Consider the following 72,089-nt stretch of genomic DNA (forward strand, 5'->3'; position numbering starts at 1 on the left):
GAATACCAAACTGTAACGCCCCGACCTCTAAATCACTTATTAAAGCATAATTAGCAGCGGAATTAACCTAATTTGGTCGGGACATTACCTGCCGTAATTCCCTCTTGGAAATTACAAGGCAACATCATACATAAGCCATAAAAACCTCCAAATTAATATAATAATCATTTATATTCCCAAAATACAAGTACATAAATTACTAAAAGTCTTTAAATTAAACTATTATAAACATCAAGCATAAACTAGGTGAATAATATAAAAGTGAAATTCCTCGCCTCTACGCGTTTCCATCGATTCCCGCAGTACCTAAAACGGAAAACAAAACGGTGAGCCGAAGACTCAGTAACGATTACCCTAGCAACGTAAATTCATTTCAGTTCATTTTATTTAATAACACAGGGAGAGTAGAATGGTTAAAACATTTAACAAAACATCACAATTAATTCATTCATAAACTTTGCAGTTTAACATGCTAATTGTCGGCAAGTACGAACCGTGAAGGAATTCTCCACTGGGCCTGGGCCCATAAGAGCCTGGGCTCATCGTAACATGGGGCCTGGGCCCTGAGCCTGGGCTCATAAACCATGGGAGCCTGGGCTCGTAATCCATGGGTGGACAGGTGTCCGTGGTGCATGCATGACCGGTAGATAGGAAGATGGTAGTTTATATACCGCCAGACAAACCAGGTCTTTCACTTTCATTTATCATGTTTTGTATAATTTTACCAAGCCTTGGCTTGTATTTCAGTTCGAAATAACATAACTTATTTAGCTCATAAAACATAATTTTGATCCTGGGATCAATAAACATATTATTTCTTTCAAAGCATTGCATAAACATAATTTTATGAGAAAACTCAATCAAATCATATTATAATAAACAATTCAAACAAATCATATTTTATCCCACAATCCATAAAACACATCAAAACATTTAATTCATAAATTCAATCATAACGTCATAATTTCATAAATCATATTTATAAGGGGATTGCGGGTACTAGCAATAGCCGTTACCTCAACCGTAGTTTTATACTTCCCGTCTGATGGATCGTTCTTCCTGAACTCCAAGTCCGATTTCTTTCAGAATATTAAATTATTGAATTAGTACTACAACGATAAATAATCTGAAATCAATATTTTATAAATAATAAATTTTATAAGCAATGAATTCATAATTAACAAATTTTAATAAAAAGTATAAATTTCGAATTTTAATGAGAATATTATTATTAAACGAAATTTTAATCGAAATATATTTATAAATTTCATAAATCGATTTACATAAAAATATTATATAAATTCGATTTTGCTAAAGCAAGCTAGTAATTTATTTTAGTAAAATCGATAATTAAACCTGAAAATAATAATTCGTTTTATTAGTAAATAATTATATAATAAGAATTATTAAACATAGAAATGATAACTTAGAAAATCTAAAAATATAATTTGCTTTTTAACTCACCAAAAGGCCCAAATGAAATAGCCCAACTTATTATGGGTTTAGGAAAAATAGAATCAAGGTTTCCAAGGATTGGTTTTGGGTTTCTGGAAGTCGATCAAAAAGAGAGAGGTGCGAAACAGGGGAGGAGAGGAAGGGAAACAGGGGTGGCTGGGCTCGGCTGAGCGGCGGCCTAGGTGTCGCAGCAGCTTGAGACCGAGCCGGATCGTGACGGTAGGGAGACAGAGGTGGTGGTGGCCGATGGACGGCGCGTCGCGAAGGAGAGGGAGGACGAAAAAGGGGCGAAAAAGCAGGGGAGTTTGGGTGAGCTGGGCGGTTGGGCTGGGTTGTGTCGTTTAAGGCGACGGTGAGGGTGGTTCTGAGGGGTTTTTGGTCGGTGGTTATAACAGTGGTGGTGGTGGTTTCAGTGGCGGCAGCCACTGATGGTGGTGGGGGTTCGCACAAGCAGGGGAAACAAATATTTGGTTTTTTTGATATTGTCATTCAATTCTGAAATGTTGAATTTGTAATAAGAAGAAAAAGAAGCAAATTTGGACTTGGCTATGCATGGGGACTGATTTTAGGGAAGAGGGGAAAGAGGTCTCTTCCTTGTATACGTGAAGAGCAAGGAAGGGAAGGCAAGGCAATTGCAATTTTGTCCTCTAGGGGTATTTTAGTAATTTCAATCAGCTTGGCAAATTTCTGAAACTTGGTGCTATTTTAGGAAATTAATAGAATGTTTAATTAAAAATCAAGTTTGAAATAATTCTTTATAAAAATAAAATTTAGTTTCCGAATGAAATAAGAACGTTTAGAAATTACTAAAAATCCGAAAATAATTAAAATTTGAAAAGGTCGTTAAACTCGTAAATATGAAATTAAATTATAAACTGAAAAATAAATTGGGTAGCAATATTAAAAATTCAAGCGAAATAAAACTTCGTTTATTAAAATAAAGTTCGAATTTAGGATTTAGAACGATTTTAAGCCAAATAAAATAATTAAGCATAATTAATCGAGTTTTAAAAATTCGGGGTATTACATAATCAATTGCGACTAAAACGTACTCGTGTCCCCCTACGCCTGTTGGTGTTACCTTGCCGATTATGTCTATACCCTAGGTGGAAAAGGGCCATGGAGAAGTGAAGGTGTATAGTTCTGAGGGAGGCAAATGGTTAAGGTTACTGAAGATTTGGCATTTTGGGCAAGTTTTTACAAAGTGATGGCAATCGGTTTCCATAGTGGTCCAATAGTACCCTGAGCGGGATATTTTTCGGGATAGCATTTTTCCGTTCATATGGGGTCCGCACACGCCGTTATGGTATTCTTCCATTAGTCTTTGGGCTTGATTTTGGTGGACACAAAGTAACTTGATTTTATTCGGCGTGTATTTGTACAGTTCTCCCAGAATTATGCTATATTGTGAAGCGAGAAGGCGTAGGACCTTTTGTGCTCGCGGGGAGGTATTTGGGGGGAATTCCCCACTTGTTTTGTAACGAAGGATGTCCGTGTACCATGGTTCTTCTTCGGTGTTTTCAGGTTCGGAGTCCATGGCACAGCAATAAGCCGGCTCTTTCCTTCGCTCGACCCGAAGGGTCATTCCGTCCCATTCATTCGGGATGTTGAGCATTGAAGCTAGCTTCGCTAGTGCATCCGCGAATTGGTTGTCGTCTCTTGGCAAGTACGTATACTCGATTTTTTCAAATTGCTCGACTATTTGGTCTAAGTGAGCTTGATATTTTGAGAGACTAGTGCTTCGGACCTTCCATCTTTTGGATATATGGTTGATTATTAGGGAAGAATCCCCGAAGACTTGTAGATGTTTGACTCCGAGGCTAATTGCGGCCTCTAGCCCAACTATGCAGGCCTCGTATTCGGCGGCGTTGTTTGTGGCCTCGAAGTCAAGTTTGACGGAAATTGGTATATGGGCCCCTTCGGGACTGACTAGGAGAACTCCGACGCCGCATCCTTTTTGGTTGGACGCGCCATCGAAGTATAGTGTCCAATAGTCGTCTCGTATCATCAGAAGTTCCTCGTCGGGGAGGAGGTAAGCTTCCGTGGTTTCCTCATTCGTGGCATGCTCGGCCAGGAATTCGGCTACCGCTCTTCCTTTGATTGTTTTTTCTGGCATGAATTTTAGGTCGAATTCTGAGAGCATGACTAGCCACCTGGACAGGCGACCATTTAGGGCGGGCTTTTCGAACATGTATTTTAAGGGATCTAGTTGTGACACTATATGAACAGTGTGGGCCAATAGGTAATGTCTGAGTATTTTGGATGCCCAGATGAGGGCGAGGCAGGTTTTCTCAAGTTCTGTGTATCTCGTCTCGTACTGTATGAACTTCTTGCTCAAGTAGTAAATGGCTCGCTCGGATCCATGTACACATTGTGAGAGCATAGCTCCCGCTGCAGTATCCGTGACGGTTAGGTATAGGCGTAAAGGGATTCCAGGCAAAGGCGGGGAGAGGACGGGTGGTTTGCTTAGGTATTCTTTGATTTTATCGAAGACGGTTTGGCATTGTTCATCCCATTCGACCTTTTCTTCTTTTCTTAATTTTTTGAATATTGGCTCACAAGTCATAGTAAGCTTGGAAATGAACCTACTAATGTATTGCAGCTTTCCTAGGAAGCCCCTTATCTGTTTTTCAGTTTTTGGTGGGGGCATTTCGGTAATGGCTTTGATTTTAGATGGGTCAATCTCGATTCCTCGCGTACTAACAACATATCCTAGCAATTTTCCCGAGGTTACCCCGAACACACATTTTTGTGGATTTAGTCTCATGTTATATTTCAAGATTCGGGTGAAGAACTTTTTAAGTGCCGGGAGGTGACCGTGCCGGTCTTTAGAGTTGACGATCATGTCGTCCACATAGACCTCGATTTCTTTGTGTATCATGTCATGGAGTAACGTGGTGGTTGTTCTTTGATAGGTGGCCCCCGCGTTTTTCAAACCAAAAGGCATTACAGTGTAACAATATGTACCCCAAGGGGTAATGAAAGTTGTTTTTTCCATGTCTTATTCTGCCATGAGTATTTGGTTATATCCGGCGTACCCGTCCATAAAGGAGAGGAGCGCGTGCTCTGCGGTGTTGTCTACTAGTATGTCAATGTGAGGTAGAGGGAAGTCATCTTTAGGACTGGCTTTGTTGAGGTCTCGAAAGTCTACGCACATTCGCACTCGTCCATCTTTTTTAGCTACGGGGACAATATTGGCCACCCATTCTGGGTAGTTGGAGACTTTTATAAAGCCGGCGTCTAATTGTTTAGTGACTTCTTCTTTTATTTTTAAGGCTATCTCTGGTTTGAGCCGCCGTAGCTTTTGTTTTACTGGCGTCATTTTGGGATCTAGTGGAATTTTATGCTCAGCGATTTCTCGATCTATTCCTGGCATGTCTTTGTAGGACCAAGCAAAGACACCCTCGAATTCCCGCAAAGTGGAGATTAGATCGGCCTTTTCAGTGGGAGTTAAGGTGAGACCAATTTTAATAATTTTAGGATTTTCTTGTGTTCCAATATTTACCGATTCTGTGTCCTCAATTATAGGAGTTTTGAGTTCTTGTTCACTTACAGCTTTATTAGTTCGGTATATTCTTCTTCTGGCTCTTTTTCGTGCTCATTAGTGGCGAGACATTCTGCATTATTACTCGGATTTTTAAGCGGCACATACTCAAAAGTTTTGTTTATCTTATTAAAGTCATGAAGCATTACATCAAAAAGATCTCCCGGAGTAGAGATTTCCGGGTCTAAACTATTTTGGGGAGGGGTTACAATTTTGTTAGGTTCGGACTCGGAGTCAGACTCGGATTCAGACTCTAATTCTTCGTACATCGGACCCTCTCCCGCAGATATCTTGAACTTCATCCCACGAGCATTAGTCCATTTGAAAGTCTTGCGCCACCCTCGTTGGATTTGGTCATCTTTGGAGGGTGATGGAGCGATCAATTTAGTAGGATCAAACACTTCATCTTGGAGAGCTAATGCCATAATTTCTGTTTCTTTCTTCGCTCTTTTCTTTTCTAACCCAAACAATAGCCCGAAAGCGTGTGAGCTGGGGAGCGTTTTTGGCATAGCATGGTTCTTTGGGGCGAGTGGCCTTTGAGAACGTAAAGGGTCGTGTCCCAGAGCATGCATCTCTTGGGTTTGTGCGACCTCTAGGTATAGATGTTCGGGATATGCTTCTTCCATCACGTTCCTTGATGGCTATCACGGGCAAGTACTCAGGGGCCCTGCATTATTGTTGTGGAGTAGGAGACACATTAGTTCGTTTCGTGAGTCGGTTTTTTAGACATTCTATGACTACCCTTAAGTCGGACTAGTATATTTGGACTGCTATGTGTGCACTTTGAACTCTTTATGTTTTCAAAAATCTCTGCCCGTGTGACATTCATGATTATTTGCATGGTCGACTTTTAGTGTCGAGCATTGCCGTCGTAGGAGGCCTAACAACGACGCAAAGAGTTATTAATTTTTTCGCGAGTCGCTTTTGAAATCGAGTGCTTTTCTTACGCCCTCGTAGAAATTCTTTTTTATGAACATTTTTTTACGCTACGTATTATCCTTTCGCGCGGGCACCGAGGCTGATGCGCCTGACCAGAAGGCCAAGCAGCAACTTCAGCGCCCAGCGAGGGGCGTGAGAAATTCTGGCGCCCAGACAGGGGCGTTGAAAATGCGTCCCTGGCTGGTTCTCGTTTTCTGTCTTCTGTTTATGCGACTTCGATTTGCGTGCTTGCCTAATAACGTCCTTTACGCGTAGGAGCGTTTGTGGGATTCGTTACAGGCCATCCCGAGCGTCGCTTATTTTTGTGGCGATCATTCGGGTTTGCGGAACACGTGTTTCGGTATAACTCTTTGGCAAATTAGTCTATGAATGTTCAGGCAATTTTTAAGGTCGTTGGTTTTCCAGGATAGTTTGTCACACACAATCACATATTTCGCTACACATAACTACATTACAAACATGGATTTGAAAATTAAATATGTCACGTAGTTTATGATAGGCTTCTATGGGTAGTTTATTTGCGCCTGGCTTGGTACCGCTTCTATCGTAGATCCAACACATGCCCCGGTCGAGGTAGTGTCTTCAACAGACGAATTTCGCTCAAGAGGCCAACCCGCAAGTGCAAGCCAAGGGGGCATGCAGGCGAGAGGGACCAAATGAGCGAGCGATTGGGTTCGGGATAGGTGTACTACCTGCACAAGTACCGAGTGGGCAACATGCGCGGCGTATGCACCCCCCTATTGGCGGAAAAAGGTATCCTTAGTCCCAACTCCCGAGGGAGCCGGGATTCGTTATGCGGTTCTGCCCGTTCACATTAATATGCTGATTTTCAGGTCGTCCCAACTTGATGGGGAAATAAACGCGGGGTAGGATCGTTTCACCCTTCGGCTATTTTGATTACCTACAAGCACGAGTATTTCTTTCACTATCCCCAGTGGGGTCGCCACTGTGAGGGGGTCGAAAAAGCACGAGGCTAATGCGTGACCTCGTCCCTCGTGGGTGTGACGATTCTTTTTATTCAATCAAGTGTAATTGGATTTCCTGTGAGTTTACACCCAATTGACTAGTAATATAGGAGTCGCCATTCAGTTTTTAACGACAATGAGAAAAACTGACAAAACCCGGTTATCGTGACATAAAGGGAGTGCAATTATGTTTGACCACGACGGCCGTAGGTCCCTTGTGATCCCTGGTGTGGGGATCTCTCAACATACACCCGCAAGGTAGAGATTGAGGGTTCGGGGGACTGTAACTACCGAGAGGAGTACTTTGCTCGTCGATAACTCTAGAGGCAGGATATCCTTACTAGCTCAGCATAAATAATTGAAGGGACATGCGTTGACTATTAAACTAATCTGAGTTGATTTTAGCAATATGCAACATATAATACTAGATCGATCGCGATTATCTGATTTAGATTGCATTAAGGGACCTAGCATGATAATCCAATTTCCCGAAAATATTATATTTATTAGGCGTGATAGAACAATCAGATTTAGTTAGTTTAACAGTTCATAAAAAGGGTGAGGAAAGCAATTAAATCATCGAGAAGGGGGCACATTACGACGCACCCTTGAGAGGTGCGTCACGGTTCTCAGAAAACTAACCACTTTGACTTTGCTATTTCTCCTTTTTATTTAACGAATCTCAATTATGGGACAGGATACGTTCTGTTCGATTTATGGATCGATTGCGACAGAACGCGTGAACAATTTCGCAGCGTGAGGCTTAGGCTAAGGGTTGGAGTCAATACTCAGAATATATTTGTGTTGTGTGTCCTTTCACGTCGAATTTGGGGCTGTATTTATAGGGAAGAGTTCGTGGAAAGATAGAATTGCAGAGTTCTAATCCATAAAGAATTAGGAAAAAAACACGTACCCAGGTATTTTCAGCGCCCAGGCCTGGGCGCCGAAGATTACGGCGCCCAGAGCCAGGCGTTGAAAATAGGGTCTGGGCTGTTTTCTTAGTCAGATTCGGATTCCTGAAATCCGTAGTGTTTGAGACTTTAATCGAGTCTTTTAGTGCGTATTAACCTTGTGACGGGATGCGTCTGGGCCCGTTACGAACTCTAGGCTCGTTAGGATTTTAATTAATACGTAACTCTTATTTTTGAATCATATTAGGAATAGGATTCTAGCAGTTTTCTATCTCATTTAGGATTTATGTTGGAGTGAAACACCTAATTCTGACAGGTTTCTATCTTTTATGACTTACCACTTTTAGAAGCTACCCTTTACGACAGTTACTATTTTTAGCAGGTTTCCATAAATAGCAGTTTTCTATAAATATCAGGTTTCGGGTGAAATGAAAAGGGGAATTGAGATTCATTTATTTTATAGGAGATGCGTTGTCAAGTGGAGATTTATGTATTCATCATCGAACCTTTCCCTTTCGGGAATGGGGACAAAAGTAGGTGTCTACAGTTAGCCCCCACTTTGACCGAGTCTCGGGATGAGACAATGGTCAAAGTATTAGACGGAGTGCGTCACACAAGCCATGGTGTATGTGACCTGTTTTGCGAGGGTCTCACGAGCCCCCGAGTGATAACATTTGACTTAAGGGTCATCACTTGAAATGTCGACATATCCCTCACGTGCCATTGGGATTTATCAACAGATAGTATAGAATACTCCCTCACTTTGTCATTGGAAGTATCTAAAGAGGCGTAGAAACTCCCTCACTTTGTCATTGGGAGTAGCTACAGATGTTTTCGAAATCAAAGCTATAAAGTGTAATTGGGCCTGGCCAAGCCCAACCACGAGGTAAAAATGTTTTTTAAAGATTCTCATTTTCAGGGCTAGCTAAACGAGAAAACCCCCTTGTTTTTATGGGACGTAAAACGAAGGAAAATCCAGCACATCGTTCTTTTTTGGAGAAAACGGAAAACCAATCCTTTTAATTTTTGGAAAAGGGGAAACCAGAAAAAGTTATCGCTGCAGCGACTAAGGACCTGCGCGGTTAGTGACGCAGACCCCACCGGCTAAAGATGGCGAGCCTGTCCGCTAAGGGTGGACACCCCGTCCGATAGAAGTGGACGAATCTGTTTTGAAGTTTGTTTGCTTTTTTTTTTTGAAAATAAGGACCTACGCGGCTTGTGACGTAGACCCCGCCGGCTAAAGATGGCGAACCTGTCCGCTAAGGGTGGACACCCCGTCCAGTGGACTAATCTGTTTTGAAATTTGTTTGTGCTTTTTGAAAATAAGGACCTACGTGGTTTGTGACGTAGACCCCGCCGGCTGAAGATGGCGAGCCTATTTTAAATTTGAAGACTTTATTTTTTTCGAAAACTGAGGACCTGCGCGGCTAGTGACGCAGACCCCGCCCGCTGAGGGTGGGCGAGCCCATTTTGAATTTCTTATTTTGCCTATGTAGAAGGGGATTGCGTGTGCCCGACAGCGAATATTCGCTGTCTGGGAAGCATTTTCAGCGCCCAGCTCTGGGCGCGAGAATTTCTAACGCCCAGAGCTGGGCGTTGAAAATGCGAAGGGGGAGGCTGGTCTTTAAATACGCGGACCGTCTCCTTCCTTTCCCATTTCCACCATTTTCGCTCAAACTCTTCACTTCTTTCTACTGATTTTTGCTCGTTTTCTTCACTTTTCTTCACGAATTCTACTCCAAATCACTTCCTAATCTTCCCAATGTAAGTAATTTTCAGTAATTTTGAGCTTTTTTGTCAATTTCAGTATTTTTGTCAAGTATTTTTGTGCATGAAATTGATTTGGGGGTTTTTGATTTTGTGCCCCTTTCCTTCAATTAGATAGTTGGAAATGTTCCACGTAACATGTTAATTAATTTGTGCATGTAAATTTTTGCAAGTATGTTGATTTTTGTTGAACTTGGGCATTTTCATGCTAGCCCCCAAGTATACCTACAACTCTAGTATTTTCTTATAATGTAAGTGTTCTTGGTATATTGCTTGCGTTCCTCATAATTCATGAATGACGAATTATGGAAGAATTTTCATTTTGTTGGAGTTAATTAAAAAATTTCACTTAAGGAATTTTTTGCTCGATATGAACTTAGTATCATGTCTTAGGGAACAAAAAATTGTATGACTCCATTTTATGAGCGGAATGCACTCCCTTAGTGATTGGTGTGAGTGCTAGTTTTGTTAAAGGTATAATGCCTTATTGTATTATTGATCAGCATGCCTGACGAGTCGTCACCTCCTCCTAGTGGCCACGAGGAGCGTGGCATGACGCGTCAGTCTACTGGCGCGGGTCCCCTATAGGTGGGCCCTGAGCTCTACGACGGTCGTGATCTGCACTACGACCTAGAGCACCACGTGACTTCCCGCCTTCACGCGAGGAGAGAGACTACGGTTCGCGGCTATGGCGCAGCGACGAGTGAGACCGTTTTTAGCTACCTGAGCTTGGACGCCCAGGCCTTGGTGAGGGCGAGCTCACTGTTTCTGGTGGTTGAGACCTTCTGGGAGATACTGCGGCTTAACATCTCCCTGTCCTTTCTGCGGTCGTTCATGAGGTGGTGGTGGGATACCACCAACACCTTCCATTTTCCTTGGGGCGAGATGACGATCACTCCTGAGGACTACACGGCTTTGACGGGCTTGACCTTTACAGGGAACCCGTTCGTCTGAGGTCATCACTTGAAATGTCGACATATCCCTCACGTGTCATTGGGATTTATCAACGGATAGTATAGAATACTCCCTCACTTTGTCATTGGAAGTATCTAAAGAGGCGTAGAAACTCCCTCACTTTGTTATTGGGAGTAGCTACAGATGTTTTCGAAATCAAAGCTATAAAGTGTAATTGGGCCTGGCCAAGCCCAACCACGAGGTAAAAATGTTTTTTAAAGATTCTCATTTTCAGGGCTAGCTAAACGAGAAAACCCCCTTGTTTTTATGGGACGTAAAACGAAGGAAAATCCAGCACATCGTTCTTTTTTGGAGAAAACGGAAAACCAATCCTTTTAATTTTTGGAAAAGGGGAAACCAGAAAAAGTTATCGCTGCAGCGACTAAGGACCTGCGCGGTTAGTGACGCAGACCCCCGCCGGCTAAAGATGGCGAGCATGTCCGCTAAGGGTGGACACCCCGTCCGATTGAAGTGGACGAATCTGTTTTGAAGTTTGTTTGCTTTTTTTTTTTTGAAAATAAGGACCTACGCGGCTTGTGACGTAGACCCCGCCGGCTAAAGATGACGTAGACCATCGCAAGGCGCGCGCCAGCGCTCGTCGCAACACGCTCGTTGCTCACCATCGCTGGGCGTAGCGCTCGTCGCACGCGAGCTTGCGCTCGCTGCGCGCGGCAGTTGCGTCGTGGCGCAGCTCGCCTGCTGCCCACACGCGACTGTCGCTGCCTTGCTCTCGCCCTTGCTCACTCGCTCGTCGCACACAGCACACGACACAAGGCAGGGCTGCTGCCTTGTGCTCGTGCACCATAGCCTTGCTCATTGCATTCGTACCGCATGGGCGACGAGCTCCCTTGCTCGTCGTCGCATGCCCGCACTATACAACACCCCTTAAGGGTAACACATAGCGTCCATTGCTTTGTGCGTGCAAATTATATGAGCGAATCGCATAAAAATTAAAATTTTATTTTCAAAATTAATGACAAATTAATAAATCATATTAATTTCATAATTTTAGGGCGAAAAATCGAAAATTTATTAATTAATTGATTTCCGATTAACATGGATTCAAGTCTAGGTCATAAATATTTAAAATTTAACACAAATTTACAATTTTTATGGTGGTTTTTAATCATAGGTATCTAATTAAATTATTAACTAATTATGAAAATCAAATTAATTCTAAATTATTCCAATTTTCAACAAATTAATCATAATTACAAATTAGATTGCATAATTAACAAGGCTAGGCATTCAAAATTGTTAAACATATACAGTAGGTCAATTAAAAATTCAAGATTTATCAACAAGAATCGCAAATATTTAATTTAACATCTTAAATTTACAAAATTTTGCGTTCGAAAAACTAAAACCTCCGAAAAGTCATAGTCAGGCTTCGAATTTGAGAATTCGGGGTTCGGCCGAAAAGTAATATTTTTGTCAAAATTTTAGAATGCCTTTTACATGCGGAATTGACACAAAAATCACTCGATTTGGATGAGTAACGAAGAAACTGCCGAAAAACTGCGTACATATAATTAAATAAACGCAATTTGCAATTAATTAACAATTACGAAAATTAATCACCCCTTTTAATTCTTGCAAATTTGTAATATTTAACCATGTTTATGCAATTTAGATTATGAAAATAATAAGAGGCTCGTGATACCACTGTTAGGTTATGATACATATGACAATACATAAATCATGCGGAAAAACCATAAAGCCAGAAAAGCATATTATTTACACATAATCATTTAGCATAGTATAGATGCATACACTTTGTAGCGTGCCTTCCCTAGCTGCGCCAGAACCGAACAAGAACAAGTCTTTAGGACTCCAAGTGTCGTCCCTCCGTAGATAGTCCACCGTACGTCCGGATCCGCCTCAAGATTGACCAACTAGAATCGCCCTTAAGGTGCTTAGGAATTTTCGGCTATTATTGTGCAAGAGTGTGGCTGAATTTTCTTTCAAAACTTACCCTTTTGAATACTTCAATCGTGTTTATAAATTATGACCCTAGGCCCTTATTTATAGAGGTTTGGAAAGGGAATTGGAATCCTAGTAGGATACGATTTAATTAAACTTAGAATCCTACAAGGACTCTAATTAATTAAATAATCCTAATAGGAATAGGAATTTAATCACACACCAAAATCCTAATAGATTTAGGAATTGTGCATGGACACAAACACACACGCACGGAGCCACGAGGGCGCCCGCACGCGTGCGCTCGGCCCACGCAGCCCACGCTGGGCAGCCTTGCCTTGGCGCGCTGGGCCTGCCTTGCGGTGGGCCTGGCGCTGCCTTGGGCTGGGCGTTGGCGCGCGTCTTTGCTTGCTGGGCGATGGCCTGACTTCGTGCTGGGCCTTCGTCCGGCAGGCCTCGTCCGATGCTTATTCGTACGATACGCTTCCGATTAAATTCCCGGTTCCGGAATTCATTTCCGATACGAACAATATTTAATATTTCCGATCCCGGAATTAATTTCCGTTTCGAACAAATATTTAATATTTCCGTTTCCGGAACTATTTTCCGATTCCGATAATATTTTCGATTCTGACAATATTTCCGTTTCCGGCAATATTTCCGATTCCGGCAATATTTCCATTTCCGATAATATTTTCCGATACGTACCATGTTTCTGTTTCCGGCAACATCTACGACTTGGATAATATTTATATTTCCGATACGATCCATATTTCCGTTTCCGGCAATATCATCGTTTCCGGAGTATTCATTTCTTGCTTGTGACGATCTTAGCTCCCACTGAAACCAAGATCCGTCGATTCCGAATATCCATAGATAGAGTATTTAATGCCATTAAATACTTGATCCGTTTACGTACTATTTGTGTGACCCTACGGGTTCAGTCAAGAGTAAGCTGTGGATTAATATCATTAATTCCACTTGAACTAAAGAGGCCTCTAGCTAGGCATTCAGCTCACTTGATCTCACTGAATTATTAACTTGTTAATTAATACTGAACCGCATTTATTAGACTTGCATACTTGGACCAAGGGCATTATTTCCTTCAGTTAGAACAAACATCATATACCCCAAAGTCCGAAAAACATAAATCCCCCTAAGCGACAAAATGCGAAAAGCATAAATCCATAATGGAGGCAATATTTAGTACTCCCTCCGTCCCATATTAGTTGTTACACTTACATTTGCACAAAGTTTTAGGTGATGAGTGGTTGTTTCGTTATCAATTGTTATTTTATTGAAAAAGTAGATGTGATAAGAGTTAGTGGGGTATTTTTTATTTTAATTGAATGAGAGAGGGTGTGGGGACAATAAAATACTTAGTGGGAAGAGAGAGACAATATAATAATTGTGGGTCATTCCTAATTTAGAAGTATAACAACTAATCTGGGACGGACAAAAAAGGAAAGCGTAACAACTAATCTGGGACGGAGGGAGTACTATGTATTGTGCATGAGAGATATTAAAAATGGGGATATGTATAAAGTAAATGAGAGGGATTTGTGACCATTAGTCAAGACAATGGAAGAAAAAGAAGGAGTTCGACTAAGATGTATGTCAAGTCAATGGAAGAGGTGGAAGAAGGAGAAAGAGAAGTTGTATTATATGTATTTGATCCAAGGTCATGAATGTAGATGGTCTAACACAAAATAGACATAATTTTATACATGAGTTAATAATATTGTAGGTTATCATCATCAAACTCACAATTACATCACATCTATATAGTTGGACGGGGGAGGGGAGGGGGGAGGGGATGAGGGATGGGGGTTTGTCTTTCGGCTCTTTCCTCCAAGACTATGCATGTAGTTAAGGTTATAAGTACGAGAGCAACTTTAATTAAAAAAATTTAGATTTACTCAATATTTTTGAAAAAAAGTACATTCAAATATATTCATATACAATAATTTTATCAGATTAGTTATTAGTTTTATTAGTGATATGAAGTATATTTTGATTGTTAATATTATATTCTTGTCTGTATATACTTGATTTTGATAATAGAGTAAAGTACTTTTAGATACGTTGATAAAATGTAATAAACCTACCTTAAAAAAAGTTAACTTCAAATCGGGACGAGAAATAATTCAAGTTTTATTACTACAGAGCACTAAAAATTGAAAAAAAGAAAGTACAACCAACTCTAAGGAACATGAAAAAAATAAGTCTACTAAAAAATAGAAGAAATATACGTAGTATATTGTTCTCATAAAACAACACGCGGTTGTTCAACTAGTTTATAGAAAAAAGGATCATTTCTAAGACTATTTATAGAAAAAAGATCATTTCTAAGACTATTTATAGAAAAAAGATCATTGGTATTTGAGCCCATATTCGTGACTTTATCGTACCGCCGACACTTATAATTTGCATTATGCCTTCCAGTAGATAGTTAGGTGCGCGTACAAAAAATGAAAAACTTGTCAAAAAACACCTTATAAATTGGGTTTTTGCAAGAAACTACCTTATTAAAAAATTGTTGTAGTTAACTAGCTTATTAAAAAATTGTTGTAATTAACTAGCTTATTAAAAAATTGTTGTAATTAACTAGCTTATTAAAAAATTGTTGTAATTAACTAGCTTATTAAAAAATTGTTGTCATTAACTAGCTTATTAAATTTTTTTTGTAATTAACTAGCTTATTAAAAAATTGTTGTAATTAACTAGCTTATTAAAAAATTGTTGTAATTAACTAACTTATTAAAAAATTGTTGTAATTAACTAACTTATTAAAAATTGTTGTAATTAACTAACTTATTAAAAAATTGTTGTAATTAACTAACTTATTAAAAAATTGTTGTAATTAACTAACTTATTAAAAAATTGTGGTAACACAAATTCTTATTTACAATGGGTGTACAATAAATATTGTACACCGAAGTAAAAGTTAACTCAAAATGCTTAAAAGTTAAGCTTATATATGTAAAAGTTATCTATTTTTAAGTGATTAATTTTTTCATTTTAATAAAACTTATTTCTTCAAAATCACTTATAATGTATAAAATTAATCATTTAATCATTTCTATCAACTTTCTTTTTTACTAATATAAAAGTTAATTAAAACTAGGTTAAAGTTACGAAAAAATGGGTAAAAGTTATCTTGGTGTACAATAAATTTATTGTACACCTTGTGCGCGCAAGACCTTTTGTTGTTGTAATTAACTACCTTATAATAATTTTAAGTTATAGATACCACCTTTGCCCGGATTATGAACATGAAACTCGAATTCCAGCATTTTATCCTTTACTGTGCACATCTCACGTGTCATATAATTACCTTTTCCCGTGAGATGCCACGTAAGACACACATGGTAAAGTCAACACCGGATTATGGGTGTTCATAACCAAACAAAAAGTTAGTATATAGGGCACAATTAATTACATCATTCTCTTTATCAAGTAGTTTCTCGCAAAGCTGATTTTTTAAGGTAGTTTTTGTCAAATTTATCTAAAAAATTGCCAAATTCAAAACTAGGTGAACTTTTTTCTTTAGATTAGATTTGTTTTTATCTTAAACATTATCTCTTTAGAATCTAATTTGACCATTAGAAATGTGATAATCGGGTAGAAGACCCATGGGTCGTGAAGTTCTTTTCCCGGAGAAGCAATGCCGGTATCCTCCGAACAAGGAAAACATTGACTATTGAGACCCCCACGACATAGCAGAATCCACACGTATATGGATAGTATTATTACAGCAGTTGCCAGTTGATTGAGTTGCTAACTACGGAGTAAATCTCTTCAAAAACACATCAACATACTTTCACGATTCGCATTGTACTTGAATATTTCTAACGACTAATTATTCCTAATGATAAAAAGGATAAAATAAACATAAATTAGAGGTTGCAGCACACATGTATAAACTCCAAAGTTTTCATGTTTCCAAGTTCATTTTCAAGTTTGAAGTCGGATGAAACCCCAATTATGTACCCAGACTTCTCAAATTCTCCTAATATTACATTCTCTTGAGTGCCAATATCAATAAATTACAAAGAGTTGTATTTCCAGGGGAAAAAATGCCTACTGATTAACAGCTTTTCTAAATCCGTTATGGAGCGCCAAAAAAACCCTGTTTAAACTAGGTCACACATCCCACCTCTTTTTCACCCGAAACATCAAAACTGAAGATCTTACGTCATCCTGAGGTACTTGAAGCATGAATTGCACTTTCATTTTCATTGGCGCGCCTTTAGTTTTTCCACCTTCATCTCCAACCTGGAAATCAGGAAAACATAGTAATTACATACATTCGTTTGGTTATGAATAAATTATTTCCCAGCAGTGTATAACACAGTTTAAAGAGAGAAAGCTAAGCATCTTTTGTACAACTTCAAATATAATAGTAGCAAAATGAGAAGGATGTTGGCAGGGAGAAGCTGGAGAACAATATTTGTTTCTACCAGCTTATGAATTTGTTCTTTGTTCGTTAAATGATGCATATATTTATTTCTTACATGTGTTTCTACCTCAATTGTTTGGCAAGGTATGAAACCCTAAAGGAGCAGCAGAGTCACTCTCTCTGTCTAATTCCCGTGTATGATGATGGACATAGACCTGACCTTTTTTTGGGTGTATGTCAACCCTAGGAGGGATTCTTGCGACTCTCTGTACCCAATAGCCCATCTCTACAAGAGAATGGGGAACGACTGATTGGAAATCACAAGGAGAAAAGTAAACTTATCTAGACCTTTCAAACAGTGGCTACTTAGAAACTGTATCCCCTTCCCTGAAAATATTGCCTTGATAACGCCTCAAAGATAACAGAAACCCTGCGATCTCACTGCTCATACTTATTCCACAAAAATGGCTTCCAGATAAAAGAGACATACGGGATCATTAAAAGGCTTCCAGCAGAAACAAATAACAAAAGTAGCCCAAGATGTTTGAGCAACACAAAAAAATCCCATTAAGAATACTATTCTTAATTTATTATTTTTATTGACCCTTCAATAGCATCTAATAGCTATTTTTGCGAGAAGAGAAGGAATTATTTTAAAGAGGAAGAAAACATCAACATTCTGCATTTCTCCTTCAGGAGCAAGTTTCAAACTTGGTCAGACAAGAGTCCACTATTCCTAATTTACAGCATTGCAGGTTTGAGAAAATCTCACAGTGGAACCATCAGTTCATCATTGGTTAATGGTGTGATAATTATTCGAGAGGTGAAGAATTTTAAAGCCACATTCACAATGAGATCGAGATTGAAAATTTTCAACAGATCAGAAGCAAAATTACAGATTGGGTGGTTTTTGATAGATCCCTACAGGCTACAAGCAGAAGGGTGGTTTTTGATAGATCCCAGCTTTGCAAAGTCCCAATGGACTCATTGAGGAAATTTAAGCACAACACATTAAAAAAAACTCTCAGCAGTAATTTGTGAGGCTGTTTTCCAGAGTCTAAATCCACTTATAGACACTCAGCAATGAGGCCCCAATTAATCATATATTGCCAATCATCTACCACCAAGACTATACTGTTCAACTAGGATACAAACGTTAAATTCAGGCACAGATCTAAAAGTCCAACGTGAAAAATTCTTATCTTGAAAGGTACGAGGATATAGTTTTAGTGGTCAGAATTAGAATATGAAATTATGAACAGGGGACAAGGAAACTTTCCTTCGTTATAAACTTATAGTATATGTTTGTAAATAGAAAAGAACCAACTTTCTCTTTTTTGGCTAAAATTGAAGTGCTATCATTTGGTCGATTTGGGGTACCAAGTATGAAGCATGAAAAATCCTGACATGATATAATTCTTACCTTGAAGGTACGAGGATATAGTTTTTAGTGGTCAGAATTAGAAAGTGAAATTCTGAACACAATACAAGGAAACGGACAAGGAAACTTTCCTTCGTTACAAACTTATACATGTTTGTAAATAGAAAAGAAACCAACTTTCTCTTTTAGGCCAAAATTGAAGTGCTTGGCTGATTCGGGGCGTCATGTAAGAAGCATGAGTACTCAGGCTAAAGCACAAAATCGTTGTAGCAGGTTACCATATCCCTTTGTAATACAAGTTACTTGTTTAGAAATCATTGCTTTATTTTTGACACAACTGAAACTCGTGCAAAAATTACCTTAAGAAGGTAACAACATACAATGCCACAAAGTGAACATTAACGTATGAAGGTCAACATCCCAAACAAAAAGGGTTCTACAAAAAATTAAATTAAATTGCGGGAGTCTTGTAAGTATGCTTGTACAATAAGAATCATATTGGCATAATGCAATTGCATTCAATATGCGGAGGATAAAGTGGTGCTGGAGCAAGTTTTACAAACTAAGGAATTTTTAAGGTAATGCCATTATTTTCCTCAACATCACTAAGGATTAAATTTACTTTGTCGACTGTTTATAATTGTGACTAGCATTTGTTGCAGCAGATTGATTTGAAAAGGAAAATGGTTCTTGAAATCAAGAATCTTTTTCGTAGAGAAGAAAGTGGTTCAAGAAACAAGTTATCTATGCCAACAAAGGACAACGGTTTGTTGATTCCCCTGTATGCTTGTTCCGCAGCAAGCTTGAAGCACAAAAAAGGTACTATAATTCACCCTACAGGGTCACAAGATCTATCTCCAATTCTCCATTATACGCTTTGGAACTTACCACAATCCACCAAAGGACTCTTTTGGCTATTATCGTGTATCCATCATTCCATCCTCCAAGTATTTTCAGTAATGTCACCTCTCAATGAAAAGCATGGACATAGCACCCCCCCCCCCCCCCCCACCCTACCCCCCCACCCTCCATAGACATAAAAAAATAAAAACCGATCCAAACTAAATTTAAATGAACTGAGTATATATACGTTAACAGACAGCAATTAGATAGGAAAAACTTACCCAAAGTGACGCCCAGCCAAGTCTGACCTCGGAATCATACCCAGCTTTGAACTTATAGTCCTTGCCAGCTGTATGCTTGTACGCAGTACTCCAATAGTTTGTATCAAAGTCGTACCAGTAACTGGAAGCAGTTATTTTAAAGAGGACCAGGTGAGCACTAAGACAGTATTTTTAAGAAAATTATTGCAGTACTCCGATATGTCAAATCTAGGTTACAAAAAATTAACATATATACAGTGAAGGGTGGACCTTAATTTGTCCGAAGGACCAAAGCGTCGCTTGAATGCAAGTGAAACAGCATTTGATGGCAACGAAATGCTTGGAATAAATGACATTTCATCATCCTGCACACAGTTTGAAAATTCAACTCTGAACTGAGTCATATCTTTATTTCACTTCTTCCAAAAGCTGATTACATGCAACTAAGTATTGGTGACAAGGGAATGTTTATCATAAGAAAAGGGAGCGTCTAAAAAACAAATCAGAGGCAAACGTAACGCTACAAACCCACCTTATAGGAGTATCTTAGTTTCAAATTTTCATTGTCGTACATAGCAATGCAAGCCCCATTGAGAATGGAACCTTTCACAATACCACTTACTGACAAAACTCTCTTCAAATCTTCATCATCTCTCTCCTCTAATGAAACTTCACCGCAAGGAAATTTTAAAGTTGCCTTTGGCTGCAGCATCACAGGCACATATTAAAGTCATTATCACTCAATTGTATTAAGACATCAACTGAAAAGAGAACAGCTTGAAACTCCAAAAACCTGAAGGGTTTTATCTCCCGTACCCCTCACCCACAGTTTAGGATATCATACTTAAAATTCCACATATGAAAAGAAAAAGAAAAAAAAAACGGAACCATAAAGAACAAGGTTAATTATGGACAAGGGAAAAAAACTGGCGATCAACTGACATCACCAAAACTGAAAGATGGAAAAGGAGAAGCCATTAATTTGTACTTTGAATCGCAAACCACTACAAGTAGCCAAATATATTTAGAAAAGTGGACATACTAAGAACTAAAAGAGCTCACCAAACCGATAGAAGGATAATCAGATGTCAGTCGAATATTGTAGCCTGGATCAGAAAGGTTTGCTGCCAATGTAACTTCTCCCTCTTTTTCCTGTAATTATGGAAGTCATGTCAGTACAATTATGAACGGTCACAAGAGTCATTCTTAGATAAATATTGCAGCTGATGAAGACATCTCAGCCATCAATTGTACGTCATACACTCATATACACCAAATAAGAAATGGCCGTCCTCTTAAAATGAGATGGACAATAATCATACAGCATGCGATGCGCGCATAAAAAATACCAGCAATTGTACAAGGAAATATACTATCAACATATATAGAGAGTCGCCTACTCTTTCTTTTGTCAAACGTCAAGGCATCAAAAACACTCAGCTCCAATTGAAATATCACCACTACCAAAAATTGGAATAGGTGTATTAAAGTAAAACAGTATTTTCATTACAATTTAACATTACCTCAATGATAAAGTTACAAAAACAATCAGGATTGACGAAAATTATGGCTTTCTTACTGTCTTACTAATTTCCAGTTCAAATTGCATCATGAACTCTTCAAAAGCAGCAGAAAAAAAAACCAAAAAAATATTCCTGGAGCGATGGAAGACAAACACCAATAAAACGCCACCCAGAATCTGGGGGGGGGGGGGGGGGGGGGGGTGTACAGAAGGATCAAGGATGGCCCTGCTTTAGATCTATCATCTATTATGATTTACCAGATATTTTCAAGGTATGTGAAATAAGAAGGATCAGGAGTTGTCAGAGGTGCTAGTATGGTGAAGTAAAACTGTTGTGCAACAATCACATGTTGAGCAAAGAATTGAACATGTATAGTTGTATGGAACAAGAATCCAATTCCCTAAGCAACTATGAGTATCCTTACCATCCACAATAAGGAATAAAGTGAAAATGAGATTCTGTTGCAAACAAAATACAGTAACAAGCAAATAAAAAAAGTTATTTTATTCTATGATATGCTTAGCTGCACATTATGTCTGAAGAATCAGAATACAGTAAAATAAGTAAAAAGCCAAAAGCATTTTTCTCAGGCTCTCCAAGGAGGTACTATAGTTTCTCTGATACGTGTGGCAATGTGACATCCTAGTCAAAATAACAAAACCAAATAAAAAACAATCTCAAAACTCAAAAGTATAAGCATAATTGACAAATAGCTTTGAAGCGTTTTCCAAATTACTGTTATGAACATGCCAGTGCTTTTAGAAAAGTCCATCTCATGTGAAGGCTGCTCTCATAATTAGTTTTTAAAAATTGAAAAAGGAGGAGAGAGAAGGTGGAGGAGGTATGAGAGACCTTTGCATCATAAGCAGCTCCCAGCTGCAATCTGGAAATAATATGGAGTAAACCTTTAACCAGTGTATTCTTCTCTTTCACATAATAATGCATAGAGAAGTTCCGTGCCAATAAGCTGAGTTCAGGCGTGTAGGTTTCACCCTTCTTGTTATTCTGGTTTGATTAGCATAGGTGCCTAGTCAAATGCCAACTGGAGCTGAAAAGGACCCATAATGATAATACTTGTCTCAACATTGAGTAATGTAGCCCATTTATGAGCTCGAAACTCAAAGCTTACAGCATATTATCTGAGCTAGCAAGCAAGCAAGCTTTATAGAGCAAGATCAATACAAAGTAAGTGCATTTAGTTTAATATCAAGTCATGTGGCCTTAAACAAAAAGGAATAGTGATCTATATTTTGCTTTTCGTCTCCTTCGTCTCTTTCATTTTCAGAAAGTTATATTTTACAAGTGAATTCCTACTGAACTGAGGGAAAAGGAGCAGGCATGGCAGTTGACCAGGGGTCAGACCTGCCAGATGAAAAAATAATAAAGATCGCTGGTTTGTTTTCATACTAAATTTCCATAGAAGGAAAGTTTAGCATCATATCTTATTGTTCAAGTTCTGAACATGGGTAATTAGTGTCGTAGAGAAAAGCCCAAGCGAGAAGTGACATAGCGACACAACACACTTGGTTGAGTCAACAGTCAACCATCAACAATCAAAAGAACTTTGGGTATTAAAAAGAAGCAAATGTTTATAGCAAACATAGACTGGTAGATGGAAGCAAATTCGTGGAGCAAAAAGAAATCTGCCCTCTTGCAGGCATCCTCAGCAGATAGCTCCACTACTAGTTTGATACCTCATTTCCTACTTGAGGAAATTGGGTCCAGCACTCTGGCATTATTAAAGAATTTGGTAACTTTAGTCAAATGGTAAGCACGGTTTCCAAGTTGAGCCTCAATCTCACTCAGATATAGCTGAGTTCGACAAAACTTTACAAAGGTATGCACGGTTTCCAAGTTGATCCTCAATCTCACTCAGGTGTAGCTTGATTTGACATAACATTCGACACTCTCCTGAAGCAATCTACGTGCAATTTCTTATGGCATCTGAGCATAAGGACAAGTATGCTACCCTACATTAGATCTTCTTGCTCTACCCTTCCTCTTCAAAGTTGTAAAGACAATCTTATTAATCTATAAAGGCAATACAAACAGTTCAAAAAAATTGACGATAAATTCATAAAAGTCACCTACACCTAAAAAGTCCCCAAGTTGAAGGAAAGAAAACAGTAAATAAGGAACCATCCTTTACCCTATTGTTTGTTACGATTTTAGTGAAAAAAAACACATGCTACTAATGAGGCGTCATTACCGGCATAACCTACACCCAGAGATGCATTATCATGAGAACGTGTCTAATAGCAATTTGCTTCCCATATGCAAACCAAAACTTATAAATTAGCTACAATCAGAAGGGTAAAAGTCGGCACCTTTATTGGTGCTGCGGTGGAAAGTGAGTAGAACTTTTAAACCACCACAGCTAAGCTAATATTGACTCAGTTAATAGAACCATTTTTCTTAATCAAAACATTACCCCAGCCAAAACAGTTGATTACATACATCAGCAACTATCATTTACCCAATTATTCCTTGCCAATTTTAATGAGAAAACTAATAAGTACATACTACCACCGAGGCGGCATTACCTGAAACAATCTACCTACAGAAAAGCGATGAATTTTCATGGGAACATATTTGTTTCCCAAATACAAACCAAAACTTCTATTTTAGCTACAATCAGAATTCAGAAGGATAATCTCTGGCGGGAACAGCCTGTGGACACTGAGTAAAACTCTAAAACCACCATAGTTAAGCTAATAAGGATTAAGGAATCAGTTAATACAAACATTCCCCAATATTCAAAACATAACCCCTTCCAAAAACAGTAAATTTTACCATAAAAACACAATAAAACGCTCAAACCGACAACAGCCACATTCTCACAACCTAAACAAAGAGAAAACCTCGTCGGTGCAGACGATCACACATGCAACCAATAATAGACCTTAATAAACAAAGTCATCGGAGATTTCATAATTGTTCAGGAATTCGTGCAATTATTTCCAGCATATTCTAAATGAAACTTTATACAATCATATGGAGGAGAGAGAAATAGACCTGGACATTATGCGAAGCAATGAGCTTGAGATTAGGGCCAACATCAAAAAATCCTCTAACAAAAGCATTCTGCTCCTCGACATCGTACTTAATAGAAAGGTTCTTCGTAATGAGAGCCACCTGCGGCTCAGCGACCTCGCCTTTTGGATTATTCTGGAAAGTTAATTTCAGCTTCGCGAGGCCATTGAACAGCTTCGACGATACCTTATGGAAGAAGACCGAGCTTTCGCTGTCGAATTCTGTTGTTACTCGCACCGGCGGTCGCTTCTGGAAGGAGAATATCCCGAACGAAGGTGTTTTCCGCGACGGAGACGGCGGAAGGGGAAGTTCAGGCAACGGTGCAGATGGTGGTGGTGGTTGGGGCTGGAAAGAGGAAGGGCCGCTGAAGAGGATTAAGGAGTGTGGAGAATTAGGGTTTGATGGTGGCGGCGGCGGTGATTCGGTCGCCATAGGTGGTGGTGGAGAGTGAGAAGAGTGTGGTCTGTGGACGGGAATGCTTTGAGGAGGGTGGTTTAAAAGGGTGGAGAAAGAAAGAAATTTGTTGGTTAAGACAAAGGAGAAGACCGGCATAGGAAGCCAGGTAGGGCGAGTGACTGTGAGAGTTGAGACTGTAGAGTGATGATGAAATGAACAAAAAAACAGTGGCCCATGCAGGGATCGAACCTGCGACCTCCGCGTTATTAGCACGGCGCTCTAACCAGCTGAGCTAATGGGCCTTCGTTGCATAACATCTGCAATTACATGTAATAGTTTGAACATTCTTTCATGTTTGGTCTCATGTCAATTTCATGTTTTTACAAGGCATGACGATTACAAGATAACAAATTAATATAATGAATTGTAGCATATTGCATGATGACAAACTAATATAGACGAAAAATTACATGATGACAAATTAATATAAATGAATTGTGTTCGGGTTGATTGTGTGTCATGTAAACTTTATTTTTCATTAATTTTATATTTGTGTCATGTAGGTTTCAGTCGTGTTGTCTTATCGTGTTAGATGCTGCCAACTCTGACAATAAGAGATAGAGATAGTTTGCATAGAGATGCAACTCTCAATGGTAAATCACTAGGAAAACCTTTTGTCATTAGAATTACCATGACCGTGAAAATGATGACATCATCCCAATGGACTTCGATAGGAAAGAGTTAATACTTTAATGAGTATTGAGGCAGTATTATCTTGCCCATGTATACATTGCTATTGAGAAAGGAGTTAGAGTCGAGAAAGGACCCTCATTGAAAATTCCACTAGCTTTGTTTGTCCCAAAGAGAAGTAGCGACATTAGAGAATTCCTCCTTGCTTGGATTATTCGGCTAAGCAAGTTCATCAGGAAAATCTCATGGAGCATGTTTGCAGAGTGCATGTATGGTGAATTGGTGATTCCTTCACCAAACTGGTTCCTAGCATTTTAGTTTATGTTCCATTGCTCCAACTGAGTCGGTCAGGATTAATATGAATCAAAAAGTGAAAGTTTCTTTCGTTCACAATGACTTCAACAAACTACCAAGTACATTTCACGAATAAATAAAAACATAAAATAAAAGGCAAACACTGAGCAAATTTTGAACAATGTCAACAAAAAAGCTGAAATGTCAGTCTCTTATGTTCTATACAACCAATGTGGAAAATGGTGCTTAAATGTATAGTATAGCCATTTGAACTTCTCTCTTCTTAGGAGGTTAAGGGGAGATTTAGTAGTACATTGCTTATCACAAACCCAGGGTCAAAGGGCCAAATCCCCTTTAAAAGCCAAGGACAAGTAGCCCTTTCCATATGAGCTTCCCAAGGGCTGCTATCTCTACAAAATTTAGAAAAGAGAGAGGCCACAAATACATGAATTGCATATTTCATTTGCAAGTTCTTCATTCACATCTCTACACGTATATAATCCGAGGTTCTTGGTTTTGCTTTCTACATCTTACTTTCTTTTTTTCATAAGAACAAATAGGCACAATACATTTTCGACATCATCTTTTGCTGGAAGCAAATGGCACTCAAAAGCACTATATAGGATTAAAAGACAAACTAATAGTTTGCTCTACAACCCTGCCATTAACTCATAAAGAGAGCGGCAAAACTCCCCTTTCACAAGCACCCAACACTCAGCACACAGACATCAGACATCAGAAGCACACGAAACTGAACAACTCAATAATCATATGTGGGGGAAGGAGACTTATTTTTTAAGCTGTTATGTTGACTGCAATTGGCTTCCCTCTGCCCATGGAAAACCCTCTGGTTCCATCAGGCATACGAGGTCCAGGAGGCTGCTGCTTTGCTACAACAGGGTGCTCGCCGTTCATAAAATTGTTCACAGGGGGGGACCCCACGTGGTGCCCCCTATTATTCTGATGATGACCCCTTCCACGACCCTTTCCGCGACCCCGATTCCGGCTCTTTTTTTGCCCACCATCTTTTTCCAAGCTTTGCTCTTCTCCCTGTTCAATGCCAATAAGCTCTAATCATCAGCTTCTAAAAGAAAATGAGTAATAAACTACTCCGGATGTATCTTGGCATCTTAGTAGACAGGATAGGCCCAAAAGGCCAGATAAAAGACTTTATGAACACACCAGCAAGATACGGAAAATTCAAATGGAAAAGAAAGAGGTAACATTGGACAAAAATAAAAATTAGTAAAATCCCATGTGTCAATTAGATTTCACAGAGTGATTATTCCAATTCCATTGCCATGCCCAACTTGATCAGTTATCAAAACAAGACCATGGATTTGGTGCATTTGAGACATCCAAAAACATAAAGCAGACTAAAGAATGCTTAAACAAAAGTGGAATCACTGGTGACATGCACACAAGTTTAGCTCTGAGATAAAGTGATAAAAATCAAACTATGCACCAAAAGAACAATAATGATTTCTAGTAGCAGCATTCGAGAACTTGCCATTAAAAATTGGGAAGTAAATATAGATAGAAAAATTCTAGGAGTGCGTAAAATTTATTTATATCTAACAGTATGACAGACGAAGTACTTCCTCGGTTTTATACTATAGAGTTCCCATATTAAGGAGCTGAGCTCTTATATTAAAAGAAAATATAGAGTATTTCATATCAATTGATTACTATATCCTTGGTTTTATGCACTTCATATTCACCAACTAGTCATGACTCTCATGAGAAGAAAAAAGAAGGACAAACAAGGAAGCATATTGGAGAATGCGTGAAACACTGAAAAACTCATATGTCCTTTATTTTAAAATGGAGGAAGCATTTCAAGATAAAATGGACTTTAGAAATGACCTCATGAATTTTAGAAAGTCCGGAAACCAATATACCCAACCTTACCACTGCGCTAATATTAACTAACTTTATAAAAATGATGCTCCCTCGGATTCCCAAAGACCTTTCTTGTTACTGTACAAATAGACACCAAAGGATAAAAGAGAGGATTTTCTTTGCCAACATTGGATTAAAGCAAAATAAGGAAGATCTTTGAAAAACACACTTTAAACGGAAAGTAGGAATTCAAGGAAAGGTCTTTAAAAAACGGAGGCAGTATAATGAAGGTATTTTTTGACAAAATTCTAACGATAAAATTTGAACTGATAAAGCAATGTAATTATTCAAAGTACATCATGAATTTTGAGAGAAAATAAAAGGACACTCTCAAGGAAGTCGAAAAGAAGAAACAGCTTCTTTTTGTCTAGGTAATGCCAACGACAAGAACACATACCTGCTCATAAGCTTGGACATCAGACTGTTTGGAAAGGTTTTCTGATTGTTTCTCATTCTGGTTCTGCTCAGATGTGGATACATCCTCTTCTTCACATGTCACTTCACCTTCATTCCCAGATTTCTTTCCTCGTGCTGGTGCAGCCTTAGACTGACAACCGCAAAAAGTACAAAAATTAGTATCAGAAAACCAGGAAACTAACATAAAATATAGCACTAAAATCACAGGGAGACATCTATTATTTTAAAGTTTAATATACCTCTTCCATGCTGAAAAACAGAAGGCAACAAATGTTGTAAATTAAAAGTTTGCATCTTTTAAATGGATAATCGTACATAAAATATGTGAATCGTCTTGTTTTTACAGCATAACATACTGGAAAACATGGTTTTCTTTTTACAGGTGGCCGTCAGGGCTCAGGTGTTATCCGAGTCCATCAAGTAACTACTCCTATTCCATATTGTTCTTGCCACTCATTGTAGCTCCAAAGACCAAGAAAAAAAGTGAAATGTAGGTCCTCGTTTTGCACTTTTGTATCGGGGAGATAAATTGTTTTCATGAGGACAAATTTTTTTTTTTTTCCAAACTAGGAATAAAAGTAAAAGACGGAAAAATTATGGAACGGAAATACAAATCTGTAGCTGCTTAGCAGTATAACAGCCAGACTCTTTCACTCACAGAGCTTCCCTCAAGCACGCAATTGATAATTTTACTCTGTAACATAATCAGGCATTAAAGTACAACCCATAATGTGTTCTTCTAAGCCTAGGATCTGCACCCTTCCAGAACACATTTTTCAGAGGAATCTTTTTAAAAAAAAAAAAAAGGTATTGTGAAACATATACCCCGGGCTTAAGCAGTGAGCGAACTCTTAAGCCATTCCTCCAGTTACCCTCATCATTCAGCTCAGCAATCTGCAAAAAGTAAATAGTTTATTTCCTTACAAGCAACTGTAGAAAGTGAAGGAAAAGGCGGGTTTTCTCCATGAGAAAAAACCTGGAAGGTGACCAGATTTCATACCGCTTTCTCAGCCAGCTCAACTGATTCGTATTCCACAAACGCATGCAACTATACAGCAGAAACAAAATCGTCAATCACAATAACAGCCACTATAGCGCACCAGATCTGAGAAAATGACAGGTTAACAATGTGACCAGTAACTTTCATTGAACACATTTCAAATCTTATGCACTTTACAATGTTCAATTGATGCCACAGTCCACAGATTAGATCTACTCACTTTATTTACCTTTAATAGTTCAGAATAAAATCCGTATTATAGTATTTCTGATGTAAGATCCCTACCCAGTTTATTCTGGTATTTCTTTTATATCTATATTTATCAGTGCCTCTGGTTGGAGGGGATTAAGGGATCCGAAAGAGCATTCGACAAGTAATAGTATCAGTCACAAGGTAACTTGAAAAGCTGAAATCTCAGAATAAAGGCTTACATATACCCCAAAAACGTTTTTTAAAAAATGAAGAGAAATGGAAATCACGGTAAGCGTAGATTGCATTGAAATATACCTTGTTGCAGTAGAGCATATTATCAGTTTTTGACGGCCTAGATGCAGAGGAAGTACCATTGTTGGAAGGTTGGGGCTGACAGGTACGAATACTCTTCACACTGGAGAAAGAGGAAAAAGTTCAATTAGATTCTAGACACATTTACTTTACCTACTATCCTCCTCTCCAAATTATCACTATTTCACTCATGTTCTCTACTAGTCTTGCTAGTTAGGAGAAACCGAGAAAGATGGTTTAACTGACTTGGTATTACTGATGTGTTATGATTTACTCCATAGTTGTATTATTATTTTAATTTACAAAGTACTTACTTCCATACAAAAACATATTTATTGATACTGCAGAAACAAAAGTACATTCAGGAGGAAAAGGTGTCCTAACAAAGTAACAAGTCACAACAGATTATAGAAAACAAAAAATATTAATCAGCCCAATTCCCTTGTCTCTCCGATAAAGTTTATTTGGAAAACCCCAGCCACCTTAGCCCATAAAGAAGCTAACAAGGTGACTTTATCCTATAACAAGCTAATCCGTAACCATTAAGCGTACTTGAAGGCCCAAGTCTCGTCGTACATCGCAATAAGTCTCAGCATGCCAATTCACAATGAAGGAAAACACGTAACAAACAAATATTTGGTGAGATAGCCAAGCTCGGCCTCCATTTTTGGAAAAAATATAGGTTGCATTCATCATTTGATCCGTCCCAAAACTAATAGTCCACAGAACTCTCTCACCTTAAAGAAACCTTTGCCTTCCAGATGATGGTTGCTAATGGGAGGGACACATTTTTTTTTTGGGTGTAGTCAAATAAGTTAGGAAAGATTTGCAAGAAAAAGCTCCTAAAGAATCTCCCATCCGCACTTTAGAATCCTCCATATTTTATCACTTAATTTCATAAATTCCACAGAGATGTGTACTCCTGAAGTCTACCTCTTGGTATGGTGGGCCTCCTAAGTACCATGCATTGCAGCAGTTAACCCAACACAGCCGCGTAATGTAGAGCATATAAATCCCAAAGTGTGTCATTAACGGGATTCTAACAGAGGTATCATTTCCTCCAGTACGGTAAGAAATATCTGAACACCTGATTTAAAGTTTAAAAAAAAACAAAAAAACCAGTACCTCCCCACAGCCGAAAAAACCTTCATAAGTTTCTGGTGACAATGATCGTCAGGTAAATTCTCAGCCACGATAATTCGAGCCTAAACATGAATGCAAATAGGTCAGAATCATTGGATGTCAAAGAACCTACAGAAGTCTAGACATTAAAGCCGTACTTGCAGCTCTTCCATATCAGACCCAGTTAGAGGATGCAAGCGCTTCACTTTCTTCCCATCTTCACTAACTACCTGAGAATACAGACAGCCAAGAAAGATTAGTATGATCGATAATAAACAGGATGGGTTAGAATACAAAATACAACTGAAGAAAACAAAGAGAGTAAATTATCAAGACAAATGCGGGCTTACAAGCTTTGTTGAATTCCTTAGTATAGCTGCAAGCTGAGAATTACTGTTTATGAGAGCCTTAATCTTCTTAAAAGACGCAACCACAGATATCGGCACTACATATGGATTGTAACCAGGAAAATGTCAGGAGAGCAGGATACTTCATAGAGGCAAAAAGATAAATAAAAGGGAAAAAAGAACATCTAGGGAAATTCTACAACACATGAGCAACAAAAGATTGACATTCATCATAATAAGAACAACTTATTGAAGTTGGTAAACAGTGTGGACTGTGGAGAGGCTGTAAAGTCCGCGGTCCAACAAACCTAAACACTCAATGTTAGCAATTACAGAATTGGAGTCATATCAACACCTATGCATGTATACCAGATAACGGCCCGAAAAGAAAAGACGGACATTGTTTACAAGTTAAAACATCTGAAAAAATAGGGTAGTCATTGTAATGTAATATTCATGCCACGTGGCAACTTATGGTTGGTTTTCGCATTTCTCATTCTAGTTGTTCCCTACATATATGCTAGAAGGGACGTGGAGGATATTTTTTTTTGCATATTTTTAATCTGCATGTGCTTATTTTTATAACAAAATTGTGCAACATTCTCATCAGATGCATTTATTTATTAACAAAATGTGCACCTTTTTTTTTATCAAGCTAACTTTTATTTAACAAGAGGTTAATTCAGTAAAACAATAAATATACACACACATATATATATTGGGCTCAAAAATGCACATCTTCGGTTCAAATATTTACATGCGTTTGGATCTCTCTTATAAAACAGATAATTAAAAGGTACCACGGTCATACCGAATCCTTCGGAATCCTTGTTGATGAACCTTATTAAATGATCAGTAGTAGCCAGGTTCACATCACTGAAGTAATACTCCACCTAAAAATGTGCTTTTTTGTTAGACTGTGAAGAACCAAACAAAAAAATGTGCTACAGGCTGCTTATAACAAGGAAATTTATTTAGAAGAAAAATAACATAACCTACAAGAGAGTTAAGACTACTCATAGCATAAGAATTAAGTACTTGCAAGTTGGCATAAGCGCAAATGGTGACAAAAGGGTTGTGCACATCCCTCTATAGTACCAGTGAGGCAGTGACTCTTAAATGGACATATCCCTCCTTTCATTCAGTTTAGTACCCCTTACTTGAAAACATTAGTTTGCTGTTACTCTCTATTCAGTGACATAGTAGCTGTACATATGAATAAAATATCGTCTAATAGGGTAACTACTACCAATCAAAGTATAACTAACCATCTTTGCTACTCATCAATGGTTGAGAAAAAGGTCAATAAGCTATCCCGTAACAACTTTTTTATATATACAAGTAACAAATTATAGTAGAAAGATACCAAGAGGCAAGAGGGTATCACCCACTACAAAAAGCGGGCTAGAAAAGAAGGCCTATGCCGTAGAGGCCTAGAGCTATTGAAGAGCCATTTATCTAAACAAAAATAAAATGTCAAGTAAAACACAAAATTCAAAAGGAGACTTCAGCTACACAAAATCCTCAGCAACTGGAACTTGAACTTATACTCCAACTACCATGTAACAAACTAACAACGTGGCTATAAAATAATCAAACGTAAAAATAAGTTGAAAAAAAACAAAAAGAATAGCCTCAAAAACAGAACATAAAACCTTGACACCGGGTAATACAATAGCCTCCAAAAAATGTCGGATAACACTTTGACGGCAGCAATACAATAGCCTCAAAAACAAAACTTCAAACCTTGACACGAGTAACCTCAAAATTGCATTAGCTTGTTTCTTTCTTCTAAGTGCAGCTTCCCCATATTAGAAATCCAGCATTTCTTCTTGTTTCTTTTCCAATCCACAAAAACATCCTTTGTGTAAAAAGATTGCACCCAACAGCCAATTTATCCCAAACAAGGCTGATGATTAGGGCCAAAGAAAAAAAAATCCATGGAGAGAAGAGTTATGATGATTAAAGAACTCTTCTTGTTTCTTATCTGACCAAAAAAGATATTATCGCTAGTTTCATCAGAATTCAAGTATTGCAAGTGCAGTTTCCTTCATCTTCCTACCAGCCTTTTCCCACCAAAACAAAATATATACAGGAATGAAGTCACATTCTTCAAGATAAGTAAGAGAACCATACCACCCCCTAAAATACAAAGAATAATATAGTCACGTTTTTTAGGACACCTTGTCCTCTTGTTGTACTTCTCATAAGAAAATACTACGCACAGAAGGTAGTGGAATGATGTAACTACCTCATTCTCAAGACTTGGACAATAGTTGAAACATCAAACATTTCCCCTCTCTCTTATGCTATTTCTTTCCATTTCTAATGCTCAAAACCTATTCAAAACCAACCCATATCATGCTAACTAGATCCAAACAAATTTATACCACACTTACCTCCAAGCAACATTGTCTCATGGTCAATGCCCTTTCAACCTCGTAATACAATGCTCTTTAAGATTACTTGATCAGCTTCTCACATAAGCTTCGATGATGTGTGTGTCAAGCCTCAAGCCTATATAACTCCCACTTGACAACTCGGGTGACTTTGGAATAAGATCCCATATTGTTACCAAGTGTGCAAACCCTAAATATTCCTATATTGAGTTAGACTTCACGCATTCCAGACTATTAGACATCGGCAAACATGCTTTGCCACAAATTGCAATAAAGCAAGACGAAGATCCATTCTTGATCACAGGCTTCTCCTATCACATATATGCATATTTTCTACATGCTTTATCAACTTGCATTTCTTTAATGCATTGCAATACTGAATAATATCCAATAGCTCCCTTATCAATTATTTTTTATTACAACTTTTACCTAATTTTGACAATGGGAATTCCTTTGGTTTTAAAAGATAAAAAATTACATTATCCCTTGTGGATATCTTCTATACTTAAAATATAAAAACTCAACAAAACTCTTCTTAATCCGAAAAATTAGATAAAGTGGTATTTAAAAAAAAACTTTTTGCCATATTGGTATAAAAAAACCGCCAAACATATTGGTAAATTCAAAATTGGGTGCTTGAGTTGCTTGCTTTCATTTCCTATGTCCAACTGGTGGTAACTACACTTCACTTTTTTTCCTTTTCCCCCATTCTCCCTCCTCTCACGACTAGAAAATTTATTTTCATTCATTTGTTCCACAAGACCCTACCAATTATCCACCCTCACTAATTGTGTTTATGCATGGAAAAGACTCTTGAGCCTACAACCAAACAGTCCCTCCTCAGACAGACGATTTCACCATCACGAAACCTATCTAACACAACCGTTAGCCAAACTCCTAAAGACCAACGCTCCCCCTTTGAGCATGGGTCAATTGGATGAATTTCTCAAGGAAGATGTAGCAATGAAGACCTTCCCTGATATTGATTTTTTTACATCAATGACAACACCACAAAAATAACCAGCCCAGCAGCCCTAAACCATCACCCATGATATCCTGTAGGCTGCTCAATGAATCAACTGCAACAGTATTTAATAACAGAAGCGACATCATCTCCTGGCCCTCTTTCCCGTCTTCTTCCATAGTTTTATTTACAAAGTAAGATTTACCGAAATTATAATAATGAATGTAGTACTGGACTACTGGTGGTGTTGTGTAGATGTAGCTTTTATTACTGCAATTGTGAGGGTGGAGAAATGGAAATTGTAAAGTTTAGTAGTCATAAGTTGGACAAAAATAGGAAAAATATGCACGATATTGTTGTACATTTCAAGTGAAATTTACGAACCAAAAATGAGACTATGTGGCTCTCATTACATCAAATACCAATGTTATTGACAATTTTTTTATACCAATATGGCAAAAAGATGTGTTTTTAGTATATCAAATATCTAACAAAGCTAAAATAGACAAGGTGCAATAGAAAGCCTACTGGTTGATCCGAGATAAATCTAATCAACCAACACAAGTTGACTTGTGGACCAAGTGGCATTGGTCCATGCAATCCTGCTCAAAACCCACACCAAAGTAAGCTTTCTAACGATTCAACCTTGCGCAATATGAGCGCTGAACTATATGAATGTCCCTACCCAAAGAAGCACAGAAGTTATGCCAACTCTTCAACAACTATGTCTATCCACAATCCACCTATGTTTGTATAAATCTACCATACTAACATACTTTTGCCTCATAAATATCTCACCTAATCGAACATAAACCAAGTGTCGGTACCAAGAAAAATTCAAGCCAGCCATAGCTACATGTAACACTACTTGAGCCCATACCTGAACTTATGATTCTCATGATCTTGCATGGTCACACTTATATTTTCAAGAATAAATCAGCATCCAATGAACCAACCCATGAGCACAAACCACGTGCACACAATCGTCCAATACGAAGGCCCTTTACCCAGAAGGCAGTGCTTATCAAATAATCTCTTCTCACAAAAGCTACATAGATCACCTACAACCTTCAAAACTTGAGCAACACCCGCCTTGTAATATCTCAAGGCTCTAACACAAATCCACATAAGCTAAGCATATTTGGTGCCATCCAGAAGGGCTCTCGTCTATTAGGGGAGGGGAATTCTAGAAGGTCATCAACTCCAAGTTAGCAGACTTGGCACTTAACAAAATACTATCAAAGTAAAGTTGATCAACTACAAATTAGCACTTAACAAATACTACCAAAATAAAGTTGATCTTGGTCTCAGGTTCAGCCCTTAACTAAAATACACTAAAATCCCATACCACTTTGGGACTCTTTGGCCCGAACCCGACCCCTATTATTCTATACCAAGTTCACCAGCTCTATACCAAAACCATAACATACATATGGCTAATTGCGGAATGCAGACCTGATGTCATCTTCTACAAATGCAACAAGCCTGCTCAATTTTACGGAAGCCACTTAACCAACATCGCGTAAGAAAAAATGAATGAACTGAATAGGGTAATGAGTTAAATGCCTAAATCTATACAAAAAGTCTTTGGAGCTTTTTACACATTGAAATTATAGAATATAATCTACAATTGGCAATCATACTCCCTCCAACACATTAAATATTTCCCATAGAGAAGCATCGATCGATAGAATTGAGAATGAGAATATATCATTGCCAAGGAAGTCCATTGTTTGTCTATTTTTGGAGACCACCACAAATTTCCAAGACTATTCTCCTAACGATGCTTGTGCACAATTGTAGCATACACCCATGGCATTCGTACTCACACATAACATGTGCCCAGCCCAAACATTGTCGTGTGGAACTTTGGTACCTACGCTAGTATGTCTATATTTGCTAGTTATATACAGAGTAACAAAAAATATTGCAGCTTGACTTTTTCCACAACAACCTTCTTGCACGTTTAAATTTCTCCGCATCAAAATTTTCTAACCTAGAAGATTTCTAAGCAAGAAAAATGCCGTTAGGTCCTAATTCAATCCACAACACAAGTTAAGGAATCTTCTAGCAAAAAAATCCTCATTTCCACTGATGACCACTAAGTCATTATTGGTGGAAATTTTAATGTTCCCCTTACGAACCCAACTTCATACAAAATTATATGAATGAGTGAACAAGCAAAGCCTCAAATGCCACCCAAAACACGATATCCACATTTTCACAATACTGGAACACAACTGAGAAGCACACTTTTCCTTACCTCAATGTTATGCAAACTGCGCCAGCAGATGACATACATATACCGAACTAATTTACCACAAATCAAGGGAAAGGGGACAAAATTGTGTATGTGAAAGTAGCAAATACATGCCTGATTGATGAGTTTCTGATTGTCGGACAAGCCATTATTATTTTTTGCACCACTATTATTACCCTGTCCATGATCCTTATCCTGCTGCCCCACTCCCTCCTGCTGATCCCCACCGCGATGATGCTTCTGATGATGGTTCCGATGCGAATCATTCCGATGATTATGATGTGGATGATCATGATGATTCTGATTATGATGTTGATGATGATTCTGCTGCTGCTGCTGAGTCTGATGATGGTGATGATTCAAGGGAGGCAAAGGAACCACCGGAAACGGCAAGTTGACCTGCGGCGGAGGCGGCGGAGGATAACCATGAACCAACCCCGGAGGCGGGGAAGGAGACGGAGAAATGATCATCACTCTAGGATCACCACTACAACCAGTAACGGAACTTGGCGGCGAAGGATGAGTCTTCTTCGGCACAAACTCCGGCGCTTTTGCGTTCAGTTTACTAAACGACGAGTTCCGAGACAACGAGCCTGAGTCTTCATCGGCGGAGACGATGGAAACATCGGCCGCGGAGACGGTAGAAGCATCGGCGGCGGATACGGTGGAAGCATCTTCGGTGGAGACGGATTCAACCACCAGCGAATCGTTCAATTGAGGTTGATCTGGGAGTGATGGAGTAGAAACTAGGGTTTTTCCAGAGGTTTCATCCGCCATTGTTAGGGTTTCCGCGGGATTTAGGGGGAGAGAGATTGACTCCCCCTGGAAAAGGGAAAGACGCAAAAATAAAAGAGGAGAGAAAAAGACAATAGAGAGAGAAAATCGGGGCGGAGAAAGATCTCGACACCGTGATAGGGGGTTTTATAAGGAGGAGAGAGAAGACGGCGAAGCTGGAGGAAGGGGTTGAGGGAAGGGGAGTGGAGGTGGGTCCCACTATGGCTTCTAGTGCATTTTTATTTATTTTTTTATTTATTTTGGAGGAAAATGAATAATGGATTAAGTTTGATTTTGATTGGATTGGTGTTGCTTGGATTGATTGGGACAGTATGTTGGGACCCATGAATTTTATTTTTTTTGACAAAGATTAATGTATGAGTGAGAGGGGAGTAGTGATGAATAATAAATCAATGAATGAATCAAAGGAGTACTTGTGTGGTGTGGTGGTTTTATTTGTTTGTCTTAAATAGTGGAGATCACATCACATCTATTTTTTTTTTATGTTGAATTATTCTAATTATTTCTATAATTTATGAGTTTGTATACATCTAGCAAAACTAATTCTACTTTTAAAAACAAGAAATAAAAAAATCTTACTTCAAACGACATTGTTCGAATATAAATTTCGGGGGTGTTTGGTTATAAGAGATTTGGATAAAAACGAGTTTTTTGAGGTGAGTGGTTTAGGGATAAAAACGAGTTTTATAAGAGATTTGGATAAAAACGAGTTTTTCGAATATAAATTTTGGGGGTGTTTGGTTTAATCATTCTAAATAGCTAATGAAAGTGTTTGGTTAAGAGAGGTTTGGAGAGAGTTTTGGGATGAATAAGCTAATTTTAAAAGGCTCAATATAGGGGATATTGCATTAGAGGTTTGAAGAAGTGGTTGTAAACTGGCAATTTTGATTCTTATATTGTCTAAACTTACCACATTTACTAACTTACATCACTTTATGTCAATGTTCTTAATGATAATTTTACACATTAAATATATAGCTAACAGAGCTAATCATCGAACACTTTACACAAACAACTAATTCAACCAATTAGTCAAACCAGCTAATAACAACTAACAACTTGCAAAACCAGCTAACCTCTGACAACTAAATAACTTGAAACGATACGACACAATCAAAAAACTATTCTAATATTTTAAAACATACATTTTGCATGCTTTGTGTCGTGTCATTAATTTATTATTATAAGTTTCCTTTTTTAAATTGTAACACCCCAAATTTCTCTCTTATTAAAAATTAATATCTATACCTATTATTTAAAAACAAAAACCATAAGCCTATAAGTGACATGTGTCCAAACCAACCATAAGTCTATAAGTGACATGTGTCAAAACCTGATAAGTATATTATTTTTTTTAAGAAAAGAGAGATAATGTGATACTTCAACCCAACCTCACTTCATCTTCCCCTGTTTTTCATCCCTGCAATTTATTTTTCAACCTTAATTACATTCAATTTTAAAAAAAATTACATTCAATTTAAATTCATTATATAACCCCAATCTTCTCCCTTCTGTAACCTTCATTCAATAAATTGAATTTCAAAACTAATTACTTCTTTGATTGGTCCGTTTACGGCAAATTAATTTATTAGAACCAATAACCGATGTATAAATAAACGCTGACAATGTCTTTGAATCGGTATAGTGTGTGTATTGGATTCAAAATAGCCATTAACCCACAATATTTATTCACCCTCAAAAACCCCCACTACATAAGTTGGTCATCATAAACAATTCTATAAATCAATGGTTGTACTTCCAAATGAGCATTGAGGGTGAACATACCAACAAAAAATGTGCCTCGAAGAGTTTGCAGATCAGGAAATATGGATTTATATTTCTGTTTGCACATCTGTAATTGCACCATCTACAATATTTCAAGCAAAATGTGTTTTTTTTCTTTGTTGCTATAGAAAATTTGAGGTTTTTAGGTGGGTTCTATTTATAACATTTTGGCTCTTTTTATTAATTTGGTTCTACAATGTAAAGTTTTGTATAATTGAAAAGTTTGATATTTTGTGTTACTATTTGGTGATTTGTTGAACTAGGAGTGTGTACGAAAATGAAATTTCTACCCCTCTCATATTTAAGCTATGAGCTTTTAGGGAGGAGCAAGTGCAAAGATATGATATTTCTTTATTCTATCGTTCTTTTTTTGGTAATTGTGGCCTTGTGGGGAATGTTTGGGTGACCCTAAGGGTTGGCAACCCTTAATATATATGTAACATAAACTAATATATAAGTGTAATTAATTTGAGAGAGAAAGTGTTGTAAGGTAAGTTTCAATACATTTGTAACCAATCCGAATTCAATATGAAAGGATCACCAACCCTTAGGGTCACTCTATCATTGTCCCAGTTTCTTGTCTTGCTAACCATAATATAGAGAAAGATGTGATATTTTACACAAACTTAAGAATCTCATTTTTTGTAATTTATTCTTCCTCCGATCGTTTTTAGATGACACAATTCTTTAGCCATATTTGTCAATGCATGATTTAAAACAATAATATTTTTATTTTATGGATAAGAAAAAATTATAAGAAATTGATATTTAAAAATATTTATTTAGACGAATCTAAAAGATCTCGCATAACTACTCCCTCCGTCCCAAAATTATAGTCTTGTTTCTAATTTTGGCCATCAAGGTCCCCACTTTCTTTTGTACTATATTAATTAAAAATTAATTGAAAACCCCACCCATGTACTATATTCCAATTTCCTATGTACTATATTCTCTTTTCCATGTGATTTATTCCACTTTTTCATCCAACTCAATCATCATTTGTACTTTATTCTACTTTTTCATGTACTGTATTCTATTTTTCTTAAAATCCGTGTTTTTGGTCAAACGAGACTATAATTATGGGACGGAGGGAGTATGCTGCTTATTAAGTATAAATCACAAAATGAAATCAAAGGAGTCAGAAACGGTTGAAAAAATTAGAGGAAGAAAAAATGGGTATAAACCTGCTAATATGTTCTAAAGTTATATTAATGGAGAATATAATGTGATCATTTTGATTTTGTCATACTTGTATCTGATTGTGTGGTTGAATAATTTCAGGAGTTAATTCGTTGCAGGTTTAAATGGACACTATTGTGACTCTAAAACTTTGGCATGTAGGAGTGTTTAAGAATTTTATGAATGAGATTGAAGTATGTGGGGGGTAACGTGAGAACTGTTCCGGTGGATGTAGATGAATTATGTTGGTGGTATCTTATGGAATTAGTATAAAAATTTGGTTACAAGTCCATTGATAATATACTCTATGTTGTTCCAAATACGAGTTAGACAAGGGTTTTAGGCAGGTTTATACTGATACAAAAGCGCTAAAAATTGGTGCTTTAGCTCTTAAATTCAGGTGCATAGACTTATATGTTGTCATGAAGTCGATGTACCAATACATGAACGGTGAACCAATGCCCCAAATCCCTCAACCTACAAAAACTACTACAAATGCTTCTTCTAGACCTAAGCTTGACCCACCTAAAAATGCTACTCCAACAAAAAGGAGAAGTCTAATTAAGAAGGTGAGAAAAACACCAACCACTTCACAAAATGTTGGAGAATCTGGTGCTCATACCACAAACTTTACCCAACATATCCCACCTTCACCTTTAACCAAAACCACACAAATCCCACCACCACAAAAGCTACTAAAACCTGCACAGAAACACCACCTCCACAAAAATACTACCTCCATCTAAAGAACCTCCTACACAAGAAATACCACGTCCACCGAGCCAATCTCATACCACCAACCAAACAAATATTAAGGAATATCATACATGGGTTGATGAAATGTCAAAGAGTCTAACTCCATGGAGGGAGCTAGTTGGTGACAGTGATTTTGAAGATTCCACAAAAGACAAGATCCACTGTATGAGCCCGTTCATGAAGGGTATGATGGAAGTCATTCTGAATCAGGTTATGATTATGAAGAAATATATGATACAGATGAAGTAGATGAACCTTTTAAGGAAGAAAATATAGTAGAAGAAGGTAATAACAGTGATGATGAGTTAAAACAGGCAAGAGAAATGGTTAAGGGTAAGGTCTTTGAGTTAGCTCAACAACTACAAAGAGAAACTGCCGCAGGTAAGTTAAGTGTGAATGAGAAAAGTGGATTTCCCTGTGTGAAGCAACCATTTGGTAATGATGTGTGTGTTAGTGACTATGAGTAGAGTGACGAAGAAATCTTAACTCCATGTGAAAGTGAAGAGGATGATATTAGTGGTAAGAAGAAGAGGGCTAGAGGGTTGTGTGTAAGTGAGTATACAGATTTCTCACAATTTGAGTGGAAAGTGGGCCAAACATTTCCTAGTAGGGAGTCTTTTAAGAAGGCAATATCAAAATTTTCTATATTCCAAGGTAGAAATATGAGTTTTGTGACAAGTAATAAGAGTAGACATCAAAGACTAGAGGTTAGATGTATGTCTGGTTGTCACCGGAACAATACGTTCTCACCTTACACCGACATACTGCAATTCCATTCCTAAAATTCTTAAACACTCCTACATGCCAAAGTTTTAGCATCACAACAGTGTCCATTTAAACCTGCAATGAGTTAACATCTAAATTTTTTTACCCACACAATCATATACAAGTATGAAAAAATCAAACTAATCACATTATATTCGCCATTAATATAACTTTAGAACATATTAGCAAGTTTAAACCCATTTTATCTTCCTCTAATTTCTTCAACCATTTCTGGATGCCCTATAACCACTAGTGGAAAAAACCCCTGTTGCAGCCCCCTTGTTGAGGGGGGCATTTAAAAGCACGCCTCAACAACCCTAAGTCAACGCGGGTCAAAGATTTCAAAGAGATGTCGAGGCGGGCTTTTAATTGTTCGCCTCAAGACAACTCTATTGGGGCGGGCTTTGGTGTTGTACGCTTCAACCGTTTCAAGGTTGTGAAGCGAACATTCTATTGCTCGCTTCAACAGAGTCTCAGCCCGCGAATTTTAAAGCCCAATTAAGTAATACCCAAATGCCCAACTCACCTCCATTATAATTAGGGTTTTTTCTTATTTCCTTGGCCGGCCGTTTTTTCTTCTCTCTCCTTATTTCCTTATATTTTTGTGCTTCAACAGATCCATCTCTCATTATATTTTTTCATAATCATCTCACTTCTCATCTTTTTTTCTTGCGATTTATTTCAAATCACCTTATTTCTCAATTACAATTACAAATTGCGATTTAGATTTACAGATTGTGATTTATTTTTTACAACTCATACATTTACAGATTGCGGTTTATTTTTTCTTGAAAATAACCATGGATTCTTCAACCATCTCATTCCCTGTGGCGTTTTCTCTCCATTTGTGTTTGCGGTTCGTGTTTGCGGTTCACAAAAGATAGAGAAACCAAAGCTTCGAACCATCCTCCCTATTTTCTCGACATGGTGATGCTAACAAGGTCCAATCTCCTTTTCTTTTATTTTTTCAATTTAATTTTTGATTGAATTTGGTTTTTTGCTCTATTTTCTACTTTGTTCATGATTTGGTGATGTTTTGATTTCTTTGCTAATGTCGGCAGTTAACTCGATTTTTTGGTGAAATTTGTTGTTCTGCTTATGGATTGATGGTTGATCTTCAGTTAAAAAGATCCATCTCCAACGTTAGGATCTAGATCTAAATGGGTGAGTTTTGTTTTCTTGTCGGTTTTTTTTCTACTTTTTAAAACATTTCTGGTATATTTTCATGGCAACTGTTTTGTAATTTTTCATCTTATTATTTCATAATTTAAGGATCTTTATTTCTGTTTTATTGTTATTGTTCATTTTTTTTTTGGCAAAATTGTTATTGTTAATTAAATTGTGTCTTACTCGTTTTTTTTTTCTTTGCAGGTTTGTCATGGCTGTGAGATTTGCAAACAAATACATTTTCAATGGAGTTGTCGATTTTCTTAGTTTGGATTTTTCATATATTTGTACTTTGATTTATTCAACTTTGTAAGATAATATAGAAACTCATATGTACTCCGTATTTGATTAATAATAATAAAAAAGTTAAGTATTTCAAGATTTTTGTCTCCAAAACTTTAATAGCATGCGCAAATGTAAACTTTCATAGTATTTTAAGATTTTTGTCTCCAAAAGTATCAATTCGTAATCTGTTGAGGCGGGCAATAGTTGATTTGTGGGTCTGTTATGGGGGGCATTTGTCAAGCCCGCCTCAACAGAGAGTTAATTATTAAGCTTATTTATGGGTCTGTTGTGGGGGGCTTTCAAAAGCCCGCCTCAACAAATATTTTTTTGAGGCGGGCTTGGCCCGCCTCAACATGTCTCTGACCTGTTGAAGCGCCCTCTGTTGAAGCGGGCCATGTTCGCCTCAACAAGCCCGAAATGCCCCCCTCAACAGGGGTTTTTTCCACTAGTGAACGCAATTGGGTTGAGTTTATATGTGATAAAGTACAAATAATTTAGTAGCCACTATACATTGAGAAGCAATTATAGATACATCAATAGTCTATTCTAGATACATCTAAATGAATCCCCAATTTATAACATTGAGTTGCCTCTTCATTGTCTTCTCAAACCAAGCTACAATTTTAGTGATTTCAATTAGTGAACAAAGTAACTCTATAGCTTTGTAACTGAGCTTTAACTTACCAATATACTATATTCTCCAAAAAATTAGAGACAAAAAAGAGTTGGGCTCCTTGTTTCCGAATTACTAGGTCATTCAAATTTATACCATATTATAGTCTTTTCGATTTTAATCCTACGCCATTCCCAAAATTAAGCATTCCCCTTCCCCTATTTCTATAACAATAAAATATTAATTATAAAACCTAAACCAATGCACAAGACTTGACCTTTTTTTCCATTGCAACTCATACACAAAAAACCTCAAATTAGTGATGACAATTGATAATCTAGAAAATCAATAACCAAAAACGAATCATAATTTGTACGAAATTCCCAATAATTAACCCATGATTAAATTTTTAAATTCATCTAATTGAACAAGAAGAGTATATTACCTCAATTTCTTCTTCAATTTTGCATCTTTTCAAGGTTTTCCGATTGCATACACCAAAACAAAAAAATAGAAAAAGTAGTTAGTTTAAAAATCTCAAAAGTTCTTCAAAAGTGGTGGTGTAGCGTTCTCTTTAAGAAATTTTCTCCTTTGCTTTTCTACACTTGTATACCACATTATTGATTGTTCTTAGTGTTTGCATTTGTGCCTTATTAAGAAGGTTAATGCAAGTTGAAGTAGTTGATGGATACTAGAATGTGATTTAGTGCAGGCTACTTTGCAAAGCATGTTGTGTATTGTACTCCCATTGATTGTTGAAGCTTTACCCATTCTCAATTTTTTTTGCACATTATGCCGCCATAAAGAACACCCAACCGAAATAAAGTCCTCTCGAGATGAGCATGTCAAGCATTTTCTAGAACTATGACAAGTCTAAAATGGAGTGAATCATCTGGATTATTTGAGCACATTAGGCTCACCTACACTACACACTTTTACACGAGAGAGCATGCCATTAAGTGAACTTTGTTAAGCTTAGCAAGCTTTAGGAAGACACTCAAAACATATTTTCATATTTTAACTTCTATATGTGTTTGTGTGGGATTGAATATTGTCACTACCTTAGGTCTTGATCATGCTTTTGCTTGCATCCTACTTTGCACATTATTGTTGAGAGATATAAGTGGTCCAATCTCTTAATGGTTCATCCTTGTGCTCTTGCTTCAATCGAGCTTCACTTTATGAGTCTTGTCGAAGACGAGCAAGAGTTTAGCTTGGGGGTGTTTGAAGTGCTTGTAATTTGCACATAGGAGCAAATTAGGATCTTTTGTGTCTACAATATTACCATAGTTTAGTTGCATATTCATTGCATTTAGAGATATTCCTACTTTATTGCCTTTCTTTGCTTGTTTTCTACTGAGAGTTCCTCTCTCCCTATTCTCAGGTCAAGACAAAGCGACACACGGAGTATAGATGTGCCGTTAATCCAAAAGAGAGACTGACCACACCAATGGGGTTCGAGTTCAAGCTTCACGGCATCCTCGTCATCCTACCTATTCACTATCATTGAAGGCTCCCACAAGAGAAGGAGAAGCATGGGAGGAAAGATTCCACCAATTCGAGCCTATGTACTTGAAGTAGCATGATATTTAGACAACTGTGAAGTGAAGAAGAGAAGAAGGTAAGTTAGTGGCATCATCCATGCATAGGTAATGCAGTCCTTCCATTGCATTGGGAAGGAAGAAAGTCATGGGAAGCAGCCAAGCACTAGTGGTGCACGATTCAACTTTGGTCGTGTAGTTTCTGGTGCATGACCCTGGCACGGGTCGTGCAACACCTGCTACCCAGCTCGAGGTCGTGTATGATTGGCACGGTCCGTGTAGAGCTGAAGAGCCCCATCTAAGGTCTGGCGGCAACCCTTCTTTTTGGGCACATGTTCCCCTTAGTATAAATAGAAGACTCTCCTTAAGTGTAAGGTGTGGAGTGTGTATTTAGATTTATGTTCAGTCATTTAGTTACCTCTCTTAGTGACACACCTCTCACCATCCTTTATTTCTTTATAGTGTAGTTTAATGGCTTAATTATCTTTAGATTTCTGAATTCTTGGAGCAAGACTTCTCATCAATTCAAGTAATTCTTTTACTTTTCATGTCTTGTTTCTTTATAACTTCTTGATTTAAGTGTAGCTATGTGTGAATAGTTTACTTATGCTTAGGGTTTGGGTGACCCCTAGTAAAATTATGGCATGATTGGTGTTTCTCTCTACTCGTGTATGTAACTTTGGTGTTTGTTAGGCTTTTCTAGTTGTTGTGGGATTATGTCCTTACTTTAGATAGGTGTATGAGCATGTTAGGTACCTTAGGTTGACCCTTGCTTGCTAGATACCTTAGGTTGATCGTAGCTTGCATGATAGATACCTTAGGAATGAACCTTGCTTGCTTGTTTCCTTTGTTCTAAACCCCATAGAAAAGAGCAATTCATGTGCTATAGTTGTTCTCCTAGATAGGCATTGAGCACGAAGCTGTTGACAGCGGATACACTCCCTATGACACGGTAAGGCGTCCGTTCTTTGTGTCGACCCTAGGAGAGTGAGTATAGTGTGTGTTGAGCCTCATTTCTATTTACCTAGTTGTCACCGTGACCATCGAGAACCTAGGTAGGAAATCGAAAACACAACGCTAGACTCTTGAACCACACCGTGACCATCGGGTGGGAATGGTTTGTAGTAGTTTACAATGCTCCCTAGACTAACTTGTAATTCTCCAAATGTGAATGCTTGAGTAGAGTAGAGAGACATTTACTTGTTATAGCTATAGTAGGTGGAACCCCTCTTCCCTAGTCCCCTTTATTATTGCTTACAACTCTCGTTTGCACAATTAGTGACAAGTTGTGCAAATAACTCAACATTAATTGTTGCGTCTAAGTAAAGTGTCTAATGAGTACATGTCCCTTGCTAGTGTAGAAAACGCTTAATCCCCCAAGAGTTCGACCCCTTATTTACCCATTGTCTACTATACATTGTGCAGTGTCATAGGATTGAGTCAAATGGACTAAAATGTATTACTTGTGTGCCACCCCCATGATTAATGACTAGCGGGAGTGCATTATTGACCATATCCAATACCCGAATTTCGAATCGGGTATCCGAACCGATAACCATATCTGATCGGGTACCCGAATCGATAACCATATCGGTTCGGGTACCCACATTTTCTGATCGGACACCAGATCGGATTTTGAACTTTTAGTTTTTCAGATAGTTTTGCTCAGCCCTAATAATTGGAGTACCATTGAAGCCTTTCAATAATAATTACATTTGAAATTGCAAAATAAAGTAACTTTTGTGCTATAGTTACTGGCTATTAAGTATCTGATGCAGCCAAAAATTTTGGGTTTACTGTCATATTTATAAGTTTACTGTCGACGTCCAATTATTTACTGAGTCGAATGGGTGTGTCGATTTGGTAAAAGTGAATGTGGTTAATATGCCCGTTGTTGGACTGCGGTGTATCATCTCTCAATCACAAGCAAGCAGGTCAAGTGATTGTTGACAATGAAAAGTTCCTACAATTATGATTGTTACTTTCTGTCAAGTATGGTTGTATATTACCTAGGGGTGGAAATATCCAGTGGGTGATCCATTAACCCGATCTCCCGTTATAAGTAACGGGTAAAAATCCGAATTAAATGGATGAAAAGTGGGTGATGGATGCGGGCCGGATACGGGTGATCTTATTTTATCCATCACCCGTTTATCACCCGATTCGTCACCCATTTATTTTAAATATATTATTTACATTTATATTTAAACATAAAATGTGTTGATAAATCCATTATTTATTAAAGTTACTGCTTTTTTTTTTTGGGTTATAAGTTATGCGTGATAAGAAGTAGTTATATATTACGGGAATAAATGAATGTATATAACCTTTTTCTTTTAGTTAATTATTATGCATATTATTAGGTAGTGGATTTTTAATGATTAATAATTTTCATCTGAATATCACCAGATGCACTTGGTTCACCCACGGGTGATGTATGGACGGAATGCGGGTGATGAGTAAAGTGGGTGACTGATGGATCGGGTAGAGCGAATGGATACGGGTGATGGATGCGGGTGATGCTCCACCCGATCCAAATCCCACCATTTTCCATCCCTAATCTTACCTTGAAGGAAATAATGCCCTTGGTCCAAGTATGCATTCTATGTTAAGTCTAATAAGTGCGGTTCAGTATTAATTAACAAGTTAATAATTCAGTGAGATCAAGTGAGCTGAATGCCTAGCTAGAGGCCGCTTCAGTTCAAGTGGAATTAATGATATTAATCCACAGCTTACTCTTGACTGAACCCGTAGGGTCACACAAATAGTACGTAAACGGATCAAGTATTTAATGGCATTAAATACTCTATCTATGGATATTCGGAATCGACGGATCTTGGTTTCAGTGGGAGCTGAGATCGTCACAAGCAAGAAATGAATACTCCGGAAACGATGATATTGCCGGAAACGGAAATATGGATCGTATCGGAAATATAAATATTATCCAAGTCGTAGATGTTGCCGGAAACGGAAACATGGTACGTATCGGAAAATATTATCGGAAATGGAAATATTGCTGGAATCGGAAATATTGCCAGAAATGGAAATATTGTCAGAATCGGAAATATTATCGGAATCGGAAAATAATTCCGGAAACGGAAATATTAAATATTTGTTCAAAACGGAAATCAATTCCGGAATCGGAAATATTAAATATTGTTCGTATCGGAAATGAATTCCGAAAACCGGGAATTTTATCGGAAGCGTATCGTACGAATAAGCATCGGACGAGGCCTGCCGGACGAAGGCCCAGCACGAAGCCAGGCCATCGCCCAGCAAGCAATGGCGCGCCACAACACAGCCCAAGGCTGTGGCAGGCCTACCGCAAGGCAGGCCCAACGCGCAGCTTAGGCCATGGCAGCCTCGTGGGCTGCGGTAGCTCGCATGGGCTTCGTGGGCGTGTGGGCTGTGCGCGGGCATGGCCTGCATGCTTGCGGGTCATGCTCGTGTGTGTGTTTGTGTCCATGCATAATTCCTAAAACTATTAGGATTTGATGTATGATTGAATTCCTATTCCTATTATGATTATTTAATTAAATAGAGTCCTTGTAGGATTCTAAGTTTAATTAAATCGTATCCTACTAGGATTCCAGTTCCCTTTCCAAACCTCTATAAATAAGGGCCTAGGGTCATAATTTATAAAAACGATTGAAGTATTCAAAGGGTAAGTTTTTGAAAGAAAATTCAGCCACACTCTTGCACAATAATAACCGAAATTCCTAAGCACCTTAAGGGCGATTCTAGTTGGTCAATCTTGAGGCGGATCCGGACGTACTGTGGACTATCTACGGAGGGACGACACTTGGAGTCCTAAAGACTTGTTCTTGTTCGGTTCGGGCGCAGCTAGGGAAGGCACGCTACAACACGTATGCATCAATACTATGCTAAATGATTATGTGAATATAATATGCTTTCCTGGCTTTATGGTTTTTCCGCATGATTTATGAATTGTCGTATGTATCATAACCTAACAGTGGTATCACGAGCCTCTTATTATTTTCATAATCTAAATTGCATAAACATGGTTAAATATTACAAATTTGCAAGAATTAAAAGGGGTGATTAATTTTCGTAATTGTTAATTAATTGCAAATTGCGTTTATTTAATTATACGTACGCAGTTTTTCGGCAGTTTCTTCGTTACTCATCCAAATCGAGTGATTTTTGTGTCAATTCCGCATGTAAAAGGCATTCTAAAATTTTGACAAAAAAATATTTTTCGGCCGAACCCAGAATTCTCAAATTCGAAGCCTAACTATGACTTTTCGGAGGTTTTAGTTTTTCGAATGCAAAATTTCGTAAATTTAAGATGTTAAATTAAATATTTGCGATTCTTGTTGATAAATCTTGAATTTTTGATTGACCTACTGTATATGTTTAACAAGTTTGAATGCCTAGCCTTGTTAATTATGCAATCTAATTTGTAATTATGATTAATTTGTTGAAAATTGAAATAATTTAGAAATAATTTGATTTTCATAATTAGTTATAATTTAATTAGAAACCTATGATTAAAAACCACCATAAAAATTGTAAATTTATGTTAAATTTTAAATTTTTTATGACCTAGACTTGAATCCATGTTAATCGGAAATCAATTAAATAATAAATTTTCGATTTTTCGCCCTAAAATTATGAAATTAATATTATTTATTAATTTGTCATTAATTTTGAATATAAATTTTTAATTTTTATGCGACTCGCTCATATAACTTGCACGCACAAAGCAATGGACGCTATGTGTTACCCTTAAGGGGTGTTGTATAGTGCGGGCATGCGACGACGAGAAAGGGAGCTCGTCGCCCATGCGGTACGAATGCAGCGAGCAAGGGCATGGTGCACGAGCACAAGGCAGCAGCCCTGCCTTGTGTCGTGGGCTGTGAGCAATGGGCGTGTGGGCAGGGGCGAGAGCAAGGCATGAGCAGTCGCGTGTGGGCAGCAAGCGTGCTGCGCCACAGCGCGCACTGCCTCGCGCAAGCATGCGGAGCCTCGCGCGCAGCGAGCGCAAGCTCGCGTGCCACGAGCGCTACGTACAGCGTCGATGGCTCGCGCGCAGCGAGCGCCAGCTCGCATACTACTGCCTCGTGCGATGAGCGCAAGCTCGCGTGCGGGAAAGGCAGGCGCGCAGCGAGCGATGGCTCGCATGGATCGAGCGCTGGCAAGCGAGCGCAGCGAGCGATGGCTCGCGTGCATCGAGCGCTGGCGCGCGCAGCGAGCACCAGCTCGCGTGTTCGATTGATGCCTTGCGATGGTGAGCAGCAGCGATGCGACGCAACGCATGGGCTGCGCGCACATGGCCAGCGATGGCTGTGTGCGTGTGGCCCATGGGCGTGCGTTGCGTGGGGTTGTTGCGTTGCGATTAGATCGTTTTGAAATTTTAATTTGAAATTTTCAGTTTACGTAATTTTAATTAATTTTAAAATTTATTAATTTAAATTATTTTCTTGGATTTTAATTTTGAATATTGTAATTATAATAAATTTTATTTATTCTAATTATTTTACTAAAATTAAAATCATGAATTAATTTAAATACGACTGAAATTAAATTAAATTTTTTGGATTCAATTATAAATTTATATGAGCTTTAAATTTTAATTAAATTTGTATGTTTCCGGTTAGACTAGAAATACATTTTTATGTTTAAAATTAGTAAAGCATATGAATTTATTGGTTTAAGTGGGAGCATTTTTAGTCATAAACTCTTGATTAGGTCTACAAATCCTTAAGGTTAAAACAACTTGATTAGAATTAATAAGGACTGAATAATTTGTAGATTATTGGTGCCCTTGATTAATTGCTGCAAATGTTTATGTGATGCATAATGTGTTTTACTAACCAGCTATGTGGGCCATTCATGATAATGAATGGGTGAATGCTATATATTGTATAAGTACTGTTTTGCAGGTTATGAAGTGACTAGTATGGCCCAAATAGGATAGAAAATATGGTCTGCGTACCATTAATTTGAATGTAATTGGTCTAAAGTACCAAAGTTGTTTTTCAATTCAAATATGGTCTGCGTACCATCAAATAGTTGCAATTAGTTTTAATTATAGCTTATCCTATTTGAAGAAAATGGTGCCTCCCACGGAGATTTTCAAGACGGACTTTGAAGTTGAAGCTTCAAGATGAAGTCGGGCCATACTAGATCACATTTATCTTATGCATGTTTTAAGTTATTTATTGCTTTAAATATGTCTTAAAATGCATGAGATTACGGCTTGATTATGTTGCATGATTAAGGATTTTAGTTCACTTAAAATCTAACCAACATAGTAAGAGCCTTAAGTTCCAAACTTAAAAATTGAGTTAAAAGGTGCCATGCCAAAATATACACTTGCTTGGATATCCTTTACATCAATCTAGTAATAGTTTTCGCTCAGCGAGGTGTTACTTATTGGTCCTAAAGGGGCAAGGTACACAAACAATTGTGAGTACATGTTAGTTTTGGTGAAACTCAACGATATAAGTAAGGAGTCCTTTTATGTCGTGGCAAAATCGATAGGTTTTCCTAATAAGTTCTTAGACGTACCTATCAACCAAGAGTAGTTTCTAGACTATTAGCAAAAGGCTTTTGCTTACCTAAAATGTTTTAGAATTGAGTCGACAAACTGTGCTTAATTCTTCAATGGTTTTAGGGTCTTGGAATCATTTTATTCACACCTGCTGGAACACATAATTCGAATAAAATGCTAATGACTTGTTTAAATTGCATGATTGCTTTCATTTTCAAGTTAATATTCATGATAAATGTTTAGACTTTGCATGCTTCAATGAATGTTTTAATTATTGTTTATAATTAAATATCTTGCACTGCAATAAATCCTTTTAGAAAGGTAACAGTAAATTTCCTCGATTGGTAGTGAATCCAAGAACGATTCACGGAAATGAGAGAAAATGAGCAATTTAAAATGTACGTTTCTTTTAGCGACTTTTATGGTTGTTTTCGAGTATCAAATTCGAATGGCGAACCGATTGGTGCTTGTGAATTCAAAATACAATGTAGTTTTGAGATCATAAAGCATTGAGTTTAAACGCTCAGCTTTACCAATGGTTAACAACCTAAAATCTTTTTTCCATTTAATTCTCGAATGAGTCTAGTCCCTAGACATTCGAATAGATCGATACTTAGAGAACTTTAGAAGCTTCTGGTAAGATCATCTAGTTGAAACAAAATATTCAACATAAATTAAAATGGTAAAGAACCTTGTTGGTGACATTGGACATGTCTAACAAAGTATAAAAGTCAAGACTAAAGAAATCAATTCTTAAGACTATAAGAAATGGTACAAGAAATAGGAAAACGAGGAACAAATGAAAGGAATTTACGATTCCGTTTCTACCTATAAGTTTATGTTTAAAGAGAAGTGACCTAGCAATCAAACTTCCTTGGTATCATATACCGCTTGAGGTTCTTACTTCGGTAATAACTCAAACAATGGAAGCTAGGATACACTAATGACCTACAAGTGGGAAATGAAGCATGGCAATGCTACATTAGTTGTAGGGTCATCTAGTTTGTTTTAAGTCATTTCAAAGGCTAGAATTTAATGGCTATTTTGTTCCATAATCAGCATACCTAAATTTCTGCTTCAAACACAGAAAGACTCACATTCAGAAGAACAAAAACAATGCTTGTTTGTTTGTTTATTTGAATGAAATGGTCATTTACGGGATGAGTCAATATGCTTGATTAAAACAAACAACTCTTTAAAGAACTTTACTAGGTTCAAATCAACCCCTTGATTTGAGTTCCACTATTCTTTGGCATTGTTGCTTAGACCATATCAATAAGTTAACATTCATAAGCTCTATTTCGATGGACTTTTGAAAGTTGATTGATTTCTAGATCAATTTAAGACAAGCTAGTCTTACTTGTTGAAAGTAACAAAGAATATGAACTATTGTTAGAACGCCTAGACGATAGAGTTCAAAGCTAAAGAAAGGTTTTATGACTTTATTATTTCACATGGATTTGAGTGAATATAGGTTTATTTACTCAAATGTGATATAAGTTGAATCTGTTTGGCTAGTTCAAAGATTCAGAAGTATAAAATCCACTTGGCAAGAAATCATAAAGATCTAGGTTAGATCATGTTGATGATTACTTGAGACCAAATATGATCATCAATGATTGTGTGTTGTAATTTCACAATCTAGGTCCATAAGATATGGCATATCTTAGTTGGAATAATCGAAGTCAATTAGTACTTGATTCGATTAATGATGAATCATAAAGACTTTTCCTATAATTTCTAAAACAAAATGCTCAACTACCACCAAACTAAACCAAATTCGTCAAAGCTATTGAAAAGTAATTTCAGAATAACTTTTCATAAAATATATCTAGAGAGTTGCAAAACTCAGTGGGAGCTTAGTGTTTGTCATTCGACAAACTAAGGCCCAAGTATAGATATATGTTTCATTATGATTTATTCAAATGAGACACAAGGGTATTGTTTCTACCACGAATTTTTGAGAACATAATGTTTGTTTGCTCGAAATAATGTCCTTTTGGAGATTCATTTCCAAAATGACAAGTGGGAGAAAATAGACCTCGAAAGTCTTCGAGGCGAACAACAAACATAAAACGGACATTCCGGAGGCTTTTCGAAGTTCTTCAGAAAATCTGAACACTTATTCTTAAGGACTTTAGAAGTGGCTTTAAAGAATAGACATCTCTTAGAAGACTTTAAGAGTGCTTCAAGGAGAACAGAATATGCAAAGGACTTTCAAGTGGCTATTGATATTCTATTGTTTGATGTTCTATACCCAAGTAGGCATAGAGTTCAAGTCACTGAAACTATGAGATTCTTCTATTAGATAGTGAAGAAACACGAAGTTCAGGTCACTAAAACTATGAGATTCTTCTATTAGATAGTGAAGAAACCTACAACTTGCAGTCAAACTATTATCATATAGATTAATGAGTTTGTGACCTGTAAGAAAGCTATGACGAAACCCAAATTCCCTAAAATGGTTAGAGGCCATATATAGACTCAAATGTTTTAATGGTTAGAGGCCATAAAACATACTCAATGTTTTGATGACAAAATTAAAATTTTGTTGATTTGCAAGAATAGTTTCACACCTATTGGTTGCAAGTTTGTTTTAAGGATAAAAACCATCAAACATGAAATTGTGTTCACACACAAAGCTAGATTAGTTGCTAAAGGTTACAAGCAAATTTATGACATGGATTGTGTTGAAACCTCATGCATAATCGTAATTCTCAAGTCTATAAATCAAGCAATGATTGCATATTGGTACATATGGCAATTGGATGACAAAACATATTCCTCAATCAAATGTTGGAAGAAAACTATGTACATGGCATGTCATAGGATTTGTGGATCCAAATAATGCTTGAAATGAATGCCAGCTTAGGAAATCTAAGTACAGATTTAAGCAAGCAATTGGGAATTGGAATTGTATTTTAGTGAAGCTAATAAGTATTTTAGTTTCATAAAATATACATGATTCTTATAGATATATAAGAAGTTTAGTGGGAGTACGTAAAACTTAATTGGTCCTATGTGTATCACACACATATCTCTCTATTGTGAAATAACATTCAAATGCTAATGACTTAGATTTGAAATTATTCATCAATGATGGACCATGGCGAAACTTAGTACATATTGGGTTTTAAGATCTATTTACAAAGATCTTATAATATTGTTTTGGATTAAGTAATGGCATTTACTAAATCAAACACGAAATACTCCATTGGAGATATTCGACCCATATGAATAAATCTAAGTAAATAATGTTTGAACTATGTATAAGCATTTACTAAGTTAAACATCAAAGGATCTAAGTGAGATTCTTAACCTATATTATATGTCAAAGAATTTAGTTGGATTCAGTATCTACTGAAATTGAATGAGCTAAAGTTACATGAATAGAATTCAATTGGGAATTATTCTGCAAAAGAATTTATCATGTATGATATAATATGAGGATCGCCAAAAACGTATCGTATGACTTTAGGCATGACGAACATATACCAATCTCTATTGATCTAAGTGAAGATCAACTAGATTGAGATCAAGAATACTTATGGTACTTGAAAAGGTACATAGGAATAGTTCTTGATTCAAGGAAATAAAGATATGCTAAATATTGATGCTACACGCATAAACACTGGCAAAGGATCAAGCAAGATTCCCTTGGAGTTAACCATTGATAAGGACGAGCTATAGAGCATCGTGTTTTGAAATGGCAACATGGATTGAAGACCATGAGTTGTTGCGTGGGAAATTAAAATAATAATTTCTATGTTCTAAGATATAGTTGGAGAGTCTTCCACATATCTGTGAACTGCTTGGATAAGTAGATCCAAACAAAGCATCACTAGCAACCTATACAGTTGAAGTAAAAGTAATTATTGCCTAAGAAGCAATAAAATAGAGTTGTTTATATGAGTTCTTCATTGAACTTGGGAAGATCACATGTCTGTTGACTTAATGGTTCTTCATTGCAAAATGCGTAGAACCACTAATGTAGCAAGAAAGACTAGATCACAAAATAAACATACTCAAAAGTTCTTATCATCATATCTCGAAGAACATTCGATGAAAAGGATGTTAAGATTGGCAAAGCGTGATAACTAAACCTATGCAACAAGTGAGAAGCAACACTCACGTTGTAGCACTGGAAATCAAGCATAGCTTTGAATTCCATGAACTGTTTTAAAGATGGGTTTGAGGCCCATGGTTGTAAAACAATGGGGTTGAACATTTATCATATATGAAATGTATTTTCATATTCCATTTAATCTTGGTTTAGTATTAAATGATGAGTCCCTTCAATTTGACGAAATATTCAAGATAGACTGTCAGGACCAGTACTGTGACTAAGAAATGTCTATCAAGTGAACTTGAATGTCAAAAGTTGAAAATGGTCCCTGGTCGGAGTTTTCTATAAAATTGGACGCATAGAAAACGTTAGACGATTAGAATGCAAGATGACTAGTAGTTCTGTTTCTTGAACTATGTGGACATGGCAATGTCATAATCATTTGCATAGATACTTACTTTGGGAAGACTAGTATCGGACAAGACCTATGAAACTTTACTGTAAGAGATGAAAATCTGTCATAAGTAAATTTCATTAAAATTAGTAGACACTAAATCCTCAATACCTGAGTGATTTGAGATTACTTGTTTGAGAACTGGTTACTTTGACGTTGACCAACCGTCGCACCGTAAAAGGAGGCTATAAAGGCAACGCTCAGGTAATCACCTATCAAACGAAGTCTAATCTCAAGATCGCAAGATTGGGATTATCCTCCCATAAATCGGGATGAGATGCTTAAAAGTTGTACAAGGCCACTCGGAGAGCTAGAAACTGTGAAATGCATGGCCGTGCTCGGATGAATCATAGGCTATGATTATCTGTTTATTTGATCAGTTGAACTCTGAAACCGAGGAACACCTCTGGACATAATAAGGATGACAACTCTTACCTTATGTTCAAGAGCAAGCATCGAGTGACAAAGGAATTAGGAAATGCACACTTGTCCCTAAGGACAAGTGGGAGACTGAAGGAAATAATGCCCTTGGTCCAAGTATGCATTCTATGTTAAGTCTAATAAGTGCGGTTCAGTATTAATTAACAAGTTAAAAATTCAGTGAGATCAAGTGAGCTGAATGCCTAGCTAGAGGCCGCTTCAGTTCTAGTGGAATTAATGATATTAATCCACAGCTTACTCTTGACTGAACCCGTAGGGTCACACAAATAGTACGTAAACGGATCAAGTATTTAATGGCATTAAATACTCTATCTATGGATATTCGGAATCGACGGATCTTGGTTTCAGTGGGAGCTGAGATCGTCACAAGCAAGAAATGAATACTCCGGAAACGATGATATTGCCGGAAACGGAAATATGGATCGTATCGGAAATATAAATATTATCCAAGTCGTAGATGTTGCCGGAAACGGAAACATGGTACGTATCGGAAAATATTATCGGAAATGGAAATATTGCCGGAATCGGAAATATTGCCGGAAACGGAAATATTGTCAGAATCGGAAATATTATCGGAATCGGAAAATAATTCCGGAAACGGAAATATTAAATATTTGTTCAAAACGGAAATCAATTCCGGAATCGGAAATATTAAATATTGTTCGTATTGGAAATGAATTCCGAAAACCGGGAATTTTATCGGAAGCGTATCGTACGAATAAGCATCGGACGAGGCCTGCCGGACGAAGGCCCAGCACGAAGCCAGGCCATCGCCCAGCAAGCAATGGCGCGCCACAACACAGCCCAAGGCTGTGGCAGGCCTACCGCAAGGCAGGCCCAGCGCGCAGCTTAGGCCATGGCAGCCTCGTGGGCTGCGGTAGCTCGCATGGGCTTCGTGGGCGTGTGGGCTGTGCGCGGGCATGGCCTGCATGCTTGCGGGTCATGCTCGTGTGTGTGTTTGTGTCCATTCATAATTCCTAAAACTATTAGGATTTGATGTATGATTGAATTCCTATTCCTATTATGATTATTTAATTAAATAGAGTCCTTGTAGGATTCTAAGTTTAATTAAATCGTATCCTACTAGGATTCCAGTTCCCTTTCCAAACCTCTATAAATAAGGGCCTAGGGTCATAATTTATAAAAACGATTGAAGTATTCAAAGGGTAAGTTTTTGAAAGAAAATTCAGCCACACTCTTGCACAATAATAACCGAAATTCCTAAGCACCTTAAGGGCGATTCTAGTTGGTCAATCTTGAGGCGGATCCGGACGTACTGTGGACTATCTACGGAGGGACGACACTTGGAGTCCTAAAGACTTGTTCTTGTTCGGTTCGGGCGCAGCTAGGGAAGGCACGCTACAACACGTATGCATCAATACTATGCTAAATGATTATGTGAATATAATATGCTTTCCTGGCTTTATGGTTTTTCCGCATGATTTATGAATTGTCGTATGTATCATAACCTAACATACCTAAGGTCAGATATATGACTCTATATCAAGTTTTTTTTGTGGGTCAATCCTATTTGTTTTATTTTATCTTATTTTATTTTGGTTGTGAAAAGTAAAAGGCACTTTTTCTTTCATTTTTTGTTGTACTTTGTACGGTACTTTATATTATTTGTTTTATAATATTCCATCCGTCCCCAAATTATAGTCATGTTTGACTAAAAATACAGATTTTAAAAAAAGTGAAATATATTGTATAGAAAAGTGGGAAAGTGGAATATAATGTATGGGAAAGTGAAAAGTGGAATATAGTGTATGAGAAAGTGTATAGGAAAATGAGAAAGTGGAATATAATGTATGAGAAAGTGGGAAAAGTAATATCCAAATAAAGAAACATAACTATAAATTTGCACGCGCGAAATAGAAAACAGGAGTATAATTTTTGGGACGGAGGAAGTATAATTTTATTACGTTTTAGGTGGGTATTTGTAAAAGATAAGAGATGGAGAATAATGACCTTGGGTCAAGATTCTAGAAGAAAAATGAGGGGTTGTAGTAAGAGATACACTCCCTCCGTCCCTTAATACACGCACCGCTTTTCTTTTCGGGTCGTCCCTTGATACTTGCACCGCTTCTATAAATGTAAATTTTTTAGCAATATTATATTATTTCTCACACTTGCCTATGAACCCACTCCCTACAAAAAAATCATTTAAAAATTCACATCCCCACTACCCCTTACACATTTCCCACTAACTATATTTAAAAAATACCCCACTATCAACTACCACCCATTAAATTAATAAGTCAATTCAAGTGTTCTAAACTTTGCATCGGTCAAACGGGTGCGAGTATTAAGGGACATAGGGAGTATCAAGTTAGTGAAAAATGAGGTAGAATAAAGATAAAGATGAGAGAAAAATTATCTTACACTTGACCAAGAGTTAATGATGCACATAGTCTAACTAATTTTGACTTTTTGCTGGTCATAATTGATTTTTATTGATGAAAATTTGTCTTAACTAATTTTTACCTTTTGTTGACCATAATTGATGTCACAAGTTCTTATTTACATGGTGTACAATAAATATTTTACATCGGAGTAAAAGTTAACTCAAAATACTTAAAAGTTGATCTTATACATGTAAAAGTTATCTATTTTTTTAGTGATAATATTTCTATTTTAATAAAAATTAATTACTCAAAATCACTAATAATGTATAAAATTAATCATCTATTTAAAATGTTTATCTATCAACTTTTTTTTATATAATATAAAAGTTAATCAATATGTATTAAAAGTTATAAAAAAACTAGGTAAAAGTTACAAAAAATGGGTAAAAGTTAGGACAAATTATTTTTTATCACCTAAAAAATTCGAAAAATTATTTTTTACCATCTAAAAAACTAAAACTTATATTTTACCATCCCAAAATGGAAAATTAGATGGAAATCGTTATGTGGGGAGTCACAATAACGGTAATACCTATGATATTTTCTCCTTTTCACGTAACAAACTCACCGGTTCATATACGAGCAAATACATGAGAAGAGATTGACAACATATAAGTCTAACAGGGTTCCATCCTAAAATCAATTGGTGATAGGTGGAGTAGCCCACCAATCTTATATGTTAGTCACTTCTCTATTTCTCCAATGTGGGATAACTAATCTCATACTCACATGTGGATTATATCCTTAACACCACGTATTTAACTCCCTTCTCCTGCTTTCTTCTCTTCCATGAATTCACATAATTTTTTCTCTCATTAATCACAAAATTGGCAAAGTTCAATGGTAGTAATGAGAGGAGGGTGAAGGAGTTAAAGAAAATCTTAGAGGGGTGTAAAAAATTGAATTTAGTGGATCTCACATAACAATTTCATCTATTTTTACGTTCTTATGTGATAAAAAATAAGTTTTTCTTTTCTTTAGGTTGGTAAAATATATTTCCTCCGATTTTTAATACTCGCAACGTTTGTGATTTCTATACTATTACATATTATACTTTGACTATTGTTGGTGATTTATACGTAAGTTAAAACATAGTCATGCGGGATCTTGTTAAATTCGTCTTAATATATATTTTCAAAATATTAACTTTTTATAATTTTTGTTTAAAGATAATTAATGATATTAATAATCAAAGTTGTGTATTGACATGTGTTAAAGTGGCAAATATTACGAGTACAAATGAACGGAGGAAGTAATTTATTGATTAATTTTAGGTGGTAAAAAAACAATTTATGATAAAAGTTCTGCATGCAAGACTTACCATTTATAATTTTCTAACATACATGAAATAGTCGTTTGGTTTTTTTTTTTTTATATATTTTTTTTACGGGAATAGTCGTTTGTTATAAAGACTACTAGACTAGCCTCGAGAATTCGACATCAAAGCAAATTAGGTAGTGTTTGGATATGAACATTTCATTTCAAATGATGAATTTCAATTGCCTTCATTTCAAATTCCGTCATTCAATTCCAAATAACGTGTTTGGGAAAAACAAGAATTCTAAATCCAATCATTTCAAATCCCCTATGTTGTTTGGGGAAATGTAATTTTTATTTCAAAATCAAACAGATTTTAAATCCGAGGGGGAAAAAAATTCAAGAATTATACAACCAACACTTTGAATTTAATTCTAGAAATAAAAGGTTATGTGAAGTTGTTGACCAAAAAAAATAAAAAATAAAAAATCAATAACTAAGTCAAATGAAACAGCAGACCATATATCCTTCAAATCTTCAATTCGTCGACATCATAAATTTTCTTCAATCCAAGATAATCTTCAATCTTTCACAAATTATTTCTAAGATATTCACCTCTCTCTGATCCCACCACATAGAGCGTCGACCGCAACCCTAACATCGGGCCTCGAACCATCGTTATTCGCCGGAATCCGGTGATTTCAAAGACTTGCTAGAGAAAATTGACATATCAAAGTACTCGTAGCAAAACAAAAATCAGAATTTCATATCAAAGCAGCAGAATCGTCATCGGTGTTGTTGGAAGGCATCCCAAGAAGCATATGTGCTCCATTTTTAGCAAAAAAGAAGAGAATTACACGGGATTGAAAAGAAGAAAGATGGCGGAGGAGAGAGAAAAAGCCTTGGAGTCTTGGAGGAGAGAGAAAAAAAAGTCGAGGAAGAAGGAATAGCTGCGGGAGGAGATACAAAAAAGATAAACGCTTAAATGTGGTAGAATGGGCTATGGGCTGAGAATTTCAAATGACATGCTTTAACTTGTAATTTCAAATTCTTAGTCTAATGGGCTATCCTTAACAGTTTTGGAATTTGGGCCAATTCCGAATTTCAAATTCTAAGTCATCCAAACAGTAGAATTGACTCAATTCCGGAATTTCAAATGAAATCCTCATATCCAAACGCACCATTAGATTATAGGCCTTTGATATTCATGGTGCACGAAAAGTACACAAGTGCACATAAAAGTTATGATAAATGAACATGTTCAATATTTCTTCAATTTTGAAATAGTTATAACGTTTACCTTAATTTTTCCATTGCAAGTGGATCCAAGCGAATTTACAAAAAGCGTGGAATATGAGTAGTGCAAGTGAAATCAGGAGGGGTTAATTTGGTCACATTTGACAACAAAAGTTACTTAAAAATAGAACTAACTAGATTAGATCCCGTGCACGCACGGATTTTGATCATTTTTTTCACAAAATATTTAACTGAATATCGATCTCCCAAACTATCGCATTGTTATAACATTTTTAACATACTCGTTTAAATTTATTCATCTAATATGCATATTTAAAATGTTAATATGGTAATTTGATCAAAATATTGAGTGATATATTTTCCATTATTAATATAGCGATTTGACTAAAATATTACTAATTTAGAATAATTATTATTACGTCGTATCTATTATTGCCATAATTTATAAATTTAATTTTATTTCCATACATAAATAGTTTATAAAAAAAGGTAGAGAATAAAAATAAAATAAAATAGATAAACTTTTTGCGAAAGTGATTTTTGGCGGGAAAATCGCACCAAGAATTGACACGTGTCATTCCTGGTGTCTCTTTTAGTATATAGTAATAGATAAAAAACAATAAGAAATAGAAACGTTACTACTAAAAGAGAACGGAGGAAATATCATTTCTAAGGCAATGCTTAAAGCCTCAAATATAGAAGTGAGGAAGAAATTAATGTAAATGGATAACTTTTTTTTTTGGGGGGTGATATAACTTAAAATAATTTAAACACTTAATAACCCAAATTATCAAAGAGAAACCATCTAATAACCAAACCCATCCTTCCTAAATCATAATCGTGTTTAAGTTACTGCTATATAATTGTTTCTTTTGGTGCGAATGTGGGAGGAGATTCGAACATGAGATATATCGTACAAAGACCACCAGTCTTAAACACTAGGCCAAGACGCCATTGATATTTTTGATATTGTGCATTTACCTTCCCTAACTTTTTTTTCCTTATAGTCCATGCCACGATGTCACGTTACAAGTTACTAAGTACAAAATAAACAGAGGAAGTATTTGTTTAGCCATTATTATCCAAAACTTCTTCAAGCCCCACTAATATGGGAAAACCTAGACATCCGGATCCAGTCAACATTCAGCACCAAGTCAACAAACCATGGTGCTGGAAATGAGATGACCATTATCATCCAAACATGAAATATTAAGTATCTTCGCCAACTTCCAGAACTCCATCCAAGGTGCAACCAAAGGGAAAGGCACAAACATTACAGATTTGTACACTTAAACAGCAGTCTACTACGACCTCCGATAGAACGTATGCACAACTCGAGACTCAGATTCCACATGTCCTCGGCATTGGCTTGCTAAGGAGGGCAAATCGTCTGTTTACTCTCCCGAAACTTGTTTTTAATAGCTTCCCAAAATGCAGGAATTGCTACATCATCCGGTACTTCCTTGAATGATGGCAAGTAGTTTACATCCACTATCACATGGTCTCCAGTACCTTCTTGAATCTGTAAACAGAGGAGAAAGAGAAATAAGTTTACACGAGGGTTTTTTACATTCTTTTACCACTCCAACTTACTGGGGTGTGGACAACTGTGAGAGGCTAATGAACCCACATTCAGAAATTTAGTGAAAGTGGGCCCACCATGTTACCTTTCTAAAATAATGGGTAGAGTTCAAAGTTGAGCAGGAAAGCATAAAAACATGGTTCTTGAGTACTTACAACTACATCAAAGCCAAAGATAGTAAGATCCAGCTTTCTTCTTAGCCAATGTGCAGCATTCTTCACTAGCTCGAGGTCAACAACTTCATCTCCGAACTTATTATTTTCGGCAGTGGGAAGGGACTTCAAGCTGTGAAAGAAAATCACTTAGTTAGTTGCGGGAAATCAGCATTATCGAAAGAATACCAGAAGAGTACCTGTCAAAAACCAGAGCCTTTGACTGATTTGCTTGGGACAATGTCATCAACACATCTCCATTAGGTGTGGACTTCTTGACTGCATGGAAGACTTTCTCACCCAAAACATAGAATTTGAATAATGTGGATGAATGATCTACGTATTCCTGCATAGTTCGGAGCGTCAGCCTAAAAGATTAAAGAGAAGCACTGATGTACACTAGTAAGTACCATAAAAAGTACTTGTATGATTATGGATATCTGCTATATTAACATAGCTTTGGACAGCATTAAGAGATAAAATAAGAATATTAAGGGAAGAAGATGAAGTTTGCTTGATAATAATCTGGAAAACAGCAATAATAGATGATAGTTACAAACATTTGAGAGGCTTCTTCCCACTAAAAATGTAAAACCAAACAATAAACTCTCAATAATATTTATCATGCTTCCCCTCTCCCTAACTTTCCCTAACTTATTCCCCAAGATACCCATACCTAACTTATACAAATACTGCATAAAGTGTCCCTCCCTCTTACATCAGTTCATTGCAATATCTAAGTTTTTGCTTTAATGTGAGGGCCTAAGTTCCTGCCAAAGCAAAGTTTCATTCCATTATCTAACGTTTTGCCAGGTATACCTAGAGGTAGGTGTACGGTGTACCCAAGGGTTTTTGCTCATTTAAAATTCTCCAAAAGAGCAAAATTGATCAAATGAGTAAAAAAAATACCCTTGGGAACACCTAGCTCTAGGTGTACCCGACTACCTGGGAACATGATGGAGGTTCTCGAGTTTCATCCACTTAATAAGATCAAAAGGGAATCCCTTGTCATGTACATGAGACAAAAGAATCAACAACAAAGCAGATTATACTTCCTCATCGCTTAGAAATGGAACAGATTGTTCTTGAGAGCATCCATCATCTTTCCTTCAATCTCCAAATAAAGTAATCAGTTATGACGATGCAAAAGACAGATTGTTGCCAAGTACTGTCTCAGTTCGATTCTAACACATCAGCCACTGATTAAATGCACCTCTATTAGTTGAATCAGCAACAGGACAACTTTATATCAATTAATAAAATAAAGTTGGGCAAGAGTTCTGTATAGAGATTATTGGTGTTGCAATGGAAGGGAAGATAAATGTAAGGGAAGACGGCAAGGCAAACAAAAGTCAAGGAAGGTATCTCAGGAGTGCAAGAATGTGAAAGTATACATCATAAACGGAGAAAAAGGAAGATGGAGAGGCAAGAGAATCAAAAGAAATTTGGATTGGCTACATGGAGGCTTCCTACTATTCTAATTAAGTTCAAATTATCAATAGACAAGAGTACATGAGAGATCCACAAGATAGATTGTCTGCCTTCTAAGACCTCTAGGTCTCCCCAAAGTCTTCAACAGAGCTCTTACCAATTGGAATTAACCTGTGGGTCAACTTTTGCAAAAAGCCCTTGTTATCCTCACTGCAAGAAACGTCAACTGCCCAACAAAATTGCCAGGAAGATCACCCTCTTGAACATACTGAGCCAACAAAGACCCTTAAGCCTCTTAAATCTAAGACTTAACCCATATCAACAACTACATTAATGAGAAACTTTTTAAGGACCTTATAAGTGCAATACTAATAGACAACAGCAACGATACGTGCTCAATGAAGGCCACATCACCGAACGTGCCCCCATTGCCCCACGCACCTCTCAACAGCCTCTCTTACTACCTTACAGCATCATTAACATCACCATATTTGCATTTGAGTATTATCAAACCCTGGCCGCCCAAAGTATTCTCCAGTGATTTTGGAACTTTGGCATAATCCTTCTCTATTCAGAAACTCTACTGCCAGTTGAGTTTCCCCTAGTCTTCTCATTCCTCATCCTTCATCTCGAAGATAGAGAATATGGCACGCTAAGAGGTGAGAGACAATGAATAAAATCAAAGAGTTGTAAATTTTTCTCACCTGAATTATAGCTGGTAAGGGCACCTGGAGATCCTTATAATCTTCTAAACAAAAGACAATTGCCTGCAAAATTTGCATAAATATTGTAACAGTTGTTGGCTAAAAGTTTGGGGTTACAAACAACTTTTTTCCTAATTGTGCACTGAGTTAATTGAATACTGAATAAAATGAGATAAACATAGCTTATTACCATACTGTGAGCACTTGATACACCACAGGCAACTTGAGGTTTCACTATGTTTGGAAGGGATACCTTAGCCTCCAACAGCCTTTCCGTCAAACTAGGATCGTTATAACTGTCAACCTGCATAAATTGAATCCTCAGCCGTAGAAAATATCTTGCCCAAAATAACTAGATTTGTATGCCTATAACGTGCTTTTTAGTTTTTAACTTTTCATACTTCTTCAGTTCCTTCTTTTCCTCCCTTTATAATGAAAGTCGATCCATTTGCAACATATTATCAACACAATTATTTTAGCCCCTCAAAAAAAAATCAATTATTCTATTCTTGGTGGTCATGGTAGAATAAGTCTTGCACTCCTGCGTAGATGCTAACATTTTTCAGTACATGCAAGAAACAATTGACTTCTCTTGGTAGGTTTGTCTTGAAAACTAACTTTTGCGGTTTGAATCAAAGCATTGAATAGCAAAGAAATGATCAGACAACAGAATATATAAAAAGTGTCTTTCTTTTTTGAGCTTCTCCAATCATGGGAAGAACATCATTTGAAACTTATTGAAGCACCTCTGGTAGAAAAATAAACTTCAAGTTCCAACTAAATTATCAACCAAGTTGATGCAGGAGATAAGCTCTACTCCCAATGTTCATGAACAGAAATAGAAATAGAAAGAAAGAGAGGGAGAGAGAGATAGAATAGATTTTAGAGAGGGAAAGGGGAAGAATTGAGATGAGAAAATAGAAATGTTATTGATACTCAGAATGAGAATTACAAACTATAATTTAAGCTTTATATACACTTCAAACAATCGAGCAAACACAGCAACTAACAAGCACCTAACTAATTCAAGAATTAAAAAATTATGTTACAAAGACAGCTAACAGACTTTCCAAAATCAAACTTCTTCAACTAACTTGAACACTCTGTCAATTGAAACAATTAACCCTTCAAGTATTGTAGTTCTGAAACAGGGTGGTCGTTATTCAACTAAAGAGCACATTGATAAGATCTTGAAGTGGGGAAATTTGGGAATGTTGTCTTAGGCCTTATTCTCTTCACCTTATTTCAGGAGATTATTACTTATTCTTGTTAAAATAAGACTAGACCAGACAAGAAAGATTTCCGTGGAGACGAGGATGGCTTTCCGAAGATGGCAGAGTGGTACGAGGAAATTGCTAAGTTGTGCTTCCTGTTAGAAAGTGGCTCAATGTCAAGTTAGACACGACGAGGAAAAACTTTGAAGCTCTTATTATTCCTACAGATTACAGGTTGTTTTAGATTGAGCCATTGAGGAGTGTCCAGAGGCCATCTTCAACAACATTGACAGAAAAGAAAATTTGGGTAATTATTTTATAAATGAACAAAATTCTTGTTCCCTCTGAATCTAATCAATACATGCATTAAAATACGAAGGCTGCTCATTCCAAAACAATGAAAGCAGTTTTTCGGTCCTTCATTTACTAATTGTTTCATACTAATGGATACCCATACAATAGACTCATTGTATTCCATTTTCAACTGAATGAGCATATGTTAAAAAAATGAAGGGACTATAATTCAACTTGATCATTTGGAGAATTGGAAGTGTAATAACAATAAAATATCTTAAAGAGTTAAGAATAAGGGAATTATGTTCACCCCCTAACTAATTGAGCATAATCTAACTGTAGATGCTGTCTATCTGTTAAGAATAAGGGAATTATGTTCACCCCCTGATGAGAGGAATACACAACAAAATACCTGGAGAAAATGGCCCCCCCTAATCTTTGAGCAGGCTTCCCTGTTTAGATCCTCCAACCCAAGCAGAAGATATTGGATCTTGAGCCGATCCAAAACAGGGTAAATATTATTAAACGGATCAATCACACAACAGCGAGGATGATCCTGCAGGGTCCTGTGTGTCAACATGCTAGAAACTACATTAACTGCACCACATTTGAAGTCATGAACACAAAAGGTACTATTTTTGTATATTCACTGCGAAATTTTAAGAACATAGTGCCCCCCTGCCCCCATATAGAGTTTTGAAGTTGGTAACACTTCAAAACTTATCCAAAGACTGCCATAGTATGAATTCAGAAACATAAAATCTAAGCATGATTTTAAAACGACTCAACCATCAGTCGGTACAGCCAAAAAAAAAAAGTTACCCATTTTATGGGAAGGAGAGGGTAACAACTATCATCATCATTCCTCTTTTAGTGGAAAGTGGTGTACTGGCTCTGCCAATCAAGGATAACAAGTATTACGCATAGAATGATCAACAAAATGCATTGCACTGTCGCATGAAGTGACTCTCACCACCAACATATAGCTCACAAAGCAGAATCTAGGAGATCCAGAGAAGATGGTCATTCAGTTTCCTTTCAAAGAAGATTTTACAAGCTGTTATCTTCATAATACTCAGTATAAAGTTGCTAGATATTATTGAACCTCATTATTTAATTGTTTGTTCCTTTATTGCAATATCCAACCACTTAAACATTTGATTTTACCAAAGAATCTTCCATCTAAGCTTGCTAAGGAAATTCTATTCAACAAGAAGAAAAACGAAGACAGAGAGGGCCGGATTAGTATTTGCAAGAGGAGGGGAGTTGGAGGACAAAAAGACTCAGTATTAAGTTGTCCAAGTCAAACTAGACATTAAAGTCATATCGTTTTAAAGAAAAGAAGGCTCCAGAAATCCACAAAAATGAAAGTACCTTCTCAGTTCCTCCATGCCATTTGTGTAGGAAATTTTAGGGGAAAGCGACAAGTTTAACTCGACAGATAAAATATCATCTGTTGCTTTATGAAGGATGACATCAATTTCTTGCAGCTGCGAAGGTATGGACAGATCGTAACTGAGCGGCAGAAACATCAATTCATGCTGGATGGAATATAGTGGAAATGCACCTCTCTGCAAATGGAACATACATGCTTGACTTAGTACGTATGGAGAAAATAATCTACAGAGAAGTTATGAGCAGAAAACAGAGCATGTCAAACCCAACAATCGTCACATTAACAAAAAAAAAAAAAGAACCTATATCAAAGTCTCCATGTCATGTGCTGATGTGCATACAAGTTGCTAATTTGCTTTGCAATTGAAGAATTCGGCAAAATACATACAAAAATGTTGATCCATCTCAAACACTAGATTTTGTTTTTCAGCAAGAGAAGTAAAGGTGGAAGTATAATTACAGCACCAGGTGAACATCATACAAAACTCAGGGGTCAAGAAGAGTAAGGAGAAGTAAAGCGAGGCCTTACAGGCCATGACCAGCAATAAGAGTAGGAATCTCGTAGATTCCCCCCCCCCCCCCCCCCCCACACACACACACACACACACACACCCACCCACACCCTTGTCCTTGCAATATGAACTAAGACATCATCACAAACAAAAGCTAAACATCAAAATCAACAGTACTCACTTTAGGCACCTGGTAAGACAGTCTGGTTAGAGCTACAATGGTTCCTACTTCCTACTTCCTAACATATCAATCAAAACTATTAGCTAGTATAACGTATTCCACTATTACCCAATCGAGCAAGTAATATTAAACCCATATATCAATCCTAAATGAGTACTAGGACCAGTGTATAAAAAAGTGCAAAGTGCACTAAAGCGATAGGAGTCCTAGAGCCAAGGCGCGCGCTTCATCTAAGTGAAGCTCACTTTTTATGAATTAAAGATTTTTTTTTTACTATTATGCATATATATCTTACTAAAAATAACCACAAAAAATATACTCCCTTCGTCCCTTAATATTCGTCCCGCTTTCCTTATAAAGCCGTCCCTTAATACTCGCCCCGTTTCTATAAATGGCAAACTTTACTATTATTCTATCATTTATCTCTCTTAATCAATGACCCACTTATACTCTTACTTTCTAAAAAAAACATTAAAAAATTCAATTCTCCACTCATCCCTCAAAAAAGTTTGACACATTTCCCACTAACTATATTAATACCCCACTATCAACTACCACCTAATAAACTAACAACAACAACAACAACAACAACAACAACAACAACAAGGAAGAGAAAGTGAAATTAATGAAAGTAGGATAAGAGAAAAAATGTATATATATATATAGAAGAAATATTGTAAGAGATAATAAAAATTAAGTAAAATTTAAAATAAATGAATAAGTAAAATAAGTACATTTCAAAATAGCATGTGAAATTAAAAAAAAAATTAAAAAAAAAATTAAAAGAATTTTAAAAATAAAACAAAAGTACAAATAAAAATAAAGAGAATCAGAAACATTGAAGTTGTATAAGTCAAATAAAGTCATCAATGTATATTCTCTCCCTCCACTCTGTCCTATCCAACGCCATATTTTCCTCAATCCCAAGAAAGCTCATATCGTGCTCAATCACCTTCCTCCAAGTTTTCTTAGGTCTTCCCCTACCCCTTGCAATTGTATCCCTTTGCCACTCTTCTACCCTCCTAACCGGGGCATCATGTGATCATCTCCTTACATGTCCAAACCATCTTAAACGATTTTCCATCATCTTAAACTCAATCGGTGCAACCCCTACTTTCTTCCTAATAATCTCATTCCTCAAACGATCTTTTCTTGTATGCCCACACATCCAACGTAACATGCGCATCTCCGCCGCATTCATCTTGTGCACGTGACAATGTTTTACTGCCCAGCATTCCGTGCCGTATAACAAAGCCGGTCGAATTGCCGTGCGGTAAAATTTTCCCTTCAATCTTTGGGGCATGCCTGAATCACATAGGAACCCCGTGGCACCTTTCCACTTCAACCAACCTGCTTTGATTCTATGGGCCACATCGCCATCCAATTCTCCATCCTTTTGGATAATAGATCCTAAATAACGGAACATTTAAGAGCCTTGGACAATTTTCCCATCTAAGGTAATTGCCCCTGTCTCTCTATCTTGGACTCCACTAACCTTACACTCCATATATTCCGTCTTGTTTCTACTCAGCCTAAAACCCCGAGACTCCAAAGTTTGTCTCCATAACTCCAACTTACTTTCCACTCCTTCTTTTGTTTCATCAATCAACACAATATCATCTGCAAACATCATGCACCAAACATCATGCACCAGGGTATACCATCTTGGATTGACCTCGTCAATTCGTCAATGACTATAGCAAAAAGAAACGGGCTAAGTGCCGAACCTTGATGCACTCCAATCGTAATGGGGAATTCTTCGGTCTTACCAACACTAGTTCTCACACTCTTGCTAACTCCCTCATACATGTCCTTGATGATATCAATATACTTCCTCGGAATTCCTTTCCTACTTAATGCCCACCAAAGAATTTCTCTTGGTACCTTATCATACGCCTTCACCAAATCAATGAAAACCATATGTAAATCCTTCTTCTTATCCCGATAATTCTCCATTAGTTGCCGTATAAGATGAATGGCCTCCATAGTCGATCTCCCAGGCATAAATCCAAACTGGTTCTCCAAAATTTTCACAGTTCTCCTCAATCTTTGCTCAATAATCCGCTCACAGAGTTTCATAGTATGACTCATTAGTTTGATTCCTCGGTAGTTGACACAATCCTGGACATCACCCTTATTCTTGTACATGAAGGAAATAATGCCCTTGGTCCAAGTATGCATTCTATGTTAAGTCTAATAAATGCGGTTCAGTATTAATTAACAAGTTAATAATTCAGTGAGATCAAGTGAGCTGAATGCCTAGCTAGAGGCCGCTTCAGTTCAAGTGGAATTAATGATATTAATCCACAGCTTACTCTTGACTGAACCCGTAGGGTCACACAAATAGTACGTAAACGGATCAAGTATTTAATAGCATTAAATACTCCATCTATGAATATTCGGAACCGACGGATCTTGGTTTCAGTGGGAGCTAAGATCGTCACAGGCAAGGAATGAATACTCCGGAAACGATGATATTGCCGGAAACGGAAATATGGATCGTATCGGAAATATAAATATTATCCAAGTCGTAGATGTTGCCGGAAACGGAAACATGGTACGTGTCGGAAAATATTATCGGAAATGGAAATATTGCCAGAATCGGAAATATTGCCGGAAACGGAAATATTGTCAGAATCGGAAATATTACCGGAAACGGAAAATAATTCCGGAAACGGAAATATTAAATATTTGTTCGAAACGGAAATTAATTCCGGAATCGGAAATATTAAATATTGTTCGTATCGGAAATGAATTCCGGAATCGGAAAATTTAATCGGAAGCGCATCGTACGAATAAGCTTCGGACGAGGCCTGCCGGACGAGGCCCAGCACGAAGCCAGGCCATCGCCCAGCAAGCCAAGCGCGCCGCACAAACAGCCACGCCAGGCCCAGCGCAAGGCCAGGCCCAGCAGGCTGCGCGCAGCGCGCACAGCGCGCACAGCACGCGCAGCGCGCAGCGCGCACGGCGCGCACAGCACGCGCAGCGCGCAGCGCGCGCGGGCGCTGAGTGGGCTGCTGCTCGCGCGCACGCATGGGGCCCATCGTGGCTGCCGTGCGTGTGTGTGCAAGTGTTTGTGTTCGTGCACGTTTCCTAAAACATGCAGAGTTCGGTTAATGATTAAATTCCTAATTCTATTTGAT

At 37.3% G+C, this 72,089-nt stretch overlaps 3 protein-coding genes, 1 long non-coding RNA gene and 1 other non-coding gene across 5 annotated transcripts in view; 1 reads left to right on the top strand and 4 right to left on the bottom strand.

Moving 5' to 3' along the window:
* Window positions 1-16,380: 16,380 nt before the first annotated feature.
* LOC110794958 (outer envelope pore protein 37, chloroplastic) lies at window positions 16,381-24,527 on the bottom strand. The gene is made up of 6 exons (XM_021999934.2): window positions 23,883-24,527; window positions 20,407-20,496; window positions 19,877-20,047; window positions 19,615-19,709; window positions 19,366-19,486; window positions 16,381-16,736 (listed from the first exon to the last, which is right to left on the bottom strand). The coding sequence occupies exons 1-6, from the start codon at window positions 24,450-24,452 to the stop codon at window positions 16,605-16,607; spliced, it is 1,179 nt and encodes a 392-aa protein (XP_021855626.1). The 5' UTR covers window positions 24,453-24,527; the 3' UTR covers window positions 16,381-16,604.
* Window positions 24,525-24,598, bottom strand: TRNAI-AAU (transfer RNA isoleucine (anticodon AAU)). Its single transcript has one exon. It is a non-coding gene; the product is annotated as a tRNA-Ile (tRNA).
* A 1,124-nt stretch (window positions 24,599-25,722) lies between these two features.
* Window positions 25,723-37,155, bottom strand: LOC110794957 (la-related protein 6B). The gene is made up of 10 exons (XM_021999932.2): window positions 36,310-37,155; window positions 31,384-31,465; window positions 30,576-30,670; window positions 30,384-30,455; window positions 30,229-30,308; window positions 29,107-29,206; window positions 28,600-28,647; window positions 28,425-28,493; window positions 27,580-27,729; window positions 25,723-26,330 (listed from the first exon to the last, which is right to left on the bottom strand). Exons 1-10 carry the CDS (start codon window positions 36,970-36,972, stop codon window positions 26,076-26,078), a joined length of 1,614 nt encoding a protein of 537 aa, XP_021855624.1. The 5' UTR covers window positions 36,973-37,155; the 3' UTR covers window positions 25,723-26,075.
* Window positions 37,156-42,104: 4,949 nt separating this feature from the next.
* LOC130470701 (uncharacterized) lies at window positions 42,105-43,023 on the top strand. Its single transcript, XR_008931426.1, has 3 exons — window positions 42,105-42,416; window positions 42,537-42,639; window positions 42,847-43,023. It is a non-coding gene; the product is annotated as an uncharacterized lncRNA (long non-coding RNA).
* Window positions 43,024-62,412: 19,389 nt separating this feature from the next.
* The window catches only part of LOC110794956 (inositol 1,3,4-trisphosphate 5/6-kinase 4), a 17,512-nt gene continuing 7,835 nt past the window's right edge, over window positions 62,413-72,089 (bottom strand). Inside the window, exons 6-12 of the mRNA XM_021999930.2 lie at window positions 68,233-68,429; window positions 67,271-67,424; window positions 65,541-65,654; window positions 65,351-65,413; window positions 63,416-63,561; window positions 63,219-63,348; window positions 62,413-63,003 (exon numbers count right to left, since the gene is read on the bottom strand). Coding sequence (XP_021855622.2) covers window positions 62,854-63,003; window positions 63,219-63,348; window positions 63,416-63,561; window positions 65,351-65,413; window positions 65,541-65,654; window positions 67,271-67,424; window positions 68,233-68,429 — 954 coding nt within the window. The 3' untranslated portion in view covers window positions 62,413-62,853. The remainder of the gene's footprint in view (window positions 63,004-63,218; window positions 63,349-63,415; window positions 63,562-65,350; window positions 65,414-65,540; window positions 65,655-67,270; window positions 67,425-68,232; window positions 68,430-72,089) is intronic.

This window comes from Spinacia oleracea, chromosome 3, assembly GCF_020520425.1.
Source record: "Spinacia oleracea cultivar Varoflay chromosome 3, BTI_SOV_V1, whole genome shotgun sequence".
Taxonomy (NCBI): domain Eukaryota; kingdom Viridiplantae; phylum Streptophyta; class Magnoliopsida; order Caryophyllales; family Amaranthaceae; genus Spinacia; species Spinacia oleracea.

Excerpts from the sequence above, each read along its gene's own strand:
- LOC110794957 (XM_021999932.2), bottom strand. The coding sequence starts at position 36,972 with ATGGCGGATGAAACCTCTGGAAAAACCCTAGTTTCTACTCCATCACTC. Across the intron at positions 28,648-29,106 it reads ATATGCTCTACTGCAACAAG|TTGCATGCGTTTGTGGAATA; the intron begins GTATATTTCAAT and ends TCTGCTGTATAG. Across the intron at positions 28,494-28,599 it reads TTGAGCTGGCTGAGAAAGCG|ATTGCTGAGCTGAATGATGA; the intron begins GTATGAAATCTG and ends TACTTTTTGCAG.
- LOC110794958 (XM_021999934.2), bottom strand. The coding sequence starts at position 24,452 with ATGCCGGTCTTCTCCTTTGTCTTAACCAACAAATTTCTTTCTTTCTCC. Across the intron at positions 19,487-19,614 it reads GGTCCTTCGGACAAATTAAG|TTACTGGTACGACTTTGATA; the intron begins GTCCACCCTTCA and ends AACTGCTTCCAG. Across the intron at positions 16,737-19,365 it reads TTGGCTGGGCGTCACTTTGG|GTTGGAGATGAAGGTGGAAA; the intron begins GTAAGTTTTTCC and ends CCTGATTTCCAG.